This window comes from Drosophila subpulchrella, unplaced genomic scaffold, assembly GCF_014743375.2.
Source record: "Drosophila subpulchrella strain 33 F10 #4 breed RU33 unplaced genomic scaffold, RU_Dsub_v1.1 Primary Assembly Seq44, whole genome shotgun sequence".
Taxonomy (NCBI): domain Eukaryota; kingdom Metazoa; phylum Arthropoda; class Insecta; order Diptera; family Drosophilidae; genus Drosophila; species Drosophila subpulchrella.
The window spans coordinates 1192512-1264600 of record NW_023665655.1 but is presented as its reverse complement, the minus strand read 5'-3'; the positions used below and the strand labels follow the sequence as shown (position 1 = coordinate 1264600).

Here is a 72089-nt window from a genome sequence, read left to right as displayed (position 1 = left end):
TTTAACAAACTCGGAAGACGTCTCGCATATTGAGAAACAAGGATTTAATGAATATACTTATTTTACGATCAGAGCCCTTTATAACAGGTAAAAGAAAACTGCCAAATAGAGATAAATCAAAATTTTTAACATCTACCTTTGATTTGTTAGAAGATATTTGTTAAATTATTACATTCAAATTAAAATTTGTTGTTTAATAATTGAAATACATTTTTTATTCTTATCTATGATTTTTATAACGAGAGAGCCTCATTTGTTTATATTTCGTAAAGCTTGTGCCAAACCAGCCTTATTACGGTGTTTTGTGAGCTATAGGAAATAGTCGTTCGATGTAACCAAGAATATTTTTTAGATTTTTGGAAGACATTTCTATCCCAAACAGAATCTGGATCTTCAGGTAACGTATTTGCCGAGGTTCTGACTATGCAAACAGAATCTGGTTCGGAAACAAAGCACAAGTTCAGTAAACGTCCTAACATATTTTGAACATGGTTTACTTAAGATAACGAAATATCAAGCAAACCGTCGTGAAACCGTCACCTAAAACTATTAACTGATCCCTGTCTGAAAGTTTTCTGTAAAAAGAATAACGTGGGAAGATAAAGAAAATTTATTAGTGTACAAATTAGTCAGCTTACCTAGTAAGCCTCTTGTATTCTGAAGGAATGCAGTGTGCGGCTCATTAGAGGGACTTCCAACATCCTTTAAACAAACGATTCAGCCGTGAAACAAATATTTGTTTTCCCTGCGGTACACAGGTAACCGGTTTTGGTACCAAGCATGGGACAGGTTTTGGTACTACAGCATTAATGACTGCACCACCAGTTTCATTCGGTACTCAGGACGATAAGTCAACATGCGGAGTTGGAAACAGTGTTGTATTATTAACCTCAGATTTTTCGGCTATCTCAAGTGGCATCATTTCGCGAACTGCACATTCGGGAACCGAATTTTGTTTAGCCTTCGACCTCAGTACCATTTGTACGGTGCTGAGATCGATTGCTGTGCTGTAGACCCCGGATCGCCAGAGGAAGTTTCACTGGCGACAACCGTGGGGAATCGGGCTAGTGAGCTGCGACTCAAGCGCCACAAGCAGATCCGTATTTATACGGCTGTTCCGGATTAATTCCGTAACAGTGCTTTTTGTAAGCCGCGTTATAGAGTGCCTGGGTTTCATAAGCAATGCATTCATCACAATAGTAGCGCAAGCTACTTCTCATGTCGAATGCACGGAATGCTCTGTTGTCCAGCCGAAATCAACGACTTGCATTTCTTTAAATTTCAGCAGCCATTATCGCGATATTCAGAACCACAGTGCAAAGAGAAAAAAGCTACGCAAGTAAAAGAGAGAGTTAGAGAGCGGGAGAGAGTGAGCGGGAGTGAGTAAGCTGGGGGAGCGTAAGTTTTTGATGTTCCAACAACAAACCCTTCAGTTCCAAAAAAAAAGTTTCACTTGTGAATCACCTTGGGAATCACATGGGACATGTCCCCGTGCACAAGTGACGCTCCATATAGAAAATTGTATGGGATGTCCGCATTTTCACAAGTTAAAATTCAAATGAAAATTTTTCGAAGTCCTACGGGATTTCACTTGTTCATGGCTCATTTTTCGTATGGCCTGTCACGTGCCGGTGACTTGTCCCAAGTAAATCACTTGGGAAAATCAGAACTTTTCCTTGAGTTTTCACTTGTGAAATCACTTGCAAGGGACACGTCCCAAGTGAATCACTTGGGAAAATCAGAATTTTTCCTTGAGTTTTCACTTGTGAAATCACTAGCAAGGGACACGTCCCAAGTGAATCACTTGTGAAAATCAAAATTTTTCCTTGAGTTTTCAATTATAAAACAAGGGAGAACGCTATAGTCGAGTACCTCGACTATCAGATACCCGTTACTCAGCTTAAGCGACCAAAGGGAAATGGAGATATGCAAGCAGCAAAGCGAGATTTAAATGCGCCACCTACCGGCGGAAGACAGATTTAAGCGTTGTGTGCGTTGGGGTAGGCGTGACAAATTCATTGTTCAATAGAATAAGTTAGCCGCGCACTTTGCTCTCTCTGAGCGCCGGCAGTGCTTTTCTCTTTGCCGCTAAGTTCGGCCGGCAACTATTTACATACACACACATACACGCGTAAAAACATTTCGCACTGTCTGACTCTGACGTCATAGCTTTTTTTCTTGGGAGGTTTGTGGGCGTTAGAGTGGGCGTAGAAAAATTTTTTTTGGGTCAATCGATAGGTATGGACAAGACTAATACATTTCAGTTAAAATTTTCTATCTAACATCAAAACTGTAGGAGCCACAGTTTTGGGCGGTTTGTGGGCGTTAGAGTGAGCGTGGCACTCTACTGAAACAAACTTGCGCTGCGTAAGAAGCTCAGGAATCTGCTCGCTAAATCTCAATAGCCTAGCTCTCATAGTTTCCGAGATCTCAGCGTTCATCCGGACAGACGGACAGACGGACAGACGGACAGACGGACATGGCTAGATCGACTCGGCTAGTGATCCTGATCAAGAATATATATACTTTATGGGGTCGGAAACGCTTCCTTCTGCCTGTTACATACTTTCCGACGAATCTAGTATACCCTTTTACTCTACGAGTAACGGGTATAAATAAAGAATTTAAAATACATACATATTTAATTTCATTTTAATTCATTTAAATTATATGGTATTATTTAGATTTTCAAAAATTGTACAATTATTGTTTCTGTTTTTTTGCTTCGTAAGCTTATTTTTAACGTTAGTCATCGCCGTTCTTAAACCTTTGTCCGGGTCCTCTGAATCCTTGGCCAACGCTCCTGAAAAAATATATGTTTAAAAAATGCGTTTTATTTGTTTAATTGTATATTTACCTTTTATAGCTGTGTTTAACCCTTTGCAGGATTTTTATTGGCACAAAACATTTCGTCATCCACTTTCGGCTAACGGAACCCATTGAATACCTTCAACCTTTACGTACTTTAAACTAAGATCAACGCACAGCATCTTAAACTTTATGTAGCACTTACCTGACTTTATTATATTAACTAAACGATTCAAGTAACTCTGCTGCGCACAATTAAAATGCATGCTTCCCTTTCAATCACTCAAACAGAATGCACCAAGTCTTCTCACCCCTTTACTTGATTTCTTTTGTTTTCTCTTCGATGTGGCACGCGCCAACACCCTATACCCTTTCTAAAGCGAAAAATATCCGACTATATAATTTGTACTTCTTAAGTAAAAAATACAATACGAATTTTTTAAAAATGTTAATACTAATACTACTAATGTTTTAAATATTGAAATCAATTTTTAACGGACTAATTTTCTATAATTACACTAAAAAAATATATTGTAATAAAAATGTTTAATAAGTAAACATAACATTATAAGTAAATCCAAATTACTTAATTTTACTATAATCAAATAATTTACTTTTATAAAACAATATTAGTTGTATATTTTCGATACACAATAATGCTCCTAAAATATTAGGGCATTCACATGTCGCTGCTCCACGAAAATTTTTCCGCCGAAATATTAGTCGCTAGCCGAACATAACGGAGAGACGCAAAAAAAAATAACGGACCGGCCGAAATTTGTCTCTGCGAGCACGGAGTGCAGGCAGATTATAAGACAAGAAAGAGAGGGAAATATCCGAATATCTGCCTCTCTTTGTTGCACGATCGTTTTCGTGGGCAGTCTTCTACGGCTGCGCCGACTGCTCTGCTGACGTCAACAGCGGCACAGCGTTTTAGGCACAAAAAAAGCTTTTTGCCTTGAGCCATGTCACCGCGTCCCTACTGTAGAACTGAAGGGAAGTTATATGCGGGAGTGCGGAAGAGCGGGTAACAACCGTTTAGACTCTTACCGCTACAAACAGTGTTTGGAAGAAAAGAAGAAGGCAATTAGAAAAAACAATAACAACAAACACTGCACAGAGACTAGATCTGCAAACTAATTTTGTTAATTTAAACACAAAACAATCACTATCATTCCAGATTGATATGCGCACATATTAATTTTGTGACAATATTATGGTATTTTTAGTACCAGTGTGTTATTTTTCAATATCAAACTGATATGCTTTCATATCAAACTGATATTCTTTCATATCAAACTGGTATTCTTTCATATCATATCGATATTCTTGATATGAAGTTCAGATTGATAGGTTTGTAATATGTTATGGAAAAAGGTAAGCAAAACGATTTTTTTGAAATGAGTCCAAAATGACGAAAAAGTGGTATTAGTTCATGCGAACACCCTTCCGTTGGTGCCCCGAGGGACGTCTAGCAGGCACCACCCATCATTGTATATTTGCAACATCACACGTCCCACTTCAGCTTATAGCTGAAAGTAACTCCAAAATTATATGGAAAAAACCTAGACCATCATCTACACGCTTTGTAGGCCAGTAAGAATTCAATTTAAGAAGGAGACCGCCACACTATCCGTAGAAGAATTGTATATTAAAAATAAAATAGAGAACTTAATGCCTACCGAACTACAAATTCCCAATAAGAAATTACTCCTTTATTAAAGCCCGCCACTTATTATGGTAGATGGTAAAGTGTGCAGCGCGTTAAGCAAGTCCATGAAATGTTTTATATGCGGTGCAAAGCCCATCGAAATGAATGATTTCAAAATATGTCTTATAGAAAACGTTGAGAAAAAGTTTTTTGAATTCGGCTTATCACCACTTCATTCCTACATACGTTTTTTTAAGTATTTCTTGCACATTTCTTACAAGTTGGAAACAAAAATGTGGCAATCAAGATCAGCAGAACATAAGCTCAATGTACTGCAAAGAAAAGGACGAATCCAAGCGTCATTTCGCGACGAAATGGGATTAATTGTTGATAAAGCCTAGTACTCAGATCGGCTAAGATTTTCACTAGTCGAAAAATCTTATTCTTTGTAGTGTGACCGAAGTTTTCAAAGTTCACCCGCCATGCATGTGGCATGGTCGTACTATCAAGCAGCTGGGCTTGTTGTCGAACGGAAAACAAATCAATTGGAGCAATTTAAAAAAGAAGAGTCTGCTGGTGCATAAAGAAATTAAAATTAAAATAAATTAAATTATTAAATTAAATGTTTTCATGTATGTAAATTAGAAGTTAAAGGCTTCCTTCTCGTCCCACGGATGCTCCGCCATCTTTCCCGCGCCATCCGAGCTGGCCAATAATGGCTTATGATAGCTCCTCCAGCTGTCCCTTAACGGGCGACCTTATTTCCTCCTCCCTATAGAAGCCGGCGCATCCTCTATCTCCGCTCCATCACCAGCTGCCAAGTAGCTGGTGAAGGAGGAGTCCTTAATGGAGCTCATCGGAGATCGTGCGATGTCCCATGTTCCTTCCCACTGGGATTCTCTAGTGGATCTCCTCCAGCGCTTCAACTATTCTGCGGATTTGACCCGTTGTGGAACTGCTTCCTGTCGGTCAAGTCCCACAATAATGGGCAACAGCTTAGATTAGGCATCCTTTTTCATCTGCACTGACCTTTAGCCGTTTTGGGTGTTTTTCTTCCATTATTAATTTTTAAATTCCCCACCGCTTCTGCACGAACACCGCCAAAGATTAAATTTCTTATTCTTTGGGCAGCGGCTAACGGCGTTCATCGAAAATTCACTCGCGAAATCTGGTATTTTTTCTGGTATTTCCTTAGCTCATCTGAGTACCGCGCTGAAAAACAGACCCGACGAAAACCCTTAGCCGCCTGTTTGCCTCTCGCTCACTCCTATGGTTAGCTCGCGGCTTTCGTCGTTGTGAGTACTAGGCTTAAGCCAAGAGACGAATGCAAAGGAAATTCCAACAATGGAAATACTGCCTGGAAATTTTTTTGTAACCCAAGCTTGGCATCGAAGATTACAGGTGTTCACGCTTGCCTCTTTATTTTAGTTGAAATTGTATGCTAAAAGTTTAACCTCTATTGTAAAGCATTATGATCCACAATGAATGTTATGCACAGCCCAAGCAAATGTATAACCAAAAGCAGAATATAGTCTCACACAGAACTTCGTGAAGTAAATATCATTGACTCCGACGTTTTAATTTTTGAAACAAGCTCCGCCATCTGCACAGGGGCAGAGGCGGTGCAATAAAAACAACCACTGGCATTTGCACGAGGGCAAATGTCACCTTTGGCTGCCTCCCATTAGGCAGCGGATTAAACATTGGCGACCGTGACAGGACAGCTGTCCTGAACCTTAACAACTCGGCTGCGAGGGATCACAAGGGATCAGTAGCAGCTACAATTCAAGCGGATCAGTTGGAAAGTTATCTCAACTTGGACTTTTACGGCATCACACCATTACGTCACCAGTACACCTGATACACTTACTGGAGCACGTAAGCTTTTAAGTCGGCAGATTTAACCCAGTTCACTTATTATTTGATCTTGACGCAAATAATACAAATAAAAAAGAAAAGTCTGGTTATATCTAGATATATAGGTGTGATTTATTTAACCTATGTCGTAAAAGCTTCTCAGAACACGCAGGCTTGCTGTACCCCAGTCTTACATCAAAAAGTTTCGCAGTTACTCTAAAACTGTTGTAGGGTTTCAAAACTTATCAAAGCCTCTCAAACGCATTTTCCTTACAGTTTTGCTGATCTTTCATCTCTTTGCAAACATGACCAAACCATCTGTAGAAGAACAGCTAACTGCACTTAGGCGCAAAAGATCTCTGCTGCAACGAAACATGCAACGAACTTCGAATCGAGCGGTTGCAGACACAGCAATGGATGCTGCAGCGGCAGAGTGTCACTTGGCCCTTTTGGAATCGCACTTTAGGCAATTGTGTCAAGTTCAACAGCAAATTGAAGAAATAGACTTCGAAGAAGATTCTCGCGATCAGTTTGAGGCAGATTTTATAGCAACAAAATCTACGCTTTTAAAACGTGCAAATGTTAGCAAGCGCAATGGCCCTGAGGACTCTGTTTTGATAAATTCCATCTGCTAAGGGGCCAGTTCCCATAATCGATTACCTTCTCTAAAACTCCCAAAATTTGATGGAAAAGATGGCGAGTACAACCGTTTTATTGCAGCCTTCAATCATATGGTTCATGATGATGTCTTACTTTCTGATATTGACAAGTTTACGTATCTACTCGGATGTCTTTCTGCTCCTGCATTGAGTGTAGTGGCTGCATTTCAAGTATCAGAAGATTACAAAAAGCATTGGAGCGCCTTACAGCCTAGTACTCAGATCGGCTAAGAGTTTCACTAGTCAAAAACTCGTATTCTTTGTAGTGTGACCGAAGTTTTCAAAGTTCACCCGCAATGCATGTATCATAGTCTTACTGTCAAGCGGCTGGGTTTGTTGCCAAACGGAAAACAAAGCAATTGGAGAAATTTAAAAAGGAGTAATCTGCTGGTACACAAAAAAGTAAAATAAAAATGAATGGAGATTTCAACAAATGTTTTTATTAATGTAAATTAGTACTTTAAAGCTTCCTTAACGTCCCACGAATGCTTTGCCATCTTTCCCGCGCCACCGCAATGGCCACCGCCAATGGGCATATTGGACCTTGAGGAAGTGGGAGCCGGATTGGGAATGGGGTTATTCCACTGATGCTGCAGGAAGTCGCCCAGCATCCTGGCAGTGGCTGGGCGTGGCTTCTCCAACTGTTCCTTAGCGGGCGCCCTATTTTCCTCCTCCCCATAGAAGCCAGCGGGTGCTCCAGCTCCGCTACGGAGTCCTAATGGAGAGGTCTTCGGAGATCATATTACTGGTGGTTCTGCTAAAAAGATTTTTCTATAGTACAACGGAACCAAATTATTTTGGCCAGATCTTACTTTCTTTACGAGGACACGCCCGGCAGGATGTCATGTTCCTTCCCACTGGGATTTTCTAGTGGATCTCCTCCAGCACTTCAACTATTCTGCGGATTTTCCCTGTCGTGGTATTGCTTCCTGTCGGTCAAGTCCCACAATAATGGGCAACAGCTTGGGGTTTTTCTTCCATTAAAAATTTTTAAATTCCCCACCGCTTCTGCACGAACACCGCCAAAGATTAAATTTCTTATTCTTTGGGCCGCGGCTAACGGCGTTCATTGAAAATTCACTCGCGAAATCGGGTATTTTTTCTGGTATTTCCTTAGCTCATCTGAGTACCGCGCTTAAAAAAAGACCCGACGAAAAGCGTTAGCCGCGTATTTGCCTCTTACTCACTCCTATGGTTAGCTCGCGGTTTTCGTCGATGTGAGTACTAGGCTTTAGGAACGATGCGATAAAAAAGTGTTGATCTTACTCGAACATGTATCTAGCCTTTTCGCCATTTCTTAAATGAGCAAATCTTATTCTTCATCCCTTCGAGAAATTTTAGATTCAGTGGCAGCGTTGCGTGGTTCGCTGCTCTCTCTTGGCACCGAACAAAATGCATTTGAAGCCATTTTAATTCAGCTCGTTTTGCAAAAGGTCGATTCAGATTCAAAACATTCTTATGATCGAGGTCAGAACTATGAGCAGTTTCCAACTTGGGATAATTTCTACAACATATTAGGTGGGCATTGTCAGTTTCTAGAATGCAGCGCAAAGCCAGGCCAAGAGTTCAACAGTATGATAAGCGTCCAGAAAAACTAAATCACCCCCACAAAAAGGCATTCCATACGGCTAGAGGCAGTTGTATAAAATGCGATTCTACAGATCACAATCTAGGATCGTGCCCTTCGTTCGTTGCACTTCCACATGAGAAGCGACATGCTTGTGCAAACAGGCAGCGCTATGTTTAAACTGTCTTCATAAGGGCCACATCGCAGCTGACAGTCCTTCGAAATTTCGCTGTAGGACTTGTCGAGGGTTGCACCATTCTTCGTTACATCGCAGGAGTGAAACACAAGAAACTTCTCAACCAAATGTAGAACAGACAAACGAGCAACCTCGTTGCTCCACACAGGTAGTCGCATGTCTTTCTCGTAAATCAAATCGAGCTCTTATCCCAACCGCTATAGTTCTTATCCAGGATAAGTACGGAATGTTCCACCCGGCAAGGGCCTTGCTTGATTCTGGCTCGGAAATTAACTTTATCACAGATACTTTGGACAACAAATTACAACTTCAGCGAAAGCGTCAACATTTTGAAGTTTCTGGTATAGGAGATGTTACAGCAAAGCTTCAGTTCTAAGTATCGACGACCATACGCTCACGTTTGTCTGCTGACGAATGGTCATTGCAATTTGCTATTACCAAGACAAGCATTGACTCAACACGCAACTCGAATAGAATCATCAACGTGGTCGGTCAATCCCTGACGGAATAGATTTGGCTGACCCATTGTTTTTTAAACCACAAAAAATTGACATTTTACTAAGCACCCAGGAATTCTTCGAGTTGCTCACTGGCGGAAAATTATCACTGGGGCCTACACTCGGATGGATTATTGGTGGACAAGTTGTTGACAATCCGCAATCTAGGGCGAAGGCTAATGTTCTTATGTGCAAAATCTCGCAGTCCGAACAGCTGAATGAAAATCTAAAAAGGTTTTGGGAAATCGAATCATTTCCAGAATTATCTCAAAACCAGTACACAACTGAAGAGGAACAATGTGATCGCCACTTCTGTAAAAACTCTGCTTTTCCCGAGAATGGGCGAGTTCAAGTTCGGCTTCCCTTTTCGAAATCTACCAAACAATTTGGAAATTCAGTAGATATTGCCAAGCAACGATTTTGGCAAATAGAGCGTCGTTTGCCAAAAACTAACGCTACGACGAAGAGGAACATTCTCTCGATTATTGCACGCTTGTATGACATACTTGGCTTGTTAGGACCAGTGGTTATAAGATGCAACATTTTTGTGCAGGAGCTGTGGATGAGTCACTTAGATTGGGACGAAATACTGCCTCAACAATTATCTAATAAATCTATTTATCCCCTATAGTTCTGCAGTAGGGACGCGGTGACATGGCTCAAGGCAAAAAGCTTGTTTGTTTTTTTTTTGTGCCTAAAACGCTGTGCCGCTGTTGACGTCAGCAGAGCAGTCGGTGCAGCGTAGAAGACTGCCTACGAAAACGATCGTGCCACAAAGAGAGGCAGATATTCGGATATTTCCCTCTCTTTCCTGTCTTATAATCTGCCTGCACTCCGCGCTTGCAGAGACAAATTTCGGCCGGTCCGTTTTTATACCCGTTACTCGTAGAGTAAAAGGGTATACTAGATTCGTCGGAAAGTATGTAACAGGCAGAAGGAAGCGTTTCCGACCCCATAAAGTATATATATTCTTATTCAGGATCACTAGCCGAGTCGATCTAGCCATGTCCGTCTGTCCGTCTGTCCTTCTGTCCGTCTGTCTGTCCGTCCGGATGAGCGCTGAGATCTCGGAAACTATAAGAGCTACAATACTGAGATTAGGCATGCAGATTCCTGAGACTCCTGCGCAGCGCAAGTTTGTTTCAGCAGAGTGCCACGCCCACTCTAACGCCCACAAACCGCCCAAAGCTGTGGCTCCTACAGTTTTGATGCTAGAATACAAATTTTAACTGAAATGTATTTTTCTCATCAACACCTATCGATTGACCCAAAAAAAAGTTTGCACGCCCACTTTAACGCCCACAAACCGCCCACAAACTTCAAAAAATCGTAAATATGAACGCGGATCTCGGAAAATATCAAAGACAGAGAAATGGGATTTCAGATTTAGATTCCGTAGGCTTGAGCGCAGCGCAAGTTTGTTACGCGAATATGCCAAGCCCACTCTAACGCCCACAAGCCGCCCAAGCCTGTGGCGCCCACAATTTTCATGCTAGATAAAAAACTTTAACTGAAATGTGTTGGTCTCGTCAATACGTATCGATTGATCCAAAAAAAACTTTGCCACGCCTACTCTAACGCCCACAACGCTTAAATCTGTCTACCGCCGGTAGGTGGCGCATTTAAATCTCACTTTGCTGCTTGCATATCTGCATTTTCCTTTGGTCCCTTTAGCTGAGTAACGGGTATCTGATAGTCGAGGTACTCGACTATAGCGTTCTTCCTTGTTCTTTTTTGCGTCTCTCCGTTATGTTCGGCTAGCGACTAATATTTCGGCGGAAAAATGTTCGTGGAGCAGCGACATGTGAATGCCCTAATATATTAGAAGCATTATTGTATATCAAAAAAAAACAACTTATATTGTTTTATAAAAGTAAACTATTTGATTATAGTAAAATTTAGTAAATTGAATTTACTTATAATGTTATATTTACTTATTATACATTTTTATTACATTATAATTTTTTATTTAAGTTATAGAAATTTAGTCCGTTAAAATTGATTTAAGTATTTAGAAGTAAAAAATATATAGACGGATATTTTTGCTTTAAAAAGGGTGTAGGGTCAGTGGCACGCGCCAACAGCGAAGAGAAAAGAAAATAAATCAAGTAAAGGAGTGAGAAGAAGACTTGGTGAATTCTGTTTGAGTGATGGAAAGCGAAGCATCCATTTTAATTGTGCGCAGTAGAGTTACTTTAATCGTTTCTTTAAGTTAATATAATAAAGTCAGGTAAGTGCTACGTTAAGTTTAAGATTTATCAATGGGTTCCGTTAGCCGAAAGTGGATGACAAAATGTTTTGTGCCAAATAAAATTTCCGCAAAGGGTTTATACACAGCTATATATGGTAAATATAAAAATTAAAAAGTAAAACGCATTTTTGAATCATATGCCCATACATTTTTTCAGGAGCGTTGGCCAAGGACTTCAAAGACCCGGACAAATGTTTGAGAAAGGCGATGACGAACGTGAAAAACAAACTAACAAAACAAAAAAACAGAAATACTGTCAATAATTGTCCCCTTATTGAAAATCTGATTATTACGATCTAATTAAAATGAATTTAAATGTAATTAAAAATGTATGTATTTTAAATTCTATATTTTCATAGGTGAAAACTTATTGGAAAAATTCTGATTTTCACAAGTGATTTCACTTGGGACGTGTCACTTGCAAGTGATTTCACAAGTGAAAACTCATAAAAAAAAAATTCTGATTTTCACAAGTGATTTCACTTGGGACGTGTCAATTCCAGTGATTTCATAAGTGAAAAATCATGGAAAAATTCTGATTTTCACAAGTGATTCACTTGGGACGTGTCACCGGCACGTGACAGGCCATACGCAAAATGATTATATGGAACAAGTGAAATCCCGTAGGACTTCGAAAAATTTTCATTTGAATTTTCACTTCGGAAAATGCGGACATCCCATACAATTTTCTATATGGAGCGTCACTTGTTCATCACTTGTGCAAGAGGACATGTCCCACGTGAATCCCAAGGTGATTCACAAGTGAAACTTTTTTTTGGAACTGAAGGGTCCTGACTTGCACAATTTAAACCAAATCGCCTTACCCCGATACGTAGGATTTTCCCCGAAACAGGACTGCGAAATACATGGATTCGCAGATGCTTCACAGCGTGCATACGGCTGTTGTATATATCTGCGCTCAATTCAAAATGGATCAGTAGAATCGCATTTACTTATAGCAAAGTCAAAGGTTGCCCCAATTAAAGTCCTTTCTCTTCCACGATTAGAGCTCTGTGCTGCATCAATCCTTTGTGATACGTGGAACAAAATAAAACATAAGTTCAGCAACAGTTCTGGACAGACTCCAAAATCGTATTACACTGGCTCACTATGCACTCTTCCCAATTAAATTGCTTTATAGCCATTCGGAATTCAAACTAAATCATCGAACATTTCTTGGCGTCATGTGCCAGGAAAAGAAAACCCGGCTGACATCATATCTCGTGGATGCAAGGTCAGCGAACTTCAAAATACAAGTTGGTTTACAGGACCAACCTTTCTTAAGTTGGAAGAACATCTTTGGCTGCAGTCGTTGGACAAGATTGAAACCATAGATACGGATTTGGAAATTCAAATTCTGAATCGAATCTCTTCGTATCATCATGTTCTTCGAGTCACAGCTTACGTTTTGCGGGCGTTTAACAAGATCCCAGCAAGCAAAAATCTATGCGTGTCGCAAGCGGTTGAAGTGCCAGGAACTGAGTTCCAGCACTCGTTCCTGTTTATTGTAGGACTTATTCAGCATCAAACGTATTGGAAGGAAATAGATTGTTTAAGGAAGGGTAAAGTCCTCAGCGCAGATCTTCAAGGGCTGACACCTTTTCTGTCGGAATCAGCTATAGGAACTCGCACGGTGACACTGATTCGTGTTGGCGGGCGTCTAGAAAATGCGCAAATACCGGTAGAAGCCAAGTACCAACTTTTACTGCCAAAATATCACAAATTCCCATATAAACTCGTCGAATTTCTTCACCAAACTAACATGCACGCAGGGCCCAAGGCTCTAATCGGAATCCTGTGTCTCCAAGTATGGATCGTTGATTCTCGTTGACTAGTTAGCAAAGTGGTGCGCAACTGTGTCCACTGCTATCATTACAAGCCTCATTTGCTGGACCAGATCATGGGGTCACTTCCTGCGGACCGGTTGTCACTCACAAAACCCTTCGCTGTATCTGGAGTCGACCTGTGTGGTCCATTTCTGACGTCCTATCGCATTCGCGGAAAGGCTCCATACAAAACATATATGGCCGTCTTCGTTTGCTTTGCCACCAAAGCAGTACATGTAGAACTTGTATCTGATCTGTCAACTAATACCTTTATTCTCAGTTTAAAGCGCTTCATCGGGCGGAGTAGTCTGCCAAATCGGATATTCTGCGACAACGCAACCAACTTCGTTGGAACCCGCACTCAATTAGAGGAATTTAAAATGCAACTCTTCAGCCAGCAAGCGTTGAAGGACTTACAAATGTTCACCTCATCCAATGGCGTGGAATTTAGCTTCATTCCACCCCGCGCACCACATTTTGGCAGCTTGTGGGAGGCGGCGGTAAAGTCCATGAAGTTTTTATTGGTTAAAAACACTGGTCACTCACATATGACGTACGAAAAACTCCAAACTGTCGCAGTTGATGCTGAAGCAGTTGTCAACTCACGACCCCTCGCGCCTCTTTCAGAAGATCCAAACGATGGAAAATCCCTCACTCCATCGCATTTTTTGGTCGGAACGTCTTTAAAGGCACTTCCAGAGCCAAGTTTAGAGGAATGCAACCTATCGCACTTGACACGTTGACAACGGGTTACCCACATCAAGCAACAATTCTGGGAGCTATGGCGACGAGATTACCTGCACACCTTGCAGACCCGCAGAAAGTGGTTTTCTCCAAAGGCGAACATAGTCCCGGGGCAGCTGGTCATGATCCACGAAGACAACGCTTCACCTCAGCAATGGCCCTTGGGGTGCATTACCAATGCTTGCTCTGGAGCGGACGGAAGAGTCCGAGTCGTCGATATTAAGACGGCAAAAGGAGTCATTCGTCGTCCAATTCGTAAGGTTGCGCCCCTGCCTATCTCACCTGTATCTTGAAAGAACGACCGTCCTTCCAAGGGGCGGAGTATGTTCACGCTTGCCTCTTTATTTTAGTTGAAATTGTATGCTAAAAGATTACCCTCTATTGTAAAGCATTATGATCCACAATGAAAACTGTAACCTTAGGCTGCCTCCCATTAGGCAGCGGATTAAACAACAGACATTGATGAAGATGTGATAACCCGATGCGCAACGATATTGCAAGCTTTAATATCAGGATATTCTATTAAAGCCTAGTAATCACATCGACGAAAACCGCGAGCTAACCATAGGAGTGAGCGAGAGGCAAATACGCGGCTTACGTTTTTCGTCGGGTCTGTTTTTCTATGCGGTACTCAGATAAGCTAAGGAAATACCAAAAAAAATACCAAATTAAGTGAGTGAGTGACTCAGATCGGCTAAGAGTTTCACTAGTCGAAAAATCTTTTTCTTTGTAGTGTGACCGAAGTCTTTCTGTCAAGCAGCTGGGCATGTGGACAAACGGAAAAGAAATCAACTGGAGCTATTTAAAAAAGAAGAGTCTGCTGGTGCACAAAGAAATGAACAAAAAATTAAATGGAATGTTCAACGAATGTTTTATTCATGTAAATTAGTAGTTTAAAGCTTTTTTCTCGTCCCACGGATGCTTAGCCATCTTTCCATCTGCACTCCGGCTCCAAATCACAATAGGCATATTGGACCCTGAGGAAGTGGAAGCCGGGTTGGAAACTGGTTTGTTTCGCAAGATGCCTTAACGGGCGACCTTATTTCCTGCTCCCTATAGAAGTCGGCGCGTCCTCCATCTCAGCCTTAGCTGCCAAGTAGCTGGGGGAGGTGGAGTCCGGTGGTTCCTCAATGGAGAGCACTTCAACTATTCTGCCGATTTGCCTTTTCGTGGTAAAGTCCCACAATAATGGACAACAGCTTGGACTAGGCGATTGGGGCAATATAATTGGAATGGTCACGGGAGGTTTTTGTTTATGTAATTTCGTGGACTAAGCTGCCTTCTTGTCCCACAGAAGCTTCGTTATTTTCTTCATCCCCTTGGCAACATCTTCCCGACGCATGCTGTTCAAAGCTCTGATTCCCAATATGTCAAAATGGACCGTGAGGAAGTGAGAGCCAGATAGGAACGGAGCTGTTATGCTGGTGTTGAAGGGAGTTGCCCAGCACTTAGCAATGACTGGAGATGGCTCCTCCAGCTTTTCCTTCTTTTTCCTCCTTTCTATTGAATCACACATGTAATGATATAGAATAAAACATCAATTACTTACTTAGGAATATGATTTCTCGGGTACCTCTTCCGTCAGCGCGTCCTCTAGCTCCGCTTTTACTGCCAAGTGGTGGCGTCTAGCGATTTCCCAATCTTGTAGTTGGTTTCGAAATGCGTCCTGTGAAAATTTATTAGCGTACAAATTAGTCAGCTTACTTAGTAAGCGTCTTGTATTCTGAAGGAATGCAGTAGGAAAAAAGTAGAGGGCGCAGTGTGCGGCTCATTAGAGGGACTTCCAACATCCTTTAAACAAACGATTCAGCCGTGAAACAAATATTTGTTTTCCCTGCGGTACACAGGTAACCGGTTTTGGTACCAAGCATGGGACAGGTTTGGGTACTACAGCATTAATGACTGCACCACCAGTTTCATTCGGTACTCGGGATGATAAGTCAACATGCGGCGTTGGAGTCAGTGTTGTATTATTAACCTCAGATTTTTCGGCTATCTCAAGTGGCATCATTTAGCGAACTGCACATTCGGGAACCTAATTTTGTTTAGCCTTCGACCTCAGTACCATTTGTACGGTGCTGAGATCGATTGCTGTGCTGTAGACCCCGGATCGACAGAGGAAGTTTCACTGGCGACAACCGTGGGCTGCCTATCGACCGCGATCTATTTACGCTTAGGAGAATCGCGCTCCGATAGCATACGGCTAGAGAGCTGCGACTCAAGCGCCACAAGCAGATCCGTATTTATACGGCTGTTCCGGATTAATTCCGTAACAGTGCTTTTTGTAAGCCGCCTTATAGAGAGTGCCTGGGTTTCATAAGCAATGCATTCATCACAATAGTAGCGCAAGCTACTTCTCATGTCAAATGCATCGCGTTCCAGGCCCGAATAACCAAGACACTTTGCATGAAATGTATTCTGGCACGAATGGCACGGAATGCTCTGTTGTCCAGCCGAAATCTACGACTTGCATTTCTTTAAATTGCAGCAGCCATTATCGCGATATTCCGAACCACAGTGCAAAGAGAAAGAAGCTACGCAAGTAAAAGAGAGAGTTAGAGAGCGGGAGAGAGTGAGCGGGAGTGAGTAAGCTGGGGGTGCGTAAGTTTTTGATGTTCCAACAACAAAGTTATATGCGGGAGTGCGGAAGAGCGGGTAACTACCGTTTAGACTCTTACCGCTACAAACAGCGTTTGGAAGAAAAGAAGAAGGCAATTAGAAAAAACAATAACAACAAACACAGCACAGAGACTAGACGTGAAAACTACTTTTGTTAGTTTAAACACAAAACAATCACTATGCACTCGCGAAGCGAACGGTTGTGTTTAGGGACATAAAAAGTTATATAAATGTAGGAAAATATGAAATAAACCCCGATGGCTTATGGACAAAAAAAAACCAAAATTCGGAGCGCAAGACAAAAACACGACTGTTCACTGAAAGAGCGATGTAATCTCTTATGTTTTCATATATTGAGATTTTCGAACATATCAATATGGTATTTTTCGAACCAGATTGATATGCGCACATATCAATATGGTATTTATCATACCAGATCGATATGCGCACATATCAATTTTGTGACAATATTATGGTATTTTTAGTACCAGTATGTTATTTTTCAATATCAAACTGATATGCTTTTATATCAAACTGATATTCTTTCATATCAAACTGGTATTCTTTCATATCATATCGATATTCTTGATATGATGTTCAGATTGATAGGTTTGTTATATGTGATGGAAAAAGGTAAACAAAACGATTTTTTTGAAATGTGTGCAAAATGAAGAAAATGTGGTATTAGTTCATGCGAACACCCTTCCGTTGGTGCCCCGAGGGACGTCTAGGAGGCACCACCCATCATTGTATATTTGCAACATCACACGTCCCACTTCAGCTTATAGCTGAAAGTAACTCCAAAATTATATGGAAACAACTTAGACCATCATCTACACGCTTTGTAGGCCAGTAAGAATTCAATTTAAGAAGGAGACCGCCACACTATCCGTAGAAGAATTGCATATTAAAAATAAAATAGAGAACTTAATGCCTACCGAATTTCAAATTCCCAATAAGAAATTACTCCTTTATTTAAGCCCGCCACTTATTATGGTAGATGGTAAAGTGTGCAGCGCGTTAAGCAAGTCCATGAAATGTTTTATATGCGGTGCAAAGCCCACCGAAATGAATGATTTAAAAATATGTCTCATAGAAAAAGTTGAGAAAAAGTTTTTTGAGTTTGGCTTATCACCACTTTATTCCTACATTCGTTTTTTTAAGTATTTCTTGCACATTTCTTACAAGTTGGAAACAAAAATGTGGCAATCAAGATCAGCAGAACATAAGCTCAATGTACTGCAAAGAAAAGGACGAATCCAAGCGGCATTTCGCGACGAAATGGGATTAATTGTTGATAAGCCAAGAGACGAATGCAAAGGAAATTCCAACAATGGAAATACAGCCAGGAAATTTTTTTGTAACCCAAGCTTGGCATCGAAGATTACAGGCATTGATGAAGATGTGATAACCCGATGCGCAACGATATTGCAAGCTTTAATATCAGGATATTCTATTAAAGCCTAGTAATCACATCGACGAAAACCGCGAGCTAACCATAGGAGTGGGCGAGAGGCAAACAGGCGGCTAAGCTTTTCGTCGGGTCTGCTTTTCAGCGCGGTTCTCATATCAGCTAAGGAAATACCAGAAAAATACCAGATTTCGCGAGTGAATTTTTGATGAACGCCGTTAGCCTCGTCACAAAGAATAAGAAATTTAATCATTGGCGGTGTTCGTGCAGAAGCGGTGTGGAATTTAAAAATTTTAAATGGAAGAAAAACCCCAAAAACGGCGACAGGAGGTCAGTGCAGATGAAAAAGGACGCCTAATCCAAGATGTTGCCCATTATTGTGGGACTTGACCGACAGGAAGCAATACCACAACGGGGCAAATCCGCAGAATTGTTGAACTGCTGGAGGAGAGGACTCCACCTCCACCAACTACTTGGCAGCTAAAGCGGAGATGAAGGAAGCGCCGGCTTCTATAGGGAGGAGAAAATGAGGTCGCCCGCTTAGGGACAGCTGGAGGAGCTATCAACAGCCATTATTGGCCAGCCTATTGGGACTCGGAGCTGGACTACAGATGGCGCGGGAAAGAAGGCGAGGCATCCGTGGGACGAGAAGGAAGCCTTAAACTTCTAATTTACATAAATTAAAACATTCGTTGAACATTTTATCTATTTTTATTTTCTTTTTTTATTTCTTTGTGCACCAGCAGACTCTTCGTTTTTAAATTGCTCTAAATGATTTGCTTTTCGTTTGGCAACAAGCCCAGCTGCTTGACAGTGATATAATAAGATTTACTTAATTTATTTAATGAGATAATAAGATTTTTCGACTAGTGAAACTCATAGCCGATCTGAGTACTAGGCTTAATTTTAAGAAATTTGGATACTGCTGAGCAGTTCATACAAAAATATTCATGGTACCATCTTCCAGCGACAGTGCAGAAAATTTTAATTCACGCAGCGCAGGTGATAGAACATGCTTTGCTGTCAATTGCAGAGCTCTCAGAGGAAGCTGCGGAGTCGAACAATAAATAAATTAGGAAGTGCCGACTTAAACATACTCGGAAGATGTCTCGCATATTGAGAAATAAGGATTTAATGAATATACTTCCTTTACGATCAGAGCCCTTTATAACAGGTAAAAGAAAACTGCCAAATAGAGATAAATCAAAATTTTTAACATCTACCTTTGATTTGTTAGAAGATATTTGTTAAATTATTACATTCAAATTAAAATTTGTTGTTTAATTATTCAAATACATTTTTTATTCTTATCTATGATTGTTTTAACGAAAGAGCCTCATTTGTTTGTATTTCGTAACCAATTTTTTACTATATCCTCATAATATTTTTTAGATTTTTGTGAAAAATTTCAAAACGATATCCCAAACAGAATCTGGATCTTCAGGTTACGTATTTGCCGAGGTTCTGACTATGCAAACAGAATCTGGTTCGGAAACAAAGCACAAGTCCAGTAAACGACCTAACATATTTCGAACATGGTTTACTTAAGATAGCGAAATATCAAGCAAACCGTCGTGAAACCGTCACCTAAAACTATTAACTGATCCCTGTCTGAAAGTTTTCTGTAAAAAGAATAAAGTGGGAGGACAATGAAAATCTATTAGTGTACAAATTAGTCAGCTTACTTAGTAAGCCTCTTGTATTCTGAAGGAATGCAGTAGGAAAAAAGTAGAGGGAGCAGTGTGCGGCTCATTAGAGGGACATCCAACATCCTTTAACCGTACGATTCAGCCGTGAAACAAATATTTGTTTTCCCTGCGATACACAGGTAACCGGTTTTGGTACCAAGCATGGGACAGGTTTTGGTACTACAGCATTAATGACTGCACCACCAGTTTCATTCGGTACTCAGGACGATAAGTCAACATGCGGAGTTGGAATCAGTGTTGTATTATTAGATTTTTCGGCTATCTCAAGTGGCATAATTTCGCGAACTGCACATTCGGGAACCGAATTTTGTTTAGCCTTCGACCTCAGAACCATTTGTACGGTGCTGAGATCGATTGCTGTGCTGTACCCCGGATCGCCAGAGGAAGTTTCACCGGCGACAACCGTGGGGAATCGGGCTAGTGAGCTGCGACTCAAGCGCCACAAGCAGATCCGTATTTATACGGCTGTTCCGGATTAATTCCGTAACAGTGCTTTTTGTAAGCCGCGTTATAGAGAGTGCCTGGGTTTCATAAGCAATGCATTCATCACAATAGTAGCGCAAGCTACTTCTCATGTCGATTGCATCGCGTACCAGGCCCGAATACCCAAGGCATTTTGCATGAAAAGTATTCTGGCACGAAATCAACGACTTGCATATCTTTAAATTGCAGCAGCCATTATCGCGATATTCCGAACCACAGTGCAAAGAGAAAAAAGCTACGCAAGTAAAAGAGAGAGTTAGAGAGCGCGAGAGAGTGAGCGGGAGTGAGTAAGCTGGGGGAGCGTAAGTTTTTGATGTTCCAACAACAAAGTTATATGCGGGAGTGCGGGAGAGCGGGTAACTACCGTTTAGACTCTTACCGCTACAAACAGCGTTTGGAAGAAAAGAAGAAGGCAATTAGAAAAAACAATAACAACAAACACAGCACAGAGACTAGACGTGAAAACTACTTTTGTTAGTTTAAACACAAAACAATCACTATGCACTCGCGAAGCGAACGGTTGTGTTTAGGGACATAAAAAGTTATATAAATGTAGGAAAATATGAAATAAACCCCGATGGCTTATGGACAAAAAAAAACCAAAATTCGGAGCGCAAGACAAAAACACGACTGTTCACTGAAAGAGCGATGTAATCTCTTATGTTTTCATATATTGAGATTTTCGAACATATCAATATGGTATTTTTCGAACCAGATTGATATGCGCACATATCAATATGGTATTTATCATACCAGATCGATATGCGCACATATCAATTTTGTGACAATATTATGGTATTTTTAGTACCAGTATGTTATTTTTCAATATCGAACTGATATGCTTTTATATCAAACTGATATTCTTTCATATCAAACTGGTATTCTTTCATATCATATCGATATTCTTGATATGATGTTCAGATTGATAGGTTTGTTATATGTGATGGAAAAAGGTAAACAAAACGATTTTTTTGAAATGTGTGCAAAATGAAGAAAATGTGGTATTAGTTCATGCGAACACCCTTCCGTTGGTGCCCCGAGGGACGTCTAGCAGGCACCACCCATCATTGTATATTTGCAACATCACACGTCCCACTTCAGCTTATAGCTGAAAGTAACTCCAAAATTATATGGAAAACACCTAGACCATCATCTACACGCTATTGTAGGCCAGTAAGAATTAAATTTTAAAAGGAGACCGCCACACTATCCGTAGAAGAATTGTATATTAAAAATAAAATAGAGATCTTAATGCCTACCAAATTTCAAATTCCCAATAAGAAATTACTCCTTTATTAAAGCCCGCAACTTATTATGGTGGATGGAAAAGTGTGCAGCGCGTTAAGCAAGTCCATGAAATGTTTTATATGCGGTGCAAAGCCCACCGAAATGAATGATTTAAAAATATGGCTTCTAGAAAAAGTTTTTTTTTTTTTAATGCTTTGCTATTTTTTTATTGAATCTTCTCCCTTTGGATACTAACAAGAAGTGTATCAAATCTTAGACTACTTAATCTATCTCTCAGTCATATGACTGCTGTTGTTCTAAAGGGGCCTGAAAGTTATAGCTGGCTTGGCAGGTCGTTGCGTTGTAGACGGGATCGGCTGGAAACCCAAGTCAAGCCTCTTGCGAGGCGATTGGGGTGCACAGAGAGTTTTTCGTTGTAGGACGCTTTTTGTTTGTCTATTTCATCTTTTACGGTAGGAATGCTTAGGTCCCTGTGGATGTTTTGGTTGCGAATATACCATGGTGCCCCAGTGATAGTTCGCAGGATTTTCGATTGAACGCCCCGTATAATGTCTATGTTGCTTCTGCTGGCGTTTCCCCATAGCTGGGAGCCGTATGTCCAGATGGGCTTGAGAGTGGAGTTGTAGAGCAAAACCTTGTAGTCTAGACGCAGGGGCGAACGAGCGTTAAGAATCCAGTGGAAGCTGCTGGCCTTTAGTTTTAGATGTACTTTCTTGCGTTCGATGTGTCTTCTCCAGGTTAGTCGTCTGTCAAGGTGGACGCCGAGATACGTTACATCGTTGACTTGGGGAATCTGCGTATTATTCAATAATAGTGGAGGGCATGTTTGCCTGTTGAGAGTAAACGTTAAGTGTTTACATTTTTGTTCATTTATTTTAATCCGCCAATCAGATAGCCACCTCTCTACTACGAGGAGGTGGTTTGCTAGCTGTGTTGTGGCTCGGCCCTAGCGCGCTTCCTTGCGGGACTCCGGCTTTGATAATGTAGTCGTCGGATGTTGTTGTATTGCACCTTACTGCGAAGGTCCTGTTGTATAGATACGACTCAAGAAGCTTGTGAGTGTAATCAGGCAAGTGTGTTTTGATTTTGTGCATGAGGCCATCTAGCCATACTCGATCGAAGGCTTGAGATACGTCGAGGAATATTGCGCTGCAGTATTCCCGATGCTCAAAGGCTGTGCGTATTTCTGATGTTATTCTGTTAACTTGTTCGATTGTTCCATGGTTCTGACGAAATCCAAATTGATGAGCAGGCATAACATTGTGTGCTCCTAGATATGGTGTAATGCGAGTTAGAAGGCATTATTCGAACAGCTTAGACAGACACGATAATAAACTAATTGGTCTGTAGGATGACGGAATTGTGTGGTCTTTTCCGGGCTTCGGTATCATAATGATGATGGATTTTTTCCATTTTTTCGGATAGTAGCCGAGAGTTATAATCCCATTGAAGAGCTTACAAATAACCTCAATGGCAGAGTTTGGAAGTTCTATTAACATTTTTGGGGTTATTTGGTCACCGCCAGGGACCTTTTTGGGTTTCAGTTCACCAATGACTTTCGCGATCTCCTTTGGCTGAAACAGTGGTGGTAGGGAAATAGATTCAGGTTCGATTTATGGTAGGAAAAATGAACCAGTGGCAGGGTTCGGCTGGAAGACGTTTCTGAGATGTAAAGCAAAAGTTTCGGCTCTATCTTCGTCGCTGCGGACCCAGATGCCGGATGAGTTTCTTATCGGAGTGACTGTTTCGATTGGAGAGCTCAGATTTGGGTGAGCCCTCCACAGAGGATGTTTTGTACTGGTTGGCGAAAGTTTTTTAATGTACTGCAGCTGTGCATTTTCTGTTTCTTGCTTAAGAGCTCGATTTAGTGTGCGAGTGGCTTCCTTGAGACGTTGTTTTGATGACGGCGATCTGTTGGTTTGCCAGGCACGTCGCAGGCGCCTCTTTTCTAGGACTAACCGTTCAATTTGCAGATTAGTTTTGAAGTGGTTGGTTTGCACGTCCCTGCCTTGTGGAGTTGAGATAGTGGCTGCCTCCACGAAAACTTCTTCAAGAGCATCGGTAGAGCAGTCGATGTCCGCTTCGATGTTGAAGTGAGGGGTTAATTTGATGTGTGAGCTTACATACTTTTTATATTTTAACCAGTTGGTTCTGTGCGACGTCAGCTTGAGGGGTGGTCTGTGGTTTTTGTGCTTTGAAGAAGAGTTATTAGCACTGGCGAATGGTCTGACGACAGGTCCGAAAGCGCTTTGGCGCTTATTATATTGCGGGGAATGTTTTTTGTCACCGCAAAGTCTATTAGGTCTGGAACTTTCCTGGGGTCTGTTGGCCAGTATGTGGGGCTGCCAGGGGAAACATAGTCTAATTTGTTATTCGGTTTTATGATTGCATTGTATAATTGCCTTCCTTTGGGAGTCACAAGGCGTGATCCCCAGTGCATGTGTTTGGCATTATAGTCCCCTGCAGCTATAAAGCGATCTCCAAGCAAGTTGTAGAAGTCCATGAATTGTCCTTCAGAAATTGTAAAGCGAGGCGGGCAGTAGACAGCGGCTATGGTGATGTTTCCGTTGCCTGACTGCACTTTGATAGACGTGGCTTGCAAGTAATTAGTTGAAAACCTTTGGTGAAAGTGGTGCTTGATGCGTTCCCTGATTAGGATGCCGGTTCCGCCGTGGGCTTTACCATCTGGATGGTCTGTGCGGTAGAAAGTGTAGCCTCTTATTTGGAAGTTGTATTTGTTTGTGAGGTGCGTCTCTACCAGTAGCATAATGTCGATATGGTTTTCATTCAGGAACTGTGTTACTTTAAGGTTGTGCCGTGAAACGCCATTGGCGTTCCACATGGTTAACCGTAGATTTGCCATCTGATTATTTGGACTGCTTAGCTACAAGTAGCTGTATCACCATGTTCTGGTTTTGAACCAGTGTTTGCATGGTCGTTTTCATGAATGACATGAGTTCCATCATACTTTGTTGCATGGTGACCATCATAGTTTCCAGAGTGCTTTGCGACTGTACTTGGATCTGCTGAGCGTTTCCTAGATTAGACTGGAGTGGGTTTTCCGTCCCCGATCGAAGGGCATCGGCGTATGAGAATCCCTTCTGGGTATTTAGTTGACCAAATGATGATCTTGCAGCCGTGCCGAAAAATACTTCCGGCGTCGTACGCGAGTAAGTGTACGCATTTTGGGTATTCTGATGGCGCGTTGCTATCACTTTTCGCATGCGGTCCTTCATCTCCTTGTAGATCGGACAGCCCCTGTATTTTGCCGTGTGGTTACCTTGGCAATTAACGCATTTTTTCTTTTTGGGGTCTTCTTTGTTGGCAGGGCAGTTAGCCGAATTGTGGAAGTCTCCACAAGCTACACAGACTGTTCGAAGCGAACAGTATGCCCTGGTGTGTCCATACTCCTGACAATTTGTGCATTGCACTGGGCCGTTCCTTTTATGTGGCTCTTCCACGTTAATTCTTCGGTGCAATAAGTATTGCAGGTTATAAATGGGGTGCACTTCATTTTTCTTCAAGAATCTGCTGTCTGGCTCCAGCTCGACCCTGAAGAGTGGTTGCGGCTCTTTTTTCCTGTTTATAATGTTACTGACGTTCTTTGCAGAAAACCCTTTTTCCTTGAGAGCATCGATAACTTCCTTGGCGGTTACGTCGGGCTCGATTCCTTTTAGTTGGTACGTGTAGTAGCTTTTCCTAGCTTCCTCCAGGTATTTGGATACTGCTCGGAAATGTTCTTCAGATTTGGTCTGAAGCTTGGTTTCATGGATATCCCCTTTTGTGACCGGAACAACATGAAAGTTTCCGTCCCCGGTCAGCGCAACAATTTCGAGATTTTCTCCCTAATGTAAATTGGTGGGGGCTTAGGTTTCGGTTGGGTCTCCTGAGCCCGTTCTGGTTCATTTTCCGCTAGAAGCGCAAATCTATTGCTGTTGGATCTCCCGGGTAATTTATCTTCTATTTGGACACGGTTTATTTTTGCCTTGTTACCTACCGCGGTGTTCTGCGGGCTAAGCTTACGCTTGATATGGATGTACCGATCTAGTCCTGTCTGTATGGCCGGACCCGCTTGCTGAATTTTGTTTTGGTTTTGATTTGTTGTCGTGGTTTTTGTTGCCCTTGTATTTAGAGCTGCGGTTGCAGTCGATTCCGAAATAATAGTCGTAGCTGTGGTTGTTGTTGGTTTTTTTGCCGTAGCTGTAGTTGTTGCTGACAAATTTAGAGCGGATGCAGAAGTTTTACCGTTGCATGTTGTTGGTGCGCCAGGGGTCGAAACTGATGGTGGGGGGGTTTTGCATTGTTGACTCCACGCAGTCGGAGTAGGGGAAGCCGTAAGTAAGCATGGTAAGCAAGATCGTGTTCTTTGGCTATCGACCGACAGTAGGGTCGTTTTTTGCACTTCTCTATCACGCGTTGAGACATACGAAAAGTAACCGTCTCTTCGGCTCGCGGAGCTGAGTCGCTCTTTATTCTGTTCGTAGCTCATTGAGCTTTTATTAGCGTGGCACTTATTTAATATTATAAGATGAGACAATGTATGTGCTAGTCAAAGTCATTACAGCGATTTTGTGTGTTGAAACCTAAATTTCTTTGGATTTTAGCGTCTTTTCGCTTATTCGAAATTAATTATTAATTATTATTAATTATTAATTATTATTAATTATTATTAATTATTTTTTTGTGTTTTGTTTGCATTTAATTTATCTACTTTCTTGCACTTTTCGCGGAGCTCGCACAAGACACGTCCGCTCTCTTCAGCGGTCGCGAAGTGATTTTATCAAAGAGTTTTTTGAGTTCGGCTTATTACCACTTCATTCCTACATACGTTTTTTAAAATATTTCTTGCACATTTCTTACAAGTTGGAAACAAAAATGTGACAATCAAGATCAGCAGAACATAAGCTCAATGTACTGCAAAGAAAAGGACGAATCCAAGCGGCATTTTGCGACGAAATGGGATTAATTGTTGATAAGCCAAGAGACGAATGCAAAGGAAACGCCAACAATGGAAATACTGCCAGGAAATTTTTTTGTAACCCAAGCTTGGCATCGAAGATTACAGGCATTGATGAAGATGTGATAACCCGATGCGCAACGATATTGCAATCTTTAATATAAGGATATTCTTTTAAAGTCTAGTAATCACATAGACGATAACCGCGAGCTAACCATAGGAGTGAGCAAGAGGCAAACACGCTGCTAAGCTTTTCGTCGGGTCTGCTTTTCAGAACGGTACTTATATCAGCTAAGGAAATACCAGAAAAATACCAGATTTCGCGAGTGAATTTTTTATAAACGCCGTTAAGCGTAGTACTCAGATCGGCTAAGAGTTTCACTAGTCGAAAAATCTTATTCTTTGTAGTGTGACCGAAGTTTTCAAAGTTCACCCGCAATGCATGTAGCATGGTCTTACTGTCAAGCGGCTGGGTTTGTTGCCAAACGGAAAACAAATCAATTGGAGAAATTTAAAAAGGAGGAGTCTGCTGGTGGTACACAAAGAAAGTAAAATAAAATTAAATGGAATGTTCAACGAATGTTTTTATTTATGTAAATTAGTAGTTTAAAGCTTCCTTAACGTCCCACGAATGCTTCGCCATCTTTCCCGCGCCACCGCAGTCCAGCTCCGAATCCCAATGGGCATATAGGACCTTGCGGGAGGTGGGAAACGGGTTGGGAACGGGGTTGATCCGCTGATGCTGCTGGAAGTCGCCCAGCATCCTGGCAGTGGCTGGCCATGGCTTCTCCATCTGTTCCTTAGCGGGCGACCTACTTTCCTCCTCCCTATAGAAGCCAGCGGGTCCTCCAGCTCCGCTTAAGCCGCCAAGTAGCTGGTGGTTATGTTGTACGGAGTCCTAATGGAGAGGTCTTCGGAAATCATATTACTGGTGGTTCTGCTAAAAAGATTATTCTATTAGTACAACAAAACCAGATCTTACTTTCTTTGCGAGGACACGACCGGCAGGATGTCCATGTAGAGAGCGAAGGCCCACTCGGCATGTTCCTTCCCACTGGGATTCTCTAGTGGATCTCCTCCAGCGCTTCAACTATTCTGCGGATTTGCCCCGTTGTGGTATTGCTTCCTGTCACCGACAATAATGGGTAACAGCTTGGATTAGGCGTTCTTTTTCATCTGCACTGACCTCCTTTAACCGTTTTTAAGGTTTTTCTTCATTTAAAATTTTTAAATCCCCACCGCTTCTGCACGAACACCGCCAAAGATTAAATTTCTTATTCTTTGGGCCGCGGCTAACGGCGTTCATCGAAAATTCACTCGCGAAATCGGGTATTTTTTCTGGTATTTCCTTAGCTCATCTGAGTACCGCGCTTAAAAACTGACCCGACGAAAAGCGTTAGCCGCGTATTTGCCTCTCGCTCACTCCTATGGTAAGCTCGCGATTTTCGTCGATGTGAGTACTAGGCTTTAGCCTCGTCACAAAGAATAAGAAATTTAATCATTGGCGGTGTTCGTGCAGAAGCGGTGTGGAATTTAAAAATTTTAAATGGAAGAAAAACCCCAAAAACGGCGACAGAAGGTCAGTGCAGATGAAAAAGGACGCCTAATCCAAGATGTTGCCCATTATTGTGGGACTTGACCGACAGGAAGCAATACCACAACGGGGCAAATCCGCAGAATTGTTGAACTGCTGGAGGAGAGGACTCCACCTCCACCAACTACTTGGCAGCTAAAGCGGAGATGAAGGAAGCGCCGGCTTCTATAGGGAGGAGAAAATGAGGTCGCCCGCTTAGGGACAGCTGGAGGAGCTATCAACAGCCATTATTGGCCAGCCTATTGGGACTCGGAGCTGGACTACAGATGGCGCGGGAAAGAAGGCGAGGCATCCGTGGGACGAGAAGGAAGCCTTAAACTTCTAATTTACATAAATTAAAACATTCGTTGAACATTTTATCTATTTTTATTTTCTTTTTTTATTTCTTTGTGCACCAGCAGACTCTTCGTTTTTAAATTGCTCTAAATGATTTGCTTTTCGTTTGGCAACAAGCCCAGCTGCTTGACAGTGATATAATAAGATTTACTTAATTTATTTAATGAGATAATAAGATTTTTCGACTAGTGAAACTCATAGCCGATCTGAGTACTAGGCTTAATTTTAAGAAATTTGGATACTGCTGAGCAGTTCATACAAAAATATTCATGGTACCATCTTCCAGCGACAGTGCAGAAAATTTTAATTCACGCAGCGCAGGTGATAGAACATGCATTCAGAGGAATCTACGAAGTCGAACAATAAATAAATTAGGAAGTGCCGGCTTTAACATACTCGGAAGATGTCTCGCATATTGAGAAATAAGGATTTAATGAATATACTTCCTTTACGATCAGAGCCCTTTATAACAGGTAAAAGAAAACTGTAAGATAGAGATACATCAAAATTGGTATCATCTACCTTTGATTTGTTAGAAGATATTTGTTAAATTGTTAGATTAAAATTAAAATTTGTTGTTTAATTATTCAAATACATTTTTATTCTTATCTATGATTGTTATAACGAAAGAGCCTCATTTGTTTGTATTTCGTAACCAATTTTTTACTATATCCTTATAATATTTTTTAGATTTTTGTGAAAAATTTCAAAACGATATCCCAAACAGAATCTGGATCTTCAGGTTACGTATTTGCCGAGGTTCTGACTATGCAAACAGAATCTGGTTCGGAAACAAAGCTCAAGTCCAGTAAACGTCCTAACATATTTTGAACATGGTTTACTTAAGATAGCGAAATATCAAGCAAACCGTCGAGAAACCGTCACCTAAAACTATTAACTGATCCCTGTCTGAAAGTTTTCTGTAAAAAGAATAACGTGGGAAGACAATGAAAATCTATTAGCGTACAAATTAGTCAGCTTACTTAGTAAGCCTCTTGTATTCTGAAGGAATGCAGTAGGAAAAAAGTAGAGGGAGCAGTGTGCGGCTCATTAGAGGGACTTCCAACATCCTTTAAACAAACGATTCAGCCGTGAAACAAATATTTGTTTTCCCTGCGGTACACAGGTAACCGGTTTTGGTACCAAGCATGGGACAGGTTTTGGTACTACAGCATTAATGACTGCACCACCAGTTTCATTCGGTACTCAGGACGATAAGTCAACATGCGGAGTTGGAATCAGTGCTGTATTATTAACCTCAGATTTTTCGGCTATCTCAAGTGGCATCATTTCGTGAACTGCACATTCGGGAACCGAATTTTGTTTAGCCTTCGACCTCAGTACCATTTGTACGGTGCTGAGATCGATTGCTGTGCTGTAGACCCCGGATCGCCAGAGGAATTTTCACTGGCGACAACCGTGGGGAATCGGGCTAGTGAGCTGCGTGAGCTGTTTTCTGTAAAAAGAATAACGTAGGAAGACAAAGAAAATCTATTAGTGTACAAATTAGTCAGCTTACTTAGTAAGCCTCTTGTATTCTGAAGGAATGCAGTAGGAAAAAAGTAGAGGGCGCAGTGTGCGGCTCATTTTGGGACTTCCAACATCCTTTAAACAAACGATTCAGCCGTGAAACAAAAATTTGTTTTCCCTGCGGTACACAGGTAACCGGTTTTGGTACCAAGCATGGGACAGGTTTTGGTACTACAGCATTAATGACTGCTGTCGTGTCCTGCTTTTCGCGCAGTGTATATGCCGGCTAGTCAACGAACAGCCCAGGGAGGGGAACAACCAACACTGTTGTCTACGCAGCAGACACAACAAAAAAAAACGGAAATTCAAACTCGGACAACTGGCAATTTCACGACGGATTTTTCTCGAACATCTGGACTGGACAACACAGATCTTATTGTGGTCCTGGAGTCCCTCCCAACCATGAGTGTATCCTTCAACATCCTTTGGACACATCTCCCAATCCTGGTCGGTGGATCCTGCTACCTCGCCTAACTCATCTCACCCCAACACGAATCTCTACTCACACGACTTCATTTCGTTTTCACGTTATAATTCACAAATTTTTCTTAAATTTTAACATTTTATAACCCTACCTACGGTACCGCACTTTCACAGGGAACACATAATATATATATATAAATAAATAAATACAATAAACAATAAATAAATAGGTTAGATAAATAAATAATTTAAATGGATATAATTAGGAATAAATTAATTTGGGCGGGTTACATAATTAATATCATCAGTCTCAAATTTTGTTGTATTAATTTTCGGCTTTTTGAATTGGTTTGCCGCTTGTAGCTTTCGGGAACCTTTTGCTAATTCTGTGGCAAATGTAAGGGGCGAATAAAAAAAACCTGGGGCCACCCGGGGATGAGTGGCCAATTTTCCTGTCGAAAATGTAGATCTCCTCCTGGTGGCTGGTCTTCGTCTCTCCTTACGTCAGTATATTTTCCTGCTCCAGGCTTTTCCCTCACGGAATATTCTATAAATATTTATATTTCAACTACACTCACATTAACAAGGATTTTTTTTATCACTCACTGGAACTTGACTTCTAATCTTATATATATTTTTTTCCACCAGAACCGTCTGTGACCAACTATATTTGCCCTTTAAACACCCTTGCTTGTTTCAATTTTTCAAGCCTCTCTTAGCCCAAAAACCACTCAAACTTTCCGAATTTAAACCTTGGTTCATTTGGGAGTTATCCGGTTTAAGGAACCAGTTCCATGACTTGTCCAAGCTGCACGACTCCCTGAACTCACGAGTCGTCGATAGTGTTGTATCGATTTTTCGACTATCGTTTTCAGTCCTAATGTAAACAGCTTTGCTAAATTTACAACTTGTGCATATTTCTTTATCATTTAGCACATAACAAGCACACTACGGTTTCGATTCTCGTCTCGGAACTGGAGTGGAGGATGTGCGTGTTCTGCTGGTTGTACTGCCCAACGTAGGCCACCGCCCACAACCCTGAGATTAATGCCTGGTGAGTGTGATCTGCTAGCCGGGCACTATTGTTTCAGATCCTTTGCATGGAAAACTCCCAAAGGATTGCCGCGCAAGTTTTCTAAAGCGTACAAAGAGTTTCCCAACGCTTTTGTGACTCGACATTTCGTGTACTTTCTGCAAAACTTGGAATTCCTATTCTTGCTGAAGTCACTTAGGACAAAGTTTCTCTTGTACAGTGGTCGGCATAAGTATTTTGACAAAACAAAAGTTAAATATACTCATAATTTGAACTTACTTCATGTAAACTTTGGCATCAATGGAAAGGTAATTTCAATGCCGTTTGAATGATAAAATACATTTCTTAACCAATTCAGTACTTATTGAAAAGGACGAATTTGTGTAAGCATCTACTTTTAAACTTTTTTCCTCGACTTGAAAACTTAAATTTTTTGATGCAAAAAGTTTCTTCAAACAAAAATAATAGTAACTGCAAAAAGAATTTTTCAAAAATCATTTTGCTTATATTTTTTATGATTTTTTGAAGGTGACAATGTCGGTAAAAATTTGTATGAAAAAGAGAAAAATATGGCTCAAATGCATGTTTTTAAGCATTTTCAAAAAATCATAAAAAATATAAAAAAAATGATTTTTGAAAAATTATTTTTGCAGTTACTATTATTTTTGTTTGAAGAAACTTTTTGCATCAAAAAATTTAAGTTTTCAAGTCAAGGAAAAAAGTTTTAAAAAAAATTTAAAATTTGATTTACACAAATTCGTCCTTTTCAATAAATACTGAATGGGTTAAGAAATGTATTGTATCATTCAAACGGCATTGAAATTACCTTTCCATTGATGCCTATAATTTGCAAGAAGTAAATTCAAGTTATGAGTATACTTAACTTTTGTTTTGTCAAAATACATATGCCGACCAGTGTATATTTCTTGCCCCGGTGAGTATCGAATCTCTCGGGCCTTTAAGTTGTAACTCTTCGCTGCTTTCTCGTAGGCCTGATGTATCCTTTCCTTTATTTTTTCTCTGGATAGCTGTTGTCGTTCCGACCTGGGCAATTGGGCTACCTCAGCTTCATTCAGGGCATTCAACTTGCGAGCCAACGAGTAATCTTTCCCGTTCGTGAACATGTGCTGTCCGAACATGGCAAAATACGGCGAAGTTCCGGTGCTGCTATGTATGGATGACCTCAGCGACGCTTGTATGTCCGGTAAGTGTTCATCCCATCGCGTGTGGTCATCTTGGATGTTTACTCGGATTGCTGCTAATACGGATTGGTTCACTCTCTCCGAAGCATTGGATTGTGGTGCGTATCTCCCTGTCTTCATGTGTGTAATTCCATATTCTTTTAGCATATTCTCGAATTCCTTGGATACAAACTGTCTTCCGTTGTCCGTGTGGATTGTTTCCGGAACTCCGAATTGGGTGAATATTCCTTCTTGCAGGAATCGGATTACAGCTGTCGATGTGGCCTTCGGCATCGCTTTTAGTCATACAAACTTGGTCAAGTGATCTAATGCGATAAATAGCATGGTGTTTCCTCGGCGAGATCGCGGATACTTTTCTAAGAAATCCAGATACAACTTTTGAATGGGTCGATCTGTCCGTACTTCCTTCCCCATCACTGGTCGCTTTATCTGTGTGGTGTGCTTGTTCTCTTTGCAGTTTTCGCAGGCTGCTACAAAGTCTCGGACTTGAACTACCATTTTGGGCCAGTAATACATCTGCTGAAGTCTCGCCAAGGTCTTTGCCATACCCCCATGCATCGCCATGTCGCCGCTGTGGGCTTGCTGGATTAGAGTTGTCGTCAATGCTTCCGGAATCCACAGTTTCCATTCAAATTCCCCACTTTCCTCTCTATTGAAGTGTGTCTTCTTGAATAGAAGTCCTTCTTCCACACGTAAGTCCGGAAATTTATCTCTTCCTTGCTCTTCAACCAACTGCAGTCCCTCCAGGTATTCAGGACTCTCAAATTCAGTTGTTTCAAACTCGAAGAACTCTACTTCGGCGGTTTCATTCGGCTTTTACTGCTGCGAGACACTCTTTTTCCGTTACGCTGTAATTGAGTTGTGCTCCTCTCAGCTTCGCCGAAAAGAATGCTATTGGCCGGTCCGATCCTTCGACGTCTTGCTGGTATAATACTGCCCCAATCCCTACATGGCTGGCGTCACACTGTATCCAGAAGTTTTTTCCAAAGTCTGGATGAGCTAATACCGGCGCACAGGTAAGTGCTTTCTTCAGCGTTTCGAATGCCGTAGTTGCTTCCTCCGTCCACATAAACTTTGTTTTATTTTTAAGGCAGTCCGTGAGCGGCGCACTTACACCGGAGAAATTTTGGATGAATCTGCGATACCAGCCTGCGGTTCCTAAGAAGCTGCGTAGTTGTCGCGTATTTTTGGGCACCTCTATCTTCATAATCGCCTCAACTTTCTTCGGATCCGTCCGCAAGGCCCCATCACCGATTATGAATCCCAAATATCGCAAGTATTTAAAACAAAATTTTGACTTGTGTAGCCCGATCGTCAAATTTGCTTTATTCAAACACTCTGCCACTTCTTTCAGCAACATGCAGTGTTCTTCGAAAGTCTTGGATATCATCAGCAAGTCATCCAAGTATACAAAGACGCGGCTGCGAAGACGCTGTGGGATTACTTTGTCCATTACCCTACACAACCTTTGAGCCGAATTACATAATCCGAATGGCATCCGTCGAAACTGATAAAGTGGCCTTCCAGGTATTGTGAAAGCGGTCAAGGGACGACTTTTCTCATCGAGTTCCACTTGCCAGAACGCATGTTTCAAATCGATACTGCTGATGAAAATCGTCTCATCCACCCGGCCTAAAATCGACTCAATGTTCTGTAGCGGGTAATCATCCTTCACTGTAAGTGTGTTCAGTTTTCTCGCGTCTAAGCACAGCCTATTCTTTCCAGGTTTCTGTACCAGTGTCGTTCGGTTGTTCCAGGGATTTTCACTTAACTCGATGACTCCTAACCGTAGCATTTCATCGACTTCTGCGAATAGCAGTTGTTGTTTCGCCGGAGACACGGGAAAGAATCTCTCCTTGACGGGTACAGCTCCTTCAACTAACTGGATCGAGTGTTCTTCTACTTTGGTAAGTCCTAATCCTTGACTTTCGTAGGTCAGAAAACGTCCTTTTGCTTCTTCCAGTTGCTCAGTCTGCTCGGGGGATAGGATATGTGCCTCTATCGGTTCTCCTTTGGCCATAAACTCGGATTCCACCTGGTGTAAGGATTCTACCCCCACCACCTCTGGTGCCAATTCGAATTTTCTCCAGAAATCTATGCCCAGGTACAATTTTTGTTTCAAGGATGGACAAAGGAGTATCGGCAATCGATGCGTTACCCCATTATACGAGATGCTGGGTTGAATCTTCCCCACTACTCGATGCTGTGTACCTCCTGCTGATTTCATTATCGATTGTGATCTCTCTAATTTCAGTCCTAACCTTTCCACTGTTTCTAGGCAACCTTTCCCAAGCAAGCTTACTGATGCCCCGGAATCCAAGAGACCCACGACCTCCAGGTCTTCGATCTTCACCTGTGCGAACGGTCTGTTGTCGCCTTCCACCGCAGCTCTGATGGCCGAACAAATCATCCTTCTTTCTGCCTTCCGCTGCTGACTTCTCCTACGGGCTCTGGCAATTTTTGGCGAAATGTTCCGGTCCGGATCATTTTTCCCAAATATTCGGTTCCTGACCTCTTGGTAATGTGCTTCCCGGACTGCTATCGGTTCACGTCTCGACCATTTAATGGTATGTGCTGGTTTATTTATATTTATCAGAATTTTACTAATTTTATTCTCCTTACAGCTATCCTTATCATTAGGCATGCAATTTGACGAGGCTTTCACTTGTTCATGGCAAACGGATTGGAGCGTGGTTCCTCGTTCTTGCCCAAGCTCCTCACGCCGTTTCCCGTCTGGCATCGAGTACATCTTGGAGTCCTCACACCGGGTAGTCCACACTTGAAGCAGAAAACCTTCAACACCTCCGATTCACACGCGTTGAATGGGTGTCCCACGGTTCCACAATTCCAGCATGTCAGTGGCTGTCGTTCCCTGTTGGTCTCCCAGTGTCTAGCCAATGCCTCCACTTCCTCTTGTTCTCCAGGTACACTCTCTTCTCCGACTGATTCTGGACACAGCTCATCGATCCTCGGACGATCTTTATACCCTCGGTGAGTTTCGAGGTTGCTGGGATGTCGGGTCCACCGAGTCGCCAATATCCTCTCCGCGTCGTGGCATTCATGTCGGAGTTGATCCATATTAGTGATGTATATCGGGTATATAATTCTCGAAATCTGATCCCTAATATTCATTTTTATTACTTTTATCAGGTCAAAGTCGGAAAACGGCATCTCTAGTCGAGATCTGAGCGCTAGCATGGTCTGGATATACACCTCGATCGTTTCTCCCGGCTTCTGCTTCCGTTCTCGCAGCTCATACTCTCGCTCGAAGTTGGATCGGTGACTCTGGAACTGCTGCTGTAGTGCGTACCTCAGGTAAGTCCACTCTTGCTTCTCCGTTGACCTCACGTACATCCAGTACCAATCCTTGGCTTGTCCTTCAACTAACACGTGAAATTCTCTTAGGACCTCCTTCCACGGCACCTGATACGACCTTTGGAGATGTTCGAGGCGGAATATAAACTCTGACACGGGCATGCTTCTGGGACTTCCATCAAAACTGAGCCCCCACTTCCGCAGTTGGCCGACTTTAAACGCAGAATCGCCCACTGCCCCGCTTGACCGACGCTGATCCGGTCCTGGATTAAAGTTGTTGTGAGTCCCACCGTTTCCAGGAGGATGTTCTGGCGGCGTCATGTGAGACCCATTCCATCTCCTTGGTTCCTGCTCCGTCGACCAGGCGGTTTGCCGATACCCTTCCGATGCGTGGCGATTCATCTCCTGCTTCTCGGACAGCGCCCCAGATGTTGGCGGCGGGAAACCCATGTGGTGACTTACCCCCGGCAGTATGATTGGCGGAGGTTGTTGTAGCATCCTCGGGTCGAATGGTGGCATCTGACTCGGATTTGCCCGCGGCTGCTCGGCAAGGCCATGAGGTGGCGGCATCGGCGTCCCCGAAGAGGGTATTTGGCCCTGTCCAACTTGTTGTCCTTGGGCCTGGCGAACCTGCGTAGATGCCTGCCATGCTGCTTTTTCCTTCACGAAATCCCTGCGCCACTCCGCCATGCAGTCATTGATGTCCTTCATGAACTGCATCATATCCTGCTGCATCTGCTGTTTAAACATTTCGTACTCCGTCGACATTCCCACCTGGTACGTATGTTGAGCTTGAACCAGTGCCGCATTAACACCTGATTTTATCTCAGATGGCAAAGACTTTGGTATATCCCCGGTTCCGCCTACCGCTTGAAGACCACTAGCTTCTCCTGGACTTCCGCTTCCAATTCCTTCAGGATTCTGCTCCCTTAGCGACTCCATGCCTTCGGGTGCCGATATGTTCTCTAATTTCTCCTCTTGATTTGCTTGTGAGCGAGTTACTGGCGGAGTCATACCTGCTGGTCCCCTATTCCGGATGAACTCCAAACTTCTCCTCAATTTTCTTCCGATTTGAACTCTATTCCTATCACTATTTGGCATATCCTAGTTCCTTTCTTATGTATATTTGTTTTTCTTATCCCTTTCTTCAAATTTTTCTAATCTGGGGGGGATGAGACGTAGCTATTTACATTATCCACTAACTTTTCTCTCCTTTCCTTCAGTTCCTAATCCGTTCGTGTCAATTTTTCACAAGTATTTAAACGATTTTGATAATTTAATTTACTCCTTATCTTTCAGACTCTACTTGAAACTGGCTGGGCAACGATGTTACACTTTATTCACAGCGTACATGGACCACACCAACTCCAAACATAGACAACAAATTTAGATAAGTTATTACACATTTACTTTACCACAGACAACATATTAAAATGACAATTGTTTTCTTTTTCTATTTCATATGCTGATGAACCTCCTAGCCTGGCTTCGCATGTCCCGCTTTACTCGGTCATGGGTCCACTCCTATTCGGTCTTCTCTCTCTCAGCAAGGATTGTGCTCAGCAGAAAGGACCTTTCGGAATTTCACTCACTGTGGCTACGATGGGTTCGACTTTCTAAGCCCGCCCACGGTCCAAACAGCTGGTTTCCGATGTCGCTTTCTATTGACACATTCTCTGGTAAGTATTTACTTTTTACGTTATGCTTGAAAATTTTTACTTTTATCGATTCCATTTCATTAATTTCTTATATTTTCATTGGGCGCCATTTGTCGTGTCCTGCTTTTCGCGCAGTGTATATGCCGGCTAGTCAACGAACATCCCAGGGAGGGGAACAACCAACACTGTTGTCTACGCAGCAGACACAACAAAAAAAACAAAAAAAAACGGAAATTCAAACTCGGACAACTGGCAATTTCACGACGGATTTTTCTCGAACATCTGGACTGGACAACACAGATCTTATTGTGGTCCTGGAGTCCCTCCCAACCATGAGTGTATCCTTCAACATCCTTTGGACACATCTCCCAATCCTGGTCGGTGGATCCTGCTACCTCGCCTAACTCATCTCACCCCCAACACGAATCTCTACTCACACGACTTCATTTCGTTTTCACGTTATAATTCACAAATTTTTCTTAAATTTTAACATTTTATAACCCTACCTACGGTACCGCACTTTCACAGGGAACACATAATATATATATATAAATAAATAAATACAATAAACAATAAATAAATAGGTTAGATAAATAAATAATTTAAATGGATATAATTAGGAATAAATTAATTTGGGCGGGTTACATAATTAATATCATCAGTCTCAAATTTTGTTGTATTAATTTTCAGCTTTTTGAATTTGTTTGCCGCTTGTAGCTTTCGGGAACCTTTTGCTAATTCTGTGGCAAATGTAAGGGGCGAATAAAAAAAACCTGGGGCCACCCGGGGATGAGTGGCCAATTTTCCTGTCGAAAATGTAGATCTCCTCCTGGTGGCTGGTCTTCGTCTCTCCTTACGTCAGTATATTTTCCTGCTCCAGGCTTTTCCCTCACGGAATATTCTATAAATATTTATATTTCAACTACACTCACATTAACAAGGATTTTATTTATCACTCACTGGAACTTGACTTCTAATCTTATATATATTTTTTTCCACCAGAACCGTCTGTGACCAACTATATTTGCCCTTTAAACACCCTTGCTTGTTTCAATTTTTCAAGCCTCTCTTAGCCCAAAAACCACTCAAACTTTCCGAATTTAAACCTTGGTTCATTTGGGAGTTATCCGGTTTAAGGAACCAGTTCCATGACTTGTCCAAGCTGCACGACTCCCTGAACTCACGAGTCGTCGATAGTGTTGTATCGATTTTTCGACTATCGTTTTCAGTCCTAATGTAAACAGCTTTGCTAAATTTACAACTTGTGCATATTTCTTTATCATTTAGCACATAACACTGCACCACCAATTTCATTCGGTACTCAGGACGATAAGTCAACATGCGGAGTTGGAATCAGTGTTGAATTATTAACCTCAGATTTTCTCTCAAGTGGCATCATTTCGTGAACTGCACATTCGGGAACCGAATTTTGTTTAGCCTTCGACCTCAGTACCATTTGTACGGTGCTGAGATCGATTGCTGTGCTGTAGACCCCGGATCGCCAGAGGAAGTTTCACTGGCGACAACCGTGGGGAATCGGGTTAGTGAGCTGCGTGAGCTGTTTTCTGTAAAAAGAATAACGTAGGAAGACAAAGAAAATCTATTAGTGTACAAATTAGTCAGCTTACTTAGTAAGCCTCTTGTATTCTGAAGGAATGCAGTAGGAAAAAAGTAGAGGGCGCAGTGTGCGGCTCATTAGAGGGACTTCCAACATCCTTTAAACAAACGATTCAGCCGTGAAACAAATATTTGTTTTCCCTGCGGTACACAGGTAACCGGTTTTGGTACCAAGCATGGGACAGGTTTTGGTACTACAGCATTAATGACTGCACTACCAGTTTCATTCGGTACTCAGGACGATAAGTCAACATGCGGAGTTGGAATCAGTGCTGTATTATTAACCTCAGATTTTTCGGCTATCTCAAGTGGCATCATTTCGCGAACTGCACATTCGGGAACCGAATTTTGTTTAGCCTTCGAACTCAGTACCATTTGTACGGTGCTGAGATCGATTGCTGTGCTGTAGACCCCGGATCGCCAGACGAAGTTTCACTGGCGACAACCGTGGGGAATTGGGCTAGTGAGCTGCGTGAGCTGTTTTCTGTAAAAAGAATAACGTAGGAAGACAAAGAAAATCTATTAGTGTACAAATTAGTCAGCTTACTTAGTAAGCCTCTTGTATTCTGAAGGAGTGCAGTAGGAAAATAGTAGAGGGCGCAGTGTGCGGCTCATTAGAGGGACTTCCAACATCCTTTAAACAAACGATTCAGCCGTGAAACAAATATTTGTTTTCCCTGCGGTACACAGGTAACCGGTTTTGGTACCAAGCATGGGACAGGTTTTGGTACTACAGCATTAATGACTGCACCACCAGTTTCATTCGGTTCTCAGGACGATAAGTCAACATGCGGAGTTGGAAACAGTGTTGTATTATTAACCTCAGATTTTTCGGCTATCTCAAGTGGCATCATTTCGCGAACTGCACATTCGGGAACCGAATTTTGTTTAGCCTTCGACCTCAGTACCATTTGTACGGTGCTGAGATCGATTGCTGTGCTGTAGACCCCGGATCGCCAGAGGAAGTTTCACTGGCGACAACCGTGGGGAATCGGGCTAGTGAGCTGCGACTCAAGCGCCACAAGCAGATCCGTATTTATACGGCTGTTCCGGATTAATTCCGTAACAGTGCTTTTTGTAAGCCGCCTTATAGAGAGTGCCTGGGTTTCATAAGCAATGCATTCATCACAATAGTAGCGCAAGCTACTTCTCATGCATCGCGTTTCAGGCCCGAATAACCAAGGCACTTTGCATGAAATGTATTCTGGCACGAATGGCACGGAATGCTCTGTTGTCCAGCCGAAATCAACGACTTCCATTTCTTTAAATTGCAGCAGCCATTATCGCGATATTCAGAACCACAGTGCAAAGAGAAAAAAGCTACGCAAGTAAAAGAGAGAGTTAGAGAGCGGGAGAGAGTGAGCGGGAGTGAGTAAGCTGGGGGAGCGTAAGTTTTTGATGTTCCAACAACAAACCCTTCAGTTCCAAAAAAAAAAGTTTCACTTGTGAATCACCTTGGGAATCACATGGGACATGTCCCCGTGCACAAGTGACGCTCCATATAGAAAATTGTATGGGATGTCCGCATTTTCACAAGTTAAAATTCAAATGAAAATTTTTCGAAGTCCTACGGGATTTCACTTGTTCATGGCTCATTTTTCGTATGGCCTGTCACGTGCCGGTGACTCGTCCCAAGTGAATCACTTGGGAAAATCAGAATTTTTCCTTGAGTTTTCACTTGTGAAATCACTTGCAAGGGACACGTCCCAAGTGAATCACTTGGGAAAATCAGAATTTTTCCTTGAGTTTTCACTTGTGAAATCACTAGCAAGGGACACGTCCCAAGTGAATCACTTGTGAAAATCAAAATTTTTCCTTGAGTTTTCAATTATAAAAATATAGAATTTAAAATACATACATATTTAATTTCATTTTAATTCATTTAAATTATATGGTATTATTTAGATTTTCAAAAATTGTACAATTATTGTTTCTGTTTTTTTGCTTCGTAAGCTTATTTTTAACGTTAGTCATCGCCGTTCTTAAACCTTTGTCCGGGTCCTCTGAATCCTTGGCCAACGCTCCTGAAAAAATATATGTTTAAAAAATGCGTTTTATTTGTTTAATTGTATATTTACCTTTTATAGCTGTGTTTAACCCTTTGCAGGATTTTTATTGGCACAAAACATTTCGTCATCCACTTTCGGCTAACGGAACCCATTGAATACCTTCAACCTTTACGTACTTTAAACTAAGATCAACGCACAGCATCTTAAACTTTATGTAGCACTTACCTGACTTTATTATATTAACTAAACGATTCAAGTAACTCTGCTGCGCACAATTAAAATGCATGCTTCCCTTTCAATCACTCAAACAGAATGCACCAAGTCTTCTCACCCCTTTACTTGATTTCTTTTGTTTTCTCTTCGATGTGGCACGCGCCAACACCCTATACCCTTTCTAAAGCGAAAAATATCCGACTATATAATTTGTACTTCTTAAGTAAAAAATACAATACGAATTTTTTAAAAATGTTAATACTAATACTACTAATGTTTTAAATATTGAAATCAATTTTTAACGGACTAATTTTCTATAATTACACTAAAAAAATATATTGTAATAAAAATGTTTAATAAGTAAACATAACATTATAAGTAAATCCAAATTACTTAATTTTACTATAATCAAATAATTTACTTTTATAAAACAATATTAGTTGTATATTTTCGATACACAATAATGCTCCTAAAATATTAGGGTATTCACATGTCGCTGCTCCACGAAAATTTTTCCGCCGAAATATTAGTCGCTAGCCGAACATAACGGAGAGACGCAAAAAAAAATAACGGACCGGCCGAAATTTGTCTCTGCGAGCGCGGAGTGCAGGCAGATTATAAGACAAGAAAGAGAGGGAAATATCCGAATATCTGCCTCTCTTTGTTGCACGATCGTTTTCGTGGGCAGTCTTCTACGGCTGCGCCGACTGCTCTGCTGACGTCAACAGCGGCACAGCGTTTTAGGCACAAAAAAAGCTTTTTGCCTTGAGCCATGTCACCGCGTCCCTACTGTAGAACTGAAGGGAAGTTATATGCGGGAGTGCGGAAGAGCGGGTAACAACCGTTTAGACTCTTACCGCTACAAACAGTGTTTGGAAGAAAAGAAGAAGGCAATTAGAAAAAACAATAACAACAAACACCACAGAGTCTAGACCTGCAAACTAATTTTGTTAATTTAAACACAAAACAATCACTATCATACCAGATTGATATGCGCACATATTAATTTTGTGACAATATTATGGCATTTTTAGTACCAGGGTCTTATTTTTCAATATCAAACTGATATGCTTTCATATCAAACTGATATTCTTTCATATCAAACTGGTATTCTTTCATATCATATCGATATTCTTGATATGAAGTTCAGATTGATAGGTTTGTAATATGTTATGGAAAAAGGTAAACAAAACGATTTTTTTGAAATGTGTGCAAAATGACGAAAAAGTGGTATTAGTTCATGCGAACACCCTTCCGTTGGTGCCCCGAGGGACGTCTAGCAGGCACCACCCATCATTGTATATTTGCAACATCACACGTCCCACTTCAGCTTATAGCTGAAAGTAACTCCAAAATTATATGGAAAAAACCTAGACCATCATCTACACGCTTTGTAGGCCAGTAAGAATTCAATTTAAGAAGGACGCCACACTATCCGTAGAAGAATTGTATATTAAAAATAAAATAGAGAACTTAATGCCTACCGAACTACAAATTCCCAATAAGAAATTACTCCTTTATTAAAGCCCGCCACTTATTATGGTAGATGGTAAAGTGTGCAGCGCGTTAAGCAAGTCCATGAAATGTTTTATATGCGGTGCAAAGCCCACCGAAATGAATAATTTCAAAATATGTCTTATAGAAAACGTTGAGAAAAAGTTTTTTGAATTCGGCTTATCATCACTTCATTCCTACATACGTTTTTTTAAGTATATCTTGCACATTTCTTACAAGTTGGAAACAAAACTGTGGCAATCAAGATCAGCAGAACATAAGCTCAATGTACTGCAAAGAAAAGGACGAATCCAAGCGTCATTTCGCGACGAAATGGGATTAATTGTTGATAAGCCAAGAAACGAATGCAAAGAAAATTCCAACAATGGAAATACTGCCAGGAAATTTTTTTGTAACCCAAGCTTGGCATCGAAGATTACAGGCATTGATGAAGATTTCATAACCCGATGCGCAACGATATTGCGTGCTTTAATCAGGATATTCTATTAAAGCCTATTAATCACATCGACGAAAACCGCGAGCTAACCATAGGAGTGAGCAAGAGGCAAACACGCGGCTAACGCTTTTCGTCGGGTCTGTTTTTCAGCGCGGTACTCAGATGAGCTAAGAAAAAACTAAAAAAATACCAGATTTCGCGAGTGAGTTTCGATGAACGCCGTTAGCCGCAGCCCAAAAAATTAGAAATTTTATCTTTGTCAGCGTTCGTGCAAGGGCGATGTGAAAACTAAAACTAAAAAATAGATGGAAAACCTCCAAATCGACTGCAGGACGTCAGTGCAGATGAAATAGGACGCCTAATCCAAGCTGTTGCCCTTTATTGTGGTATTTTACTGACAGGAACCAATACCAGAACAGTGGCAAATCCGCAGAATTGATCAAGTGCTGGAGGAGATCCACTAGAGAATCCTAGTGGGAAGGAACATGCCGAGTGGGACTTCGCTCTCTACATGGACATCCTGCCGGGCGTGTCCTCGCAAGGAAAGTAAGATCTGGTCAAAAGAATTTGGTTGCGTTGTACTAATAGAAGTATCCTTGTATCTTGTTTGATCTCCGACGACCTCTTCATTAGGACTCCGTACACCACCACCACCAGCTACTTGGCAGCTAAGCGGAGCTGGAGGACCCGCGGGCCTCAATAGGGAGGAGGAAAATAGGGCGCCCGCTAAGGAACAGTTGGAGAAGCCATAGCCAGCCATTACCAGGATGATGGGCGACTTCTTGCAGCATCAACGGAACAACCTCGTTCCCAATCCGGGACCCACTTCCTCAAGGTCTAATATGCCCATTGGGACTCGGAGCTGGACTGCGGTGGCGCGCAAAAGATGGCGAAGCATTCGTGGGACGTTAAGGAAGCTTTTAACTACTAATTTATATAAATAAAAACATTCTTTGAACATTCTATAATATATTTTTAATTTAATTTATTTGTGTACCAGCAGACTCCATCTTTTTAAAGTCATCCAATTGATTTGTTTTTCGTTTGACAACAAGCCCAGCTGCTTGTCAGTAAGACCATGCTACATGCATTGCGGGTGAACTTTGAAAACTCTGGTCACACCACAAAGAATAAGATTTTTCGACTAGTGAAACTCTTAGCCGATCTGAGTACTAGGCTAAAGGGTTTATACACAGCTCTAAAAGGTTGTGGCGATCATGTTTTCTGCCATCTGGCATCGCTGAAAACTCCTCAGAATAGATTGGTATCAAAAACCTCTCTGGGCACACTATTCGAAGAACCACGCTAAAAAGCCCACTAAGAAAACAGATCTCAATTCTGAACAATCACTCAGTATAAAAAAGTACAAAATATATATTAGCATCCAAGTTCTGTGTTTTACTTAAGAGCAGGACTTACCTTGGTTTGAAGACAAACCATAAGGTAAACATACAAACAAACAAGTATAACGAACTTTTTTATCATATGCCCATACATTTTTTCAGGAGCGTTGGCCAAGGACCCCGAAGACCCGGAAAAATGTTTGAGAAAGGCGAAAAAACAGAAATACTATCAATAATTGTCCCCTTTTTGAAAATCTGAATAATACGATTTAATTAAAATTGTATGTATTAGAAATTCTATATTTTCATAAGTGAAAACTCATTGGAAAAATTCTGAATTTCACAAGTGATTTCACTTGGGACGTGTCACTTGCAAGTGATTTCATAAGTGAAAACTCATTGGAAATACTCTGCATTTTACACCGGCATGTGACAAGCCATACGAAAAATGAGAATAAGGAACCAGTGAAATCCCGTGGGACTTCAAAAAATTTTCATTTGAATTTTCACTAGTGAAAATGCGGACATCCCATAAAATGTTCTATATGGAGCGTCACTTGTTCTTCACTTGTGCAAGAGGACATGTCCCACGGGACTCACAAGGTTATTCACAAGTGAAACTTGTGACAAGAGAAGGAAGCCTTAAACTACTAATTAACATAAGTAAAGACATCCTTTGAACATTCTATTTATTTGTATTTCTTTTTGCACCAGCAGATTCGTCTTTTTAAAATCCTTCAATTTTTCGTTGGTTACGAAAAACCCAGCTGCTTGACAGTAAGACCATGCATTGCGTGTGATCTTTAAGTACTGCGGCCACACTACAAAGAATAATATTTTTCGACTAGTGAAACTCTTAGCCGATCTGAATACTAGGCTATATCGCTATAACCGTCTAGCGCCAAAATTTGTAATTGTAAAAGAAAATTTTGCTTTGATTATCAATATCCATCTACATGCTAAAAATTGTTTAAACCATCCATTAAAAAGTTATAAGCAAATATCGACGCTGATGGCACAGTGTCAGGGTGTGAAATCTTGGGAAATGTATTGAAATTAAGCAAGACGGATAATACATTGGATAAGCGCTCTCCTACATCACAACTGTATAAGGGGTTGTCCATGGCGACCGCGATAGGCGGAAACGTCGGGCATCAGTTCCTGTCGGAAGCGCTCGTGGTTGCGGGAAAAATCATCCAGCGCTCTAACCCGTCGTAGCCGTCGCTCACCACTGCTTAAGGTGATATGGTTGTTGTTAATGGCTCCAACACTCTTTGCGTCGGGGTAAAAAACGTTTGTAGCAATAGCAGGGGCGGCTGTGGGGCGACGCTGTTCTCTGGGCGTTTCACTCGGTCTTCCGTTAACATTAGCATCTGCAAGTAAATAATATCTGTAGCCTGATATAGGGAATATTTAAGATTTTTTTAAAATTGTTTATAAAATCGGAGCACCGGATCTACCAAAACATTCTGCTAATTACTTAAAAAGCTAGTTTGGTTTTAAGCTAGGAAAATGTATTTTGGTTGTAAAAAAATTTATATCAAGCCTCTGAATAGAAATCCCTAGTAGGAGAGAGATTGCACCTGCTAACGAGAAACAATACGATTTGTAACTTTTTTCGGCCCAATACTAATCGAAGTATATACATTACTTTATACGGTCGAAAATATCTCCTTCTCTGCTTTAAAATTTTTTGACTAAAATTGTAATGCTGTCTGTACTGTGTAAAGGGATAAATGTCTAGTGTATTTATTTATGTACAATGTACATACGTTCTAATTTAGTGTACTAATATTAATGGACACTTATACGAACCTAGCATGACCTTCAACTTACCCTGCTGCATACGCGCATTGCCGGATCCAAAGTATCCATTAATAAACGGCAGGGGCGACATGATTCCATCCAACGAACTGTTGGGTGGAGGCGGTGCGGGTCTGTTGAAGGGATTCGTCCGTCTGGGTGGAGGCCTGGGCTTTGCTATCTCAGAGGCACTATGTGGTCCGTTAATAGCGTTGCCAAGAACTTCTGCAGATTTAAAAACGCAGATGATTAGGAACTTGGGTTCAACCACAATGCAGGCTCACTTTTTCTCAAACCCTCCATCTCGTTTAGCTGGCGCTTTAGCTCGGTTAGGATGATGCGCTTGTATTCGTAGCCGGCGCATGTGAGTGCCTTCATCCATGTCTCCATGCTTTCCTGGTTGTCGGCGGAAAGGATGTAGGTGCGGTTGCCGTTGAAGGCTATTTCGAAGCAGTAGTTATCCACTTCGTTTGAGAGCTCAATGGTGCATCCCTCGACAATGATAAGTCCCAATGGATCCTTGTCCACTCGCGACTCAAAGTAGAACAGCAAGTTGCCCTTAAGAACGAAGAAGCGTCTTTGAAAAGCCTTGTTGACCTCGCCCCGTTTGTTGAGGAAACCTGCACGGTGTTATGGTGATTATTAGTCTATGATTTTTAATAGACGAGAAGAAGAGCTCAAAACAGTAAGATACATTCCTTCCATGTCAAATGGCGGCGTTTTCGCAAAGACGTTCAGGGTCCTCTCGTTGATTTTCATGCCTGCATCCAAAGACAATGTAGGCGCAATTCTTTCGTTGATTATTGTGATATTCAGGTAAAATCGTAAGGCCGGAATAGACGCTACGCCCATAGCTGTTGGTCAGTACAGTGCTTCCATATCGATAACTGTTTATCGATTGTGTGTTGTTTTCCCCATTATGCCATTCCCAACAGAAGAACCTGTCAGATATTCATGTAAAAAGGTAAGGTCTAGTACTCACATGGATGAAAACCGAGCGCTAACTCTACGAGAAAGCAAGAGGCAAATAGTCGGCCTCTTCTTTAGAGGTGCGGAAACATCGATGATCGATGCATTTATTATTTTTCAAAAACATCGATGTTTATTGGAGTATCGATGTTTCTAGGGCCATCACTGTTTCAATGAAGACGAAAGCACGATAAAGGTTTGTAATTTGTTACATTCCTATTATGTTTATTAAAATGTTGAATTATTTGCTTGCAATTATAGGGAATTGTAATGGTGGTGTAGGCATGACGCTGCTTAAGTATTCTAACGATGGATAAATTATTAAAGCCTAGTACTCACATCGACGAAAACCGCGAGCTAACCATAGGAGTGAGCGAGAGGCAAACAGGCGGCTAAAGGTTTTCGTCGGGTCTGTTTTTCGGCGTGGTACTCAGATGAGCTATGGAAATACCAGAAAAAATACCAGATTTCGGGAGTGAATTTTCGATGAACGCCGTTAGCCACGGCCCAAAGAATAAGAAATTTACTCTTTGGCGGTGTTCGTGCAGAAGCGGTGGGGAATTTAAAAATTTTAAATGGAAGAAAAACCCCAAAAAAGGAGGTCAGTGCAGATGAAAAAGGATGCCTAATCCAAGCTGTTGCCCATTATTGTGGGATTTGACCGACAGGAAGCAATACCACAACAGGGGCAAATCCGCAGAATAGTTGAAGTGCTGGAGGAGATCCACTAGAGAATCCCAGTGGGAAGGAACATGGCGAGTGGGACTTCGCTCTCTACATGGACATCCTGCCGGGTGTGTCCTGGCAAAGAAAGTAAGATCTAGCCAAAATAATTTGGTTGCGTTTTACTAATAGAAGTATCTTTTCAGCAGAACCACCAGTAATATGATCTCCGAAGACCTCTCCATTAGGACTCCGCACACCATAACCACCAGCTACTTGGCAGCTTAAGCTGAGCTGGAGGACGCGCTGCCTTCTAAAGGGAGGAGAAAAATAGGGCGCCCGCTAGGGAACAGTTGGAGAAGCCATGTCCAGCCACTGCCAGGATGCTGGGCGACTTCCTGCATCATCAGCGGATCAACCCTGTTCCCAATCCGGCTCCCATTTCCTCAAGGTCCAATATGCCTATTGGGACTCGGAGCTGGACTGCGGTGGCGCGGGAAAGATGGCAAAGCAACTAATTTACATAAATAAAAACATTCGTTGAACATTCAATCTATTTTTAATTTAATATATTTGTGTACCAGCAGACTCCTCCTTTTTAAATTTCTCCAATTGATTTGTTTTCCGTTTGGCAACAAGCCCAGCTGCTTGTCAGTAAGACCGTGCTACATGCATTGCGGGTGAACTTTGAAAACTTCGGTCACACTATAAAGAATAAGATTTTTTTGACTAGTGAAACTCTTAGCCGATCTGAGTACTAGGCTTAAACCGTAACAAATTTAAAAACTGCCCCATACATGGCCAACTTTAAGCAATGTAGTTGATTTTGTTTTTCGTATTTCTTGAATGAATAAATGTTTTGTTTTTTATTTTAAATATAAAATCCATTGATATGTTTATTTAAGGTTTTAAAATTTAAAATAAAGCCTACTACTCACATCGACGGAAACCGCGAGATAACCATAGGAGTGAGCGAGAGGCAGATTCGCGGCTAACGCTTTTCGTCGGGTCTTTTTTTCAGCGCGGTACTCAGATGAGTTAAGGAAATACCAGAAAAAATACCAGTCTTAGCAAGTAAATTTCGATAAGCGCTGTTAACCGCGGCCCAAAGAACACGAAATGTAATCTTTGGCGGTGTTCGTGCAAAGGCGATGTGGAAACTAAAAATTAAAAATTTAAGGAAAACCCCAAAATCGTCTGCAGGAGGTCAGGGCCCTTAATTTTGGGATTTCACCGACAGAACGCAATACCACAATAAGGGCAGATCCGCAGAATAATTGAAGTGCTGGGGGAGATACACTAAAGAATTTCAGTGCGAAGGAACATGCCGAGTGGGTCTTTGCTCGATCTTCTACGAGCTCTCCATTGAGGAACCACCGGACTCTACCTCCACCAGCTACTTGGCAGCTAAGGCGGTGATGGAGGACGCGCCGGCTTCTATAGGGAGCAGGAAATAAGGTCGCCCGTTAAGGCATCAGGCGGAACAAACCCGTTTCCAACCCGGCTCCCACTTCCTCAGGGTCCAATATGCCTATTGGGATTTGGGGCCGGAGTGCAGATGGAAAGATGGCGAAGCATCCGAGGGACGAAAAAAAAGCCTTAAACTACTAATTTACATAAATAAAACATTGAACATTCCATTTAATTTTTTGTTAATTTCTTTGTGCACCAGCAGACTCTTCGTTTTTAATAAGCTCCAGTTGATTTCTTTTCTGTTTGTCCACATGTCTAGCTGCTTGACAGAAAGACTTCGGTCACACTACAAAGAAAAAGATTTTTCGACTAGTGTAACTCTTCGCCGATCTGAGTACTCACTCACTAAATCTGGTATTTTTTTTGGTATTTCCTTAGCTCATCTGAGTACCGCGCTGAAAAACAGACCCGACGAAAAGCTTTAGCCGCCTGTTTTCCTCTCGCTCACTCCTATGGTTAGATCGCGGTTTTCGTCGATGTGAGTACTAGGCTTAAATATTTATACTTTCGCTGTTCGTGCAAAAGCGGTGTTGAACCGAAAAATTAAAAATGGAAGGCCAAACCCAAACCGCCTGCAGGCGGTCAATGCAGACGAAAAAGGACGTCTTATCCAAGCCTTACCCAAGTTGCCCATTATTGTGGGACTTGACCCACAGGAAGCAATACCACAACAGGGCAAATCACCAGAATAGTGGAAGTGCTGAAGATAATCCAATCGAGAAGCCCTTTGGGATGGAACATAACGAGTGGGACTTCGCTCTTCACATGGATTTCCTGCCGGACGGGTCCACTCAAAACAAGGAAGAACGATATAGTCGAATACCTCGACTATCCGATACCCGTTACTCAGCTAAAGGGACCAAAGGGAGATGGAGATATGCAAGCAGCAAAGCGAGATTCTAATGCGCCACCTACCCGCTATCTCAATATGTGGTTATGTGGGCGGCAGACAGATTTAAGCGTTATGGGCGTTAGAGTGGGCATGTCAAACTTTTGCTGGGTCAATGGATAGGTATTGACGGGACTAATACATTCTAGCATGAAAATTGTGGGCGCCGCAGATTTGGGCGGATTGTGGGCGTAAGAGTGGGCGTTGACCTAAAGGTCAATCGATAGGTATTAACGAGACTTATACATTTCAGCTAACATTTTTTGTCTAGCAGGAAAATTGTTGGCGCCACAGGCTTGGTCGGTTTGTGGGCGTGGTAATTTTATTTTTAGGTCAATCGATAGGTATTGACAAGACCAATACATTTCAGGTAACATTTTTTCTAGCATAAAAGCTGTAGGCACCACTGTTTTGGGCGAATTATTCACTACAAAGAATACGATTGTTAGACTAGTGAAACTCTTAGCCGATCTAAGTACTAGTCTACCTTCACCACCAGTTGACTATCTGAAAATATATAAATACAGGTAATAACTTAAATTATAAACTCTTTTTTATTTATGTGCATACCTTCCTTAGTAATGTATCAAAAAAATCGAGTTGGTCAACAATTTTACTTAAAACAAGGAAGAACGCTATAGTCGAGTACCTCGACTATCAGATACCCGTTATTCAGTTAAAGGGACCAAAGGAAAATGGAGATTGGAAGCTGCAAAGCGAGATTGAAATGCGCCACCCACCGGCGGTAGACAGATTTAAGCGTTGTGGGCGTTAGAGTGGGCGTGACAAAGTTTTTTTTGGATCAATCGATAGGTATTGACGAGACCAATACATTTCAGTTAAAATTTTGTATCTAGCATGAAAATTGTGGGCGCCATAGGCTTGGGCGGGTTGTGGGCGTTAGAGTGGGCGTGGCATCTAAATCTGAAATCCCATTTCTCTATCCTTGATATTTTCCGTGATGTCCGCGTTCATATTTACGATTTTTTGAAGTTTGTGGGCGGTTTGTGGGCGTTAAAGTGGGCGTGGCAAACTTTTTTTTTATCAATCGATAGGTATTGATGAGAACAATACATTTCAGTTAAAATTTTTATTCTAGCATCAAAACTGTAGGAGCCACAGTTTTGGGCGGTTTGTGGGCGTTAGAGTGGGCGTGGCACTCTACTGAAACAAACTTGCGCTGCGTAAGAAGCTCAGGAATCTGCACGTTAAATCTCAATAGCCTAGCTCTCATAGTTTCCGAAATCTCAGCGTTCATCCGGACGGACATACAGACGGACATGGCTAGATCGACTCGGCTAGTGATCCTGATCAATTATATATTATTCTACTTTATGGAGTCGGAAACGCTTCCTTCTGCCTGTTACATATTTTCCGACGAATCTAGTATACCCATTTACTCTACGAGTAACGGGTATAAAAAGCAGTTAGAATCGTAAGCAAGGAAACACCCAAAGGGGTACTACGATTATAATTTGTTAAGACTCTCGTGTCGCCTCTTTTGGCGTTCAATAGTTCCTATACAATTTTAATGAATGGAACTCTCAACCTTGACCCGTTTGCTAATAGCAAACGCTGAAAGCACTCCACATGCTCGAAAAATCTTATTCTTTGTAGTGTGACCAGAGTTTTCAAAGTTCACCCGCAATGCATGTAGCATGGACTTACTGACAAGCAGCTGGGCTTGTTGTCAAACGAAAAACAAATCAATTGGATAACTTTAAAAAGAAGGAGTCAGCTGTTACACAAAGAAATTAAATTAAAAATATATGGAATGTTCAACGAATGTTTTTATTTATATAAATTAGTAGTTTGAAGCTTACATCTCGTCCCACGGATGCTTCGCCTTCTTTACCGCGCCACCGCAGTCCAGTTCCGAGTCCCAATAGGCATATTAGACCTTGAGAAAGTGGGAGCCGGATTGTGAACGAGGTTGTTCCGCTGATGCTGCAAGAAGTCGCCCAGCATCCTGGCAATGGCTGGCTATGGCTTCTTCAACTGTTCCCTAGCGCGCGCATTATTTTCCTCTTCCCTTTAGAAGCCAGCGGGTCCTCCAGCTCCGCTTAAGCTGCCAAGTAGCTAGTGGTGGTGGTGTACGGAGTCATAATGGAGAGGTCAACGGAGATCATATTACTGCCAACCAAATTCTTTTGGCCATGTCTTACACCGCCAAAGATCAAACTTCTTATTTTTTGGGCCGCGGCTAACGGCGTTCATTGAAATTCACTCGCTAAATCTGGTATTTTTTCTGGTATTTCCTTAGCTCATCTGAGTACTGTTATGTGCTAAAGCCTAGTACTCAGATCGGCTAAGAGTTTCACTAGTCGAAAAATCTTATTCTTTGTAGTGTGACCGAAGTTTTCAAAGTTCACCCGCCATGCATGTGGCATGGTCTTACTGTCAAGCAGCTGGGTTTGTTGACAAACGGAAAACAAATTAATTGGAGCAATTTAAAAAAGAAGAGTCTGCTGGTTCACAAAGAAATTAAAATAAAAATAAATGAAATTTTCAACGAATGTTTTTATTTATGTAAACTAGAAGCTTAAGGCTCCTTCTCTTCCCACGGATGCTTCGCCATCTTTCCCGCGCCATCTGTAGTCCAGCTCCGAGCTGGCCAATAATGGCTGGTAATGGCTCCTCCAGCTGTCCCTTGGCGGGCGACCTTATTTCCTCCTCCCTATAGAAGCCGGCGCATCCTCTATCTCCGCTCCATCACCAGCTGCCAAGTAGCTGGTGAAGGAGGAGTCCTCAATGGAGAGCTCGTCGGAGATCGAGCGATGTTCCATGTTCCTTCTCACTGGGATTCTTTAGTGGATCTCCTCCAGCGCTTCAACTATTCAGCGGATTTGCCCCGTTGTGGTATTGCTTCCTGTCGGTCAAGTCCCACAATAATGGGCAACAGATTGGATTAGGCATCCTTTTTCATCTGCACTGACTTTTAGCCGTTTTGAGTGTTTTTCTTCCATTTTTAATTTTTAAATTCCCCACCGCTTCTGCACGAACACCGCCAAAGATTAAATTTCTTATTCTTTGGGCCGCGGCTAACGGCGTTCATCGAAAATTCACTCGTGAAATCTGGTATTTTTTCTGGTATTTCCTTAGCTCATCTGAGTACCGCGCTGAAAAACAGACCCGACGAAAAGCTTTAGCCGCCTGTTTGCCTCTCGCTCACTCCTATGGTTAGCTCGCGGTTTTCGTCGATGTGAGTACTAGGCTTAAAGCCTAGTACTCAGATCGGCTAAGAGTTTCACTAGTCGAAAAATCTTATTCTTTGTAGTGTGACCGAAGTTTTCAAAGTTCACCCGCAATGCATTTAGCATGGTCTTACTGTCAAGCGGCTGGGCTTGTTGCCAAACGGAAAACAAATCAATTGGAGAAAATTAATAAGGAGGAGTCTGCTGGTACACAAAGAAAGTAAAATAAAAACAAGAAAGAACGCTATAGTCGGCTGGGCTTGTTGCCAAACGGAAAACAAATCAATTGGAGAAAATTAATGAGGAGGAGTCTGCTGGTACACAAAGAAAGTAAAATAAAAACAAGAAAGAACGCTATAGTCGAACGCTCGACTATCAGATACCCGTTACTCAACTAAAGGGACTATGGTTTGTCTTCAAACCAAGGTAAGTCCTGCTCTTAAGTAAAACACAGAACTTGGATGCTAATATATATTTGGTTTTTTGATACCCATCTATTCTGAGGAGTTTTCAGCGATGCCAGATGGCAGAAAACATGATCACCACAGTACTCCCCCTAGACTTCATGTTGTAAAACGAACAGGGAGTCTAATTGTACGACGAGGTCTTGAAGATTGGTTAACAGCAGTGGTCGTTGCGGTGGCTTCGATCCTGTTGCTGAAGTCACTGGATGGATTTGGGGGTGGAATAATTGGCTGCGGAGTTTCGTCAAAACGACCATCGTAAGGCGGTTAAAGGGATCCACGGACGGTGTCGTTGCGGAGGAAGACGTGAGTTGCCTGTTTCAGCTCTTTAAAAACAAATGGCTTTGAGGAGTCGTGATGTGCCGTGTGGATGGGCCGTATTTCTCGCATGATTTCCTCCAGTTCCTTTGCGAAGTCAGTTTGCGGTTGGAAATTGGACTTTTGATGAAAAAATTCTCCAGGAAGGCGAAGGGTTGTTCCGTACACAAGTTGTGCTGATGTTGTTTGGATGTCTGGCTTGAATGCTGAACGCAACCCGAGCAGGATCAGTGGAAGTTTTTGTGGCCAATTTACACGATTTTTGCACATAATGGCTGCTTTAAGTGTTCTGTGTCAGCGTTCGATGATTCCGTTTGCTTGTGGGTGATATGCTGTTGTGCGAAGGTGGTCTATTCCTAGCAGTCGTGAAAATTCATGGAACAATTGGGACTCAAACTGTTTGCCCTGATCCGTTGTGATGCGGGCTGGAACTCCAAATCTTGAGATCCACGAGCCGATGAGTGCAGACGCTACCGTGTTGGCGTGCATGTACTCGATTGCGATGGCTTCTGGCCAACGTGTAAACGGTCAATGATTGTTAAACAGTATCTATATTGACCTGATTGTGGTAATGGTCCGATGAGATCTAAATTGATGTGATCGAATCTTTGTGTAGGAAGCGTGAACTGCTGCAGCGGCGAGCGGACGTGTCTGGAAATCTTCGATTTTTGGCAAGGTGAACAGTGTTTTACAAAATGAGAAATCTCCTTGTGCATTGAGGGCCATACGAAGCGATGCTTGATAAGTTTTATAGTTGATCCAACTTCACTGTGAGAAATGTTGTGTAGTTTTCTGATGACGTTCTTCCTTAGAGGCTCTGGAACAAAAGGTCGCACGCTGGAAGTAGATAAATCGCAAACTATTGAGTTGGTAGAGTTGGGAATGCTGATTGACTTCAACTGCAAAGCAGTGGTGTTGTCGTTCAGTAGTCGTTTAAGTTCTTCGCAACTTGCTTGTGCGATGCTGAGTTGGTTGTAGTCGACAATTTCGCGTTCGATGGTTGAGATGCGGGAAAGCGCGTCAGCAGTAGTGTTTTCAATTCCAGCCACATGCACGATAGAGGTAGTGAATTGGCTAATGAAATCCAAGTGACGAAGTTGCCGTGGGGAGGCTTTTTCAGGTTTTTGCGAAAAAGCGTATACCAAAGGTTTAAGGTCTGTGCGAATGTCAAACGTTCTTCCTTCTAGCATGTAGCGAAAGTGTCTGAGGTATATAGCGAGCAGTTCTCGATCATATGTGCTATACTTGCGTTGCGTTTCAGTTAACTTTACACTGAAAAATCCCATTGGTTGAAACTGGCCGCTCACGACTTGATGTAGTACTGCTCCAACTGCGAAATCGCTTGCATCTGTGCAGAGAGAAAGTGGCGCAGAGGGTGCTGGGTGTACAAGTAACGTTGCCTCTGCAAGAGTTCGCTTACATTCACCGAAATCGTTGATAGTAGCGGCAGTCCAAGTGATTGGAGTTGAGTCATTCTTCTTATTTCCAGGGATAAGTTGGTTTAGCGGTGCCTGATGTTGAATTGCATTTGGCAAGAATCGCCTGTAGAAGTCAATCATTGCCAAGAACCTGCGTAGCTCCTTTGCGACTTTGGGCAGAGGGAAATCCGAAATGGCCTTTACTTTCTCTGGCAGTGGTTTGATGCCGTTTGAATCGATATGATGGCCTAAGAAATCGATCGACTTCTTTCCGAAACTACATTTAGCTGGATTTATGGTGAGGTTGAATTGGCGCAGTCGTTCAAATACTTTGCGGAGGTGAAGATGGTACTGCTCCATGGTAACTGATGCAACCGCGATGTCATCGACGTAAACGAAGACAAAATCCATCTCTGAGAATGCGGAATGCATGTATCGTTGGAATGTTTGCGCCGCGTTGCACAGTCCGAAAGTCATGTGGGTGAATTCGAATAATCCAAAAGGTGTAGTTATGGCCGTTTTGGGGATGTCTCGAGCCTCGATGGGAATTTGATGGTATGCTCGGTTTAGATCGATCTTTGAAAATACGTGCTTCCCGAAAAATATGTGAGTGCAGTCTTGAATGTGTGGTAAGGGATACCGATCTGGGGTGGTTTGGGCATTGAGAGCTCGGTAATCGCCGCATGGACGCCATTCACCACTAGCCTTACGGACCATGTGTAACGGGGAGGCGTAAGGGCTTTTTGACGCGCGGCAAACGCCGAGGTTGATCAGATACTGGAACTCACTTTTTGCTGCTTGGAATTTTTCTGGGGTAAGTCTTCTGGGCCTAGCGAATGGTGGAGAGCCTTTCGTTTCAATGCAGTGTGTAACGTTGGCGGTTGTTGCTTGAGGAGGAGATGAGTTAAGCTGTGTGATGTCCTTAAATTCTTCCAGTAGCTTGGAGAATCCGCAGTGCATGTTATATGTCCTGATCTCCGCAATTGATTGTTGGCTAAATATACCGCAGCATGATAGGCGTGTTTCGACATCAACTAACTTCGAGTTTTTAAGATCAACCAGGAGATTAAAGTGCTGCAAGAAGTCTGAGCCAATGATTGGGATTTTCGTGTCGGCTATGGTAAAAATCCATGTGAAAGGGCGGCGCAAGCCGAGATCCAGCGTAAGGCGGGTGGTACCATAAGTATGGATTGCTGTTCCATTGGCTGTGAATAGTGTTTGGTTATTATTAGCTTTGATGTCTCGATTAATTGTTTTTGGTGGTATAACAGAGACGTCAGCTCCAGTGTCGATGAGAAAACTTTTACCCGATTTGGAGTCCGGAACGAAGAGACGGTTGGAGGATGAAATTCTGCAGATGTTTACTTTAAACAATGGGTAGCGTTGTGAGGCATTTGCGTTACGACCGTCGGAGCTGCCCTGTTGATTTCCAACGGTGGAGCTTAGTTTTTTGAACTGTTGTTGGCATGGAAAGAGCACGGTTGGATGCAACGTTGGGCACTGTCTGCGTACTTGTTGTGGTACCAGCAAAATTGAGGGTTAGAATTGTCCCTGGATGGTGTGTTACTGCGGAAACTGTTGTTGCTGGGCGATCGATTGTAGCTCCGACCGCGTTGCTGATTGGTGGTGCCAAGGAGCTGACTCAGCTTGTTGTTGATCTGCTGTAGCATCTTGTCATTGTCATCCAGGCGCTTAATCAGCTGTGTGATGCGATCCTCCTGTGAAGCGTGGTGGGTTTTTTGCTGTGATACTGCACACATGTGATCTGAAGTGTCGTAGCTAACGGAATCCATCACAGCATCGGCAGCAGTTGCAAGCTGGTCGAGGGTGGTGTTGGGAGAGCTTTCGAGCAGACCTACGATTACAGCACGCGCGGGAGGTGGTAAGCGCTGATCCAGTAGCGACGTACAACCGATTCGTCATTGGTGGCGTTAGTTTGCTGTAGTTGGCTGAGTAGATGACTTGGACGACCGTCACCTAGTTGAATTCCTGTCGCAAGTCTGTCGAGGCGCACCATCTCTGATTCGGCAAATTTTGACAAAATTGCTTGCTTGAGGGTTGAGTACGGGTTTGTTTGTGGTGGGTTATTGACAATATCGTGCACTTGATCCAGGTATTTGGGATCAGCATACGCAATTACTGCTGCGTATTTCTCCTGTTCTTTGCGTGCACCGAGACCTTGCAGCAAAAACCAGCTTTCCAGTTTGATGAAAAACATTTCGATGTTGGTAATGGAATGTAGTTGAGGGAAGGGCATCTTGGCAAATACCGAGTTCACAGCACTAGCATCAGGAATTTGCTGTGGTTTCTGCGCGACGACGAGGTCTTCGTTATCCGGCATTGTTTGAGGTTATGTTGAAGTTCTGAGTAAGTCGAGGTGCGTTCGCTTTGATTGCAGATGTTTGAATCGTCTGGGGTCACCAATTATGGTTTGTCTTCAAACCAAGGTAAGTCCTGCTCTTAAGTAAAACACAGAACTTGGATGCTAATATATATTTTGTACTTTTTTATACTGAGTGATTGTTCAGAATTGAGATCTGTTTTCTTAATGGGCTTTTTAGCGTGGTTCTTCGAAGAGTGTGCCCAGAGAGGTTTTTTGATACCCATCTATTCTAAGGAGTTTTCAGCGATGCCAGATGGCAGAAAACATGATCGCCACAGGACCAAAGGGAAATGGAGATATGCAAGCAGCAAAGCGAGATTGAAATGCGCCACCTACCGGCGGTAGACAGACTTAAGCGTTATGGGCGTTAGAGTGGGCGTGGCAACATTTTTTTTGGATCAATCGATGGGTATTGACACGACCAATACATTTCAGTTAAAATTTTTTATCTAGCATGAAAATTGTGGGCGCCACAGGATTGGGCGGCTTGTGGGCGTTAGAGTGGGTGTGGCATATTCGAACAACAAACTTGCGCTGCGTACAAGGCTACGGAATCTAAATCTGAAATCCAGATATCCGCGTTCATACCTACGATTTTTTGAAGTCTGTGGGCGGTTTGTGGCCGTTAAAGTGGGCGTGGCAAACTTTTTTTATGTCAATCGATAGGTATTGATGAGAACAATTCATTTCAATTTAAATTTTTACTCTAGCATCAAAACTTTAGGAGCCACAGTTTTGGGCGGTTTGTGGGCGTTAGAGTGGGCGTGGCACTCTACTGAAACAAACTTGCGCTGCGTAAGAAGCTCAGGAATCTGCACGCCAAGTCTCAATAGCCTAGCTCTTATAGTTTCCGAGATCTCAGCGTTCATCCGGACAGACAGACAGACGGACAGACGGACATGGCTAGATCGACTCGGCTAGTGATCCTGATCAAGAATATATATACTTTATGGAGTCGGAAAAGCTTCCTTCTGCCTGTTACATACTTTCCGACGAATCTAGTATACCCTTTTACTCTACGAGTAACGGGTATAATAAATGGAATGTTCAACGAATTTTTTTTATTTATGTAAATTAGTAGTTTAAAGCTTCCTTCTCGTCCCACGGATGCTTCGTCACCTTTCCCGCGCCACCGCAGTCCAGCTCCGAGTCCCAATGGGCATATTGGACCTTTAGGAAGTGGGAGCCGGATTGGGAACGGGATTGATCCGCTGATGCTGCAGGAAGTCGCCCAGCATCCTGGCAGTGGCTGGCTCCTCCAACTGTTCCTTAGCGGGCGCCCTATTTTCCTCCTCCCTATAGAAGCCACCGCGTCCTCCAGCTCCGCTTAAGCTGCCAAGTAGCTGGTGGTTATGGTGTACGTAGTCCTAATGGAGAGGACTTCGGAGATCATATTACTGGTAGTTCTGCTAAAAAGATCCGACTATTAGTACAACGCAACCAAATTATTTTGGCCAGATCTTACTTTCTTTGCGAGAACACGCTCGGCAGGATGTCCATGTAGAGAGCGAAGTCCCACTCGACATGTTCTTCCCACTGGGATTCTCTAGAGGATCTCCTCCAGCACGTCAACTATTCTGCGGATTAGCCCCTGTTGTGGTATTCTTCCTGTCGGTCAAGTCCCACAATAATGGGCAACAGCTCGGATAAGGCGTCCTTTTTCATCTGCACTGACCTCCTTTTTTGGGGTTTTTCTTCCATTTAAAATTTTGAAATTCCCCACCGCTTCTGCACGAACACCGCCAAAGATTACATTTCTTATTCTTTGGGCCGCAGCTAACGGCGTTTATCGAAAATTCACTCCCGACATCTGGTATTTTTTCTGGTATTTCCTTAGCTCATCTGAGTACCGCGCTGAAAACAGACCCGAAGAAAAGCTTTAGCCACCTGTTTGCCTCTCGATCACTCCTATGGTTAGCTCGTGGTTTTCGTCGATGTGAGTACTAGGCTTAAACGATAAAAATATGCACAAATTGTGAATTTAGCAAGGCTGTTTACATTTAGACTGATAACGATAGGCGAAAAATCGATACACGACTATCGACGACTCGTGAGTTCAGGGAGTCGTGCAGCTTAGTCAAATCATGGAACTGGTTCCTTAAACCGGATAACTCCCAAATGAACCATGGTTTAAATCCGAAAAGTTTGAGTGGTTTTTGGCGGACAGAGGCTTGGAAAAGTGAGACGGTTCTGTTGGAAAAAAAAATATAATATTAGAAGTCAAGTTCCTACCCTGTGAGTGATAAAAAAATCCTTGTTGATGTGAGTGGAGTTAAAATATAAATATTTATATAATATTCCGTGAGGGATAAGCCTGGATCATACATAAGGAGAGACGAAGACCAGCCACCAGGAGGAGATACACATTTTCGACAAGAAAATTGGCCACTCATCCCCGGGTGGCCACAGGTTTTTATTCGCCCCTTAAAATTATATTTGCCATACAGAATTAGCAAATTGTTCCCGAAAACTGCAAGCGGCAAAAAAACCAGCAAGCCGAAAATTAAAATATAAAAAATTGAGACTGATATCTTTGATTATGTAACCCGCCCAAACTAATTTATTCCTACTTATATCTGTTTAATTTATTTATTTATTTAACCTATTTATTTACACCAGCCCAAAACTATTGGAATATTGTTTATTGTTATTTATTTATTTATTTATATATATATGTGTTCCCTGTAAAAGTTCGGTATCGTAGGTAGGATTATTAAATGTTAAAATTTAAGAGAAAATTCTGAATTATAATGTGAAAACGAAATGAAGTCGTGTGAGTAGAAATTCGTGTTGGGGGTGAGATAAGTTAGACGAGGTAGCACGACCCACAAGGCAGAACTGGGAGATGTGTCCAAAAGAATGTTGAAGGATACACTCATGGTTGGGAGGGACTCCAGGACCCCGATAAGAGCTGTGTTGTCCAGTCCAGATGTTCAAGAAAAATCCGTCGTGAAGATTGCTGTTGTCCGAGTTTGAATTTCCGTTTCCTTGGGACTTTCGATGACTAGCCGGCATCTACACTGCGCGAAAAGCAGGACACGACAGTACCGCGCTGAAAAAAGAAAGAAAGAAAAGCGTTAGCCGCGTATTTGCCTCTCGCTCACTCCTATGGTTAGCTCGCGGCTTTCGTCGATATGAGAACTTCTTGCGCAGCGCAAGTTAGTTTCATCAAGGTGCCCAAAACTGCCCAAAACTGTGGCTCCTACAGTTTTGTTGCTAAAATAAAAATTTAAACTGAAACGTATTGTCCTCATCAATACCTATCGATTGACAAAAAAAATGGTTTGCCACGCCCAATAAACTTCAAAAAATCGTAAGTATGAACGCGGATATCTCGAAAACTATGAAAGATAGAGAATTGGGATTACAAATTTAGATTCCGTAGCCTTGTACGCAGCGCAAGTTTGATACGCGAATATGCCACGCCCACTCTAACGCCCACATACCTGAGCAAGAAGCTCAGGAATCTGCATGCCAAATCCCAACAGCCTAGCTCTTATAGTTTCTGAGATCTCAGCGTTCATACGGACAGACAGGCAGGCGGACAGATGGATATGTCTAGATCGACTCGTCTAGTTATCCTGATCAAGAATATATATATTTTATGGGTTCGGAAACTCTTTCTTCTGCCTACATACTTTCCGAAGAATCTAGTATACCCTTTTACACTACGAGTAACGGGTATAATAAACGCTACAACCACAAACTACAACTACAAAACGCATTTTATTTTTTCTAATTCTTAGAGTTTCGCGATTTGGGTCCTGTATTTTATACATGTATTAATTCCGACTGTTTTTTAAGTAGGCTTAATTGTTCTTACACCATTTTTCGAATATAAATATGTAAAAATAATGGCTTATCTTAAATATATCTTATCTGTTATCCTCGTATCGCTGGTACTGTCGCCGCTACCGTTGCTGCCGCTGCTTTAGGCGATGCTGTTGTAGTTGTTGTTGCTGCTGTATATGCTTCTGCTATCGATGCTGTGGCTGCGTTTTATATAGTTATTTTTACCGAGCAAAAGTGAACTAATTTTCTGTAAACTCGGATTGTGTCGTTATAGAACTCCGTATTATTTAGCGCACTATTTTTCAAGACAACTTTATTACTGATGTTTAAGGTCTCAAGCACGCCTTACCACACCTTTTTTACCTTTGTAAGCCGGGGGGTAGCGGGGTACGGCGCTGGCAGAACGGCGTGGGAGGCGACGGCGGGAATCAGCGGCGACGGCGGGACCTGATGCGCGCTGGGCTTCGGCGTAGGGCTGCTGCTGCGGCTGGCGGGCGTCGGAGGCGGCGATCTGCTTCGAAGCTGTAGGGGAGAAAACACACGCTGCGCGAAGTGCCCCTTGACCGAAAAGTATTGACGCAAAAAAGTTAACTTGTAAAGTAGGCGGGGGTACGACCGCGGTTTATTCACTTGAACTCCAAAATCGAACTACTTAAGTCTAAGCTCAGTTCCGCGCTCCAAAGCGCAGCGGAGACTTTACGGAGGGGAGCTGGGAACAAAGCGGGAGAGCGGGAGCGCGAGAGAGCGGGAGAGCGGGAGAGCGGTGCAGTTGGATAGCGGGTCCGGGGTCCAGATTCGCCGGACAGTGGGCCTGAACATTCTGCCCCCCTTGCAATCGCTAGCGTTGCAAAAAGAGACGGAACCCCGGCCAGTCGCCTACGCCTTAAGCCTGCGTACAGTCGCCGGAGAGGATCCACCCGAACACCGTCTTCTGGGCTACTGGCAGTCCCTCGTCGACCATGTGGAAGCCCGGCTGTATCACCTTCGGGTAGACGCCCGCGCCCAGGATTAAGGAAATGGTGGCTGGCCGATGGAAACGCTCATCCGCGAGCGGTAGCTCCTTAAACTTCTTGACTACGCTCTCATTGAGCGTACGGATGGGGGTGCGGATGCGCACGTTCGGCTCGATCTTGAGGACCACCTCCAGCTCGATGGCCTCGTCGACCCTCGACCGAATCCTCGCCGTGCAGATGCTCTCATCGCCCACGTTCGTTGTCGCCAAACGAAACGCGGCGGCCAGGGATGCATCGGGGTGCACGGATCGATGAGTGCGGCGGTGTCGAACGTCTTCTCCCCGGTCCCGACGATCACCAAAGCAGTCGGGAGGACGTTGACGCTATGACGCTGGAGAAGTGCCGCGAGCGACGGAGCTGGTGTCGAGGATGCTGAGCGCGGTGGAGGGGCAAGCGTTTGGCGAGTTGGCGGATCTTGCCGGAGCGAACGCTGCTTAGAAGCGGGCTGTTGCTTGGAGCCGGACTTTTTCCGCGAAACAAGTTCGTGCATGTGGAGCAGCGTGTGATGGTTCCGGTCGCACGTTCTGCACCGGTCACCGCTACGACAGCTCCCAGTGGAGTGCTGGTGTGCGAGACGGTTCGCGCAGTACTTGTTTATAAGAACTGCCCGCAGCCGCTTCTCTGCGCTCAGCTTTAGGAACCTCTGACCCTTCCGAAGAGGATGGATTCCGCGGCAGACTCGGCATCGGTAGGACTGAGTACCTCTAGTACGTCTGCTATCCAAAGCCTGAGCGCTACGTGGACGGGGAGCCATTTTCCTGTTTAGAGTGTGGATAAGGAAAAAAAAAACAGGGCTGATTAACAATGACGTGGATAATGGCTACGGACTAAGGTGTGTAAGAAACGCGGCTCGTTACGAGGTAGTTTTGGGCGGCTCTCTTGGAAGAAGAACCACCTTGGTCACTGGACGTTTGATAATGCCGCGTGTCGTACGAATGTCGACTACGCGGACATTGCCATCGGCTCCCGGAAAAAAGGAGTCTATTCTGCCGAGTCGCCACTCATTTGAGGGCAAATTGTCATCCTTAATGACGACCAGATCGCCGACACGCAGATTTTCTGTGGGGACTTGCCACTTGTTGCGCTTGTGGAGCTCCTTAAGGTACTCATCCTTCCATCGAGTGCGGAATTGCTGATGGAGAGACTTTAAGTGCTGCCACCGGTTCAAAATGGACTTGGATTCGCCATTTACTTCAGGTTCCACTATGGATAGAAGAGGTCCACCAACAAGAAAGTGCCCTGGTGTCAACGCTAAGAGATCAGTTGGATCCTCGGACATGGTATATAGCGGTCTGGAATTCAGACAAGCTTCGATTCTCGCTAGGAGGGTGGACAGCTCTTCAAAGGTGTACTTCCGTGTAGCGGTGGACTTGTAAAACAAGGTCTTGAAGCTCTTGACACCAGCTTCCCATAGGCCTCCCATATGGGGTGCCCTAGGAGGAATGAACTGCCAGGTGAGCTGCTGATGACTATACGCATCGGTCACAGACTCCTTAACGGCTTGCAGGAAGTGTCGGGAAAGCACGGTGGAGGCGCCGACGAAGGTCTTTCCATTGTCGGACTGGACTTGGCGAGGACACCCTCTTTTAGATACGAAACGAGCGAAAGCGTCTAGAAACTTTTCAGTCGTTAAATCGGATATAGGCTCTAGATAGATGGCCTTTGTAGAAAAACAGAAGAAAAACCAACACATACCCTTTTGTAATGAGACAAGCTCTTCAGGTATAATTTTTAATGTCAAACGGGCCGGCGTAGTCCATCCCTGTGTACGTGAACGGACGGGAAAAAGACACTCGCTCTTTCGGAAAACTTCCCATCATCTGGACTTGCAATCTTGCAGGAGTTAACCACTGCCTTCACCAAGTTCTTTATTCTCGGAACCCAGTATCTGGACCGCGTGAGACGCACCACTAACTGGTTACCACCATGTAATGAAATGAGATGTGTGAATTTTACCAGAAGCCGCGAGAGTGCACATTCGTACGTTAGGATTATCGGATGTCGTTCATCATACCTCAAACTGTCGGAAGCCGTTACGCGGCCGCATGCCCTGATTAACCCTTTCTTGTCTAGAAAGGGGTTCAGGGAGAGAATCGAACTCGCCGCGGGCAAAGGACGCTTCTGACTCAAGCAGCGGTATTCTTCAGAAAAATACCTGCGCTGAGTGCAAATTGTCATGAGCTGTTCCGCGGCGGCAAGGTCCTAGGCCTCTAGACGGACCCCGGAAAGCGGTGATTATCTTCGACATCGCTGGACAAATCGATGGACATACGCGAGGACCCGCAATGCATTATCTAATTTGGAAAAGCGATCTAGGAAATCTTCTGTCGGCATAGACGCCACATGGGCTTTGACGGCACGCTTTTCGATCTCGGTCACCGGCAGGTCGGTTCCCTGGCTGGGCCAAAGATCGCGTGGACGTTGCAGCCAAGTGGGTCCATGCCACCAAAGCGGGTTATCCACCAGCTCTTGGAGGGAACTCCTCGACTAGCCAAATCAGCTGGATTATGTTCGGATTGAACGTGTGACCAATTGACTGCCTCTGTGGAATCGGTGATCTTTGTCACCCTGTTGGCAACGAACGTTGTTCAATGGCACGCTGGTTTGACTAACCATGCTAGCACAATCGTGGAATCGGTCCAACAATGGAGTTTTGAGGTCAGCCTCGGCATATTAGGAAGAATGGCTTCGGCCATCTCAGACAAAAGGAAACCCCACATAACTCCAGCCTGGGAAGGGACACCGTTTTGACTGGCGCCACACGCGTCTTGGCCGTGAGCAAGTGCACCATCGTCTAATGGCCCACCTCTACGCGCACATAGATCGCAGCACCGTATGCATTTTGCGAGGCGTCACAGAATCCGTGATGCTCTACGCGGAACTCTGGTCGGAAGGAAACCCATCTGGGTATTCTGACCTGGTCTAGGACGGAATAGCTCTGGAGAATGCTGTTCCACCTCTGGCACAGCTCAATTGGAAGTTTATCGTCCCAACCTAGATCCTGAAGCCAAATCACTTGCATAAAGATTTTGGCACACACAACAAATGGAGCGAGCCAGCCTGCTGGATCAAACAACTTGGCAATTTGGGAAAGGACTTGGCGCTTTGTGGGAGAGATTTCCGTTGCTAAATCTGGTGGGACGAAAAAGAATTCGTCGGACGTCGCCTTCAAGCCGAGAGTTTTGGCTGTGCTCTCAGTGTCGATTTCGAGGAAGTCTGTTGTCAGAAGATGATCGCTTTGGATATGGGCTAATATTTCTTTGTGGTTGGAGGTCCATTTTCTTAATGAAAAGCCCGCGGAATCTAGAGCACTTTGTAGCTCGCGAACAATGAGCTTAGCGTCCTCGGCGGAGTCAGCTCCCGAAAGGATATCGTCTACATACATATGATTTCGAATGACGTTGCTCGCTCTTGGATGGCTGAGCTGCACGTCAGTTGCCAGTTGTTGCAGGACTCGAATGGCCAGGAATGGCGCGCAATGGACTCCAAAAGTTACCGTCTGTAATTCGAAATCTCGAATGTGCCCCTCGCTGTTTCGCAATAAGATGCGCTGGAACGGGGAATGCTTCGAATCTACCCATATCTGCCGATACATTTTCTCGATATCGGCACTGTAGACGTATCGGAAATATCGCCACTTCAGGATCTGGATAGTTAGATCGGGCTGTAAGACTGGACCAGCATGAAGGATATCATTTAAACTGACCCCATTCTCTGAAGGGTTGGAGGCATTGAAAACCGCACGTAACGTGGTGGTTGTACTTTCCAGTTTGAGCACGGCATGATGCGGAAGGTAATAACTGAAGAATTATGGGTAGAACGGACTTCTTTCATGTGATGGAGGTCGAGATACTCTTGAATCACGGAGTCGTATTTGGCTTTCAGCTGACCGTCCCTCTTTAGGCGTTGCTCGGTTCTTAGGAACTGCGACAACGCGGAGGATCTGGAGTGACCGAGGGCGGATTTTACGTTTTAGGGATCACGAAACGGAAGTTTTACGACATACCTGCCGTTATCGTCTCTCGTAGTCGTTCGGAGAAAATTTTCCTCACATGTCAAATCTGAAGATTTTGTCACTTTTACTGGCAGATCCTCCACCTCCCAAAATTTGGTGAGAAGCCTATCCAGGGACGACCGTGTGGGAGATTCGTGTGGAAAAAACGGAAATCTGATTTTCCCTTGGAGCAGGAACGGGTCCTGTTAGGTTCCACCCGAAAATGGTTTCTTGACCGAGGAGAGAGCCACAAATGTTCGGCCGGGTGCCGCTTAGGAGAATGAATGGCAGTATGTCGGCCCCGACTAGAATATCTATCTGTGCGCTCTCGTAGAACTTTGGATAGTGCGTTGAAGTTCTCGGATAGCTGACCCAGATTCCTGATTAACGGACTGCACACCGAAAAGTATTTTTAATTGGCTATTTACTAACAACCGCTTGTTTTCGAAACGCTCAGTTAGGTTAGCCCAAGCTGAGCGAAAGCCATCGTTAGTAAGGGGGGAGTTCGACACTGTCGCCACTTGTTTTGGCATTCAGGTGAAACAGTTTTTTGTTTGTTTATATAAATGGCCGTAAACAGATCCCTAATGGTCGGCCACCGCAGATAATCTCCGGTGAAAACCTCGGTATCGCACGGAGGCAGCCGACAGCCAGAGGAAATGTAAGCCTGGGTAGGAACAGCTTGAACTTGGGGAGCCTGGGCTATCATATCCGCGATCTGAGCCCCACATCTCTCGTAAACGGAATAGCAGTAGCCTTATTTAGCTTTGAGAACTGGCAAACTATCAGCTGCACTATCTCCGGCTTCTGCTAGGCACCCGGTGCATTCATCGTATTCTGCCTTGATGCGGTCCCATAACGCGCGTATTTCTTCGCGGCGGATGTTTAGCATGGACAGAGTAGGAGGGATCGGCGAAGGAGTGTTTGTTATCGATTCAAACTCACTCAGCCGATCTGAGACCTCAATGAATTTGCTTAGAGCAATTTGGGAAGGTGTCAGTGCCATTTGGACGTTTCCACGGGTGACCTATTTCGGGGCGACGAGGACTTAGCGGTTAGTTCGGGTGTGGGCGGATCTACGGCTATGCCTGGAACTACGGCAGGTGGAATAGACAACTTGTTGTTATCACTTCCAACGGACATTTAAAAAAGGTGACCTGAGATGAGAATCTGCTCGCCCTTGTTTCTGTCGAATAAATAGGAAACCTGGCCCACTTCTGGAACAGTGGAACGAGGTGTCGACAAAAAAAGTAGTGGATCGGAGAAATAGAAAATTGGAGCAAGTACCGACCTGGTTTACTTTGCGGAAATAAACCCAATAATACGATTAGGAACGGTGAGTAAGGAGTTCGAATATCACCCGTTGAGAATTAATACTATAATATTTAACCCTTTTGGTATATGTATATTGGAATTGGGGTCAAGTTTGGTATATTTTATTTTTTTTTTGCTGGTATTTTTTGTGTTAATATATAGTCCCCGGTGGAGTAATTGTAATATTTCTCCTTTATTTAAACTTCTGAATGAAGAAAAAATACCAAAATATTCCGATAAGTTGTTGGCCGGAGGATGCGATCGGTTGATTATTTAGTATTAGAGTATTGTTTCAATTTAATTTAATATTCGGAGGGAAAAAGTACTAAGAATATACCGAAAAAATTGGTGGACGGAGGATGCTATGCATGCGGTGGAGTGCTGGTATTTTTTGGGTTTGGAAAAAATACATTTTACGGAGTAAATACCAAATACCGAAAAAAAAACTAAAAAGTTTGATGGTAAATAAAACACAAGACAAAAAATTTTCACGTCGGTTTGTGTAATTTTTATTTAATTATTTTTGACCGGATGGCCGACGAAAAACTTTAATAAGTCGGAACGGGATGGTGGAGTTAAAATTATATGTGAATGTATGTAGATATGGGCACGTATGTAGATATTTGTATATATGTAGATATTTGTATGTATGTAGATATTTGCATGTATGTAGATATTTGTATATATGTAACTTTCGCCGGTTTTAAATTTATTAAATAATTATTGCCGGCGGGGTATGTGATGTTGTGGACGTTTTCGATTTATTTGTGTGTGGACTGTATTTGGAAAAACGAAAAAATATGTGCAAGTACTTTAGCGGCTGCGGATATACAGTGAGAAAATCTTGGAAAGTTTTGGGGGCCTGAATTGGCAGAACACTGGAAATTAAATAATTCTCACTGTATGCTTGGCTTATATTTGCACAATATTTTCTCTAAGCTTGAAATATTTTTTCTCGATTTTATATAAGTGTATGTATGTATATGTGAGTGGCCAAATGCAATTAAAAAAGGAGTCGGAAAAAATTGGCAATATGGCCGCACGTTGCAAAAGGAAAATCGAAGAAAAAAAATGGCGAAGCAATTTATTAATTGCCGTTGTCGGATTTAATCGGACTTGGATTTTGGACAAATCGTACAGAAAGTCAAACGAATTATATTTTCGAGTGGCTGACTGCAGATTGGCAACTAGCTCCTTATGACTCGATGCGTCGACTCCGTTCTCGACGCCTAAGATCCTTCAGGATGAAAGCGGCCATGTTGGCTATCGCATCCCACTTGCTTTGATCTTCCAGCATGCAGCTGATCACGTTGTCCGCTGTCAGGTTACAAACGGCTGTCGTTTCAGCTTCGGCTCGGTCCCTAGCGTATAGGGGGCAGATGAATAGCGCGTGCTCCGCGTCTTTGATGCTTCCTGTGCCGCAGTGGTCGCAGTAGGGGTTTGGCTCGTGCTTAAACCTATGCAGGTATTCCTTAAAGCATCCGTGCCCGGAGATCATCTGCGTGAGGTAGAAGTCTACCTGTCCGTGTCGTCTCTGCAGCCAGGGGGTTAGACTGGGAATTAGCCTGTGCGTCCACCGCCCTGTGGTCGCATTGTTCCACCTCCTTTGCCATGCCTCGATCGTGTTACTGCGCTGGGTCCTGCTTCCTGTGTTCCCAGTTCTTCGTTCTGCCACTAGCAGGTCTACCGGTATAGTACCGGCTACCACTAGCGCGGCTTCCTCAGATACCGTGCAGAAGCTGCTTGTGATGCGCTGTAGACAGCTTTGCACTGGCGGCTGTATGATGCGGTCTTCATAGCTTCGGCCCATATGGGCGCGGCGTACATTATGATAGATGTCACCACTGTCGCTATAATTCTTCTGCTGTGCTGCTTTGGTCCTCGAGTATTGGCGTCATTCTTGAGATGGCTGCAGTCGATCTGGATGCTTTGGCTGCTGCATACGATAGGTGCGTCTTAAACGATAACCTGTGGTCGATCAGTACTCCAAGATACTTGATTGAGGCGCTTGTTTCTATTGGAGTAGATCCGACTCGTATTGTGGCCTTCTCCACAGTCTTCCTGCTGCTTATGAGCACTGCCTCCGTTTTGTGCTCGGCGTCTGCTAGCCCGTTGTCTGCGAGCCAGCACATAAGGGTGTCTATCGAGAGGCTGCATCTATCCGTGATCTCATCGAGGGTTTTCGCTACCGTTACCAGCGCTATGTCGTCCGCAAATCCCACCACTGTGCATCCTTCGGGTAGTGCCTGCCTTAGGATCCCGTCGTACATGACGTTCCACAGTATCGGGCCCAGGACTGAGCCTTGAGGTACTCCTCCTGTCACCAGGTACTCGTGCTCTCCGGCATCAGAGGAATATGTGAGCACTCTGTCCTTGAAGTAGTCCGCTACGAGGTCGATCAGGTAGTTCGAGATTCCCATGCGATGAAGAGCCTGCAGGACAAGGTTCCAGTTGGCAGAGTTGAAGGCATTCTTGACGTCCAGGGTGCAGACGAGGCAGTACTCTTTTGAGCCACCTAGCCACCTTTCTCCTTCAATTGCGTTAGCAGCCAGTTGGGTGACCGTTTGGATCGCGTCAATAGTGCTTCTTTTTCTCCGGAAGCCAAACTGGTGGTCCGATAGCGCTCTAAGTTGGTCGAGTTCTTTTTCAAGGTGGGTGCAGATTATGCGCTCGAATATCTTCCCCGTTGTATTCTGTATGTCTGGGTCTGTATGAGGATGCGTCGTCGTTCAACTTGCCCGGTTTTGGGATAAGCACTAACCTTTGACGCTTTCAACCCATGGGGAAGGTTCGTTGGCTGAGACACATGTTGTACATCTCCGTGAATATACCAGGGAAGTTTTCCACCAGCGTGTGCAGTGCAGCATTGGGAATGCCGTCGGGGCCAGGCGCTTTTTCGACTTTGGTTTTCCTTAGCGCAGCCAGGACTTCGGCTTCGCTGGTGAGAGCAGTATCGCCTTCCCCGGTAGCTTGCCAGGTAAGGGGCGGCTGGGTGGGGAACAGGGTGGACACTATTTGGCCAAGCTGTAAGTGGCCGGTAGGGGTCGGCTGTCTGTTGAGCTTACCCATGACCATCCTGTATGCTGACCGGAATGGTTCTGCATCCGCCGCTTCGCACAGCTCCTGGAAGCATCTGGCTTTGCTAGCTTTAATCGCGTTCTTCAGCACCTTTCTCTTGGCTCTGTAGGTCAAGGAGGATGGTTCCCCGCTGCGTCGTACTGGCGCTGCCCCATGTTGTGGACCATGCGTTGAAATCACCTGCGATGAGGATAGGGGATCTACCGCGTGCGTCATCAGCGATCTCCTGCATTATTGTTCTGAACTCGCTAATGTGTGCGCTCGGGGCTGTAGAATTTTATCCCTTTGATCTTCGCTCTGGTGTATCCCGTCCTGGAAGCCCTTTGCGATAGGTGTCCAGGGTGCTGCCCGCAGCTCCATATTGCTGCTCTGCCGTCCGAACTACGTTGCCATACGCCTTCGTGCTTGTCCTTGTAGGGCTCGCTGAGTATTGCCACCTCAGCCTGCTGCTCGATGACCGTCTGTGCTAGCAGGTCCTGCGCCGCTCTGCAGTGGTGTAAAAGGCCATCTGTCTCTATGTAAGGCGAAAGTCCATAAATTGCACTGTCTTTTAACAGCACTTTGTTGTTTCGCTATGACGTGATCTCATTTGCGAATGCCTCTTGCTGGACCAATCT

The 72089-nt window shown here is 43.2% G+C and overlaps 2 protein-coding genes and 1 long non-coding RNA gene across 4 annotated transcripts; all 3 read right to left on the bottom strand.

The window, feature by feature from the left end:
- Window positions 1-30458: 30458 nt before the first annotated feature.
- On the bottom strand, window positions 30459-31677 carry LOC119562398. The gene is made up of 2 exons (XR_005221826.1): window positions 30973-31677; window positions 30459-30913 (listed from the first exon to the last, which is right to left on the bottom strand). It is a non-coding gene; the product is annotated as an uncharacterized LOC119562398 (long non-coding RNA).
- A 3553-nt stretch (window positions 31678-35230) lies between these two features.
- LOC119562397 lies at window positions 35231-38843 on the bottom strand. Its single transcript, XM_037875589.1, has 2 exons — window positions 38535-38843; window positions 35231-38475 (listed from the first exon to the last, which is right to left on the bottom strand). Exon 2 carries the CDS (start codon window positions 37015-37017, stop codon window positions 35263-35265), a length of 1755 nt encoding a protein of 584 aa, XP_037731517.1. The 5' UTR covers window positions 37018-38475; window positions 38535-38843; the 3' UTR covers window positions 35231-35262.
- A 6865-nt stretch (window positions 38844-45708) lies between these two features.
- Window positions 45709-47619, bottom strand: LOC119562408 (sesquipedalian-1). 2 transcript variants are annotated; one of them, XM_037875601.1, is made up of 5 exons: window positions 47493-47619; window positions 47209-47397; window positions 46795-47130; window positions 46544-46735; window positions 45709-46080 (listed from the first exon to the last, which is right to left on the bottom strand). In XM_037875601.1, exons 2-5 carry the CDS (start codon window positions 47360-47362, stop codon window positions 45806-45808), a joined length of 957 nt encoding a protein of 318 aa, XP_037731529.1. In that variant the 5' UTR covers window positions 47363-47397; window positions 47493-47619; the 3' UTR covers window positions 45709-45805. The 2 variants fall into 2 exon arrangements, with proteins under 2 accessions (XP_037731529.1, XP_037731530.1); XM_037875602.1 differs by lacking the exon at window positions 47493-47619 and having other exon boundaries at window positions 46544-46732; window positions 47209-47479.
- Between the last annotated feature and the right edge of the window lie 24470 nt (window positions 47620-72089).

What these genes read in the sequence shown, in the direction of transcription:
- LOC119562397 (XM_037875589.1), bottom strand. Translation starts at nt 37,017, where the DNA reads ATGCCAAATAGTGATAGGAATAGAGTTCAAATCGGAAGAAAATTGAGG.
- LOC119562408 (XM_037875601.1), bottom strand. Translation starts at nt 47,362, where the DNA reads ATGGGCGTAGCGTCTATTCCGGCCTTACGATTTTACCTGAATATCACA. An exon ending in GATGGAGGGTTTGAGAAAAA is followed by an intron (nt 46,736 to 46,794) that starts GTGAGCCTGCAT and finishes TTAAATCTGCAG; the next exon opens with AAGTTCTTGGCAACGCTATT. An exon ending in CAATGCGCGTATGCAGCAGG is followed by an intron (nt 46,081 to 46,543) that starts GTAAGTTGAAGG and finishes ATTTACTTGCAG; the next exon opens with ATGCTAATGTTAACGGAAGA.